The sequence below is a fragment of the Echiichthys vipera genome, assembly GCF_963691815.1.
Source record: "Echiichthys vipera genome assembly, chromosome: 23".
NCBI classification, from domain to species: Eukaryota; Metazoa; Chordata; class Actinopteri; order Perciformes; family Trachinidae; genus Echiichthys; species Echiichthys vipera.
In genome coordinates this window covers 6640607-6711663 of record NC_139848.1, presented here as the reverse complement: position 1 = coordinate 6711663, position 71057 = coordinate 6640607, and the positions used below count along the sequence as shown (strand labels likewise).

At 43.8% G+C, this 71057-nt stretch overlaps 4 protein-coding genes across 8 annotated transcripts in view; 3 read left to right on the top strand and 1 right to left on the bottom strand.

Annotated features, from left to right (window-relative positions):
- The window catches only part of atg13 (ATG13 autophagy related 13 homolog), an 8032-nt gene extending 4450 nt beyond the window's left edge, over positions 1–3582 (top strand). For 2 of the 4 annotated variants that reach the window (XM_083938203.1, XM_083938201.1), the window contains 7 exons: positions 102–179; positions 497–609; positions 730–868; positions 1018–1095; positions 1223–1330; positions 1617–1738; positions 1855–3582. In XM_083938203.1, the coding sequence (XP_083794329.1) occupies positions 102–179; positions 497–609; positions 730–868; positions 1018–1095; positions 1223–1330; positions 1617–1738; positions 1855–1978 (762 nt within the window). In that variant the 3' untranslated portion in view covers positions 1979–3582. Of the gene's footprint in view, positions 1–101; positions 180–496; positions 610–729; positions 869–1017; positions 1096–1222; positions 1331–1609; positions 1739–1854 lie in introns of all 4 variants that reach the window. The other 2 variants (XM_083938204.1, XM_083938202.1) reach the window with 1 other exon arrangement.
- A 1433-nt stretch (positions 3583–5015) lies between these two features.
- kpnb3 (karyopherin (importin) beta 3) lies at positions 5016–14346 on the bottom strand. Its single transcript, XM_083938159.1, has 26 exons — positions 14248–14346; positions 12280–12360; positions 11677–11869; positions 11464–11566; positions 11283–11379; positions 11086–11190; positions 10311–10433; positions 10074–10194; positions 9902–9989; positions 9683–9789; positions 9477–9601; positions 9297–9386; positions 9029–9202; positions 8708–8926; positions 8539–8622; positions 8317–8449; positions 8103–8224; positions 7871–7967; positions 7608–7780; positions 7410–7521; positions 7253–7308; positions 7023–7145; positions 6722–6941; positions 6419–6647; positions 6184–6325; positions 5016–6082 (listed from the first exon to the last, which is right to left on the bottom strand). Exons 1-26 carry the CDS (start codon positions 14326–14328, stop codon positions 5996–5998), a joined length of 3285 nt encoding a protein of 1094 aa, XP_083794285.1. The 5' UTR covers positions 14329–14346; the 3' UTR covers positions 5016–5995.
- An 8734-nt stretch (positions 14347–23080) lies between these two features.
- On the top strand, positions 23081–41745 carry LOC310964837 (semaphorin-5B-like; the record flags this gene model as incomplete). The annotated part of the gene is made up of 22 exons (XM_083938126.1): positions 23081–23129; positions 29090–29278; positions 30595–30694; positions 30848–30893; positions 31470–31532; positions 31618–31716; positions 32096–32309; positions 32400–32685; positions 32873–33008; positions 33584–33791; positions 33909–34116; positions 34808–34925; positions 35090–35274; positions 35439–35582; positions 35677–35824; positions 36865–37090; positions 38005–38226; positions 38316–38486; positions 40078–40227; positions 40569–40604; positions 41255–41466; positions 41584–41745. The coding sequence occupies exons 2-22, from the start codon at positions 29134–29136 to the stop codon at positions 41743–41745; spliced, it is 3279 nt and encodes a 1092-aa protein (XP_083794252.1). The 5' UTR covers positions 23081–23129; positions 29090–29133.
- A 7385-nt stretch (positions 41746–49130) lies between these two features.
- Positions 49131–69457, top strand: LOC310964915 (voltage-dependent L-type calcium channel subunit beta-4-like; the record flags this gene model as incomplete). Of its 2 annotated transcripts, XM_083938233.1 has the most annotated exons (14): positions 49131–49193; positions 51532–51615; positions 58245–58415; positions 58543–58665; positions 59066–59193; positions 62089–62165; positions 62631–62650; positions 63677–63757; positions 65733–65791; positions 66292–66401; positions 66491–66642; positions 68283–68378; positions 68787–68972; positions 69197–69457. In XM_083938233.1, 14 exons carry the CDS (start codon positions 49131–49133, stop codon positions 69455–69457), a joined length of 1611 nt encoding a protein of 536 aa, XP_083794359.1. The 2 variants fall into 2 exon arrangements, with proteins under 2 accessions (XP_083794359.1, XP_083794360.1); XM_083938234.1 differs by lacking the exons at positions 49131–49193; positions 51532–51615 and adding an exon at positions 53745–53866.
- Positions 69458–71057: the final 1600 nt, after the last annotated feature.

Below are 71057 nucleotides of genomic sequence, written 5' to 3'. Positions count from 1 at the left end.
CAACATGCAGCGCTAACATTCTGACAACACAGTGTGTCTCCAGTGTTGCACTGCCGTGTTTGGTGATGAACATTCCCTCTTCCTTCTCTCTGTCTCTGTAGTTGTATGCTTCCAGGTTATCATATCATCCTCCAGCTCTTGCAGGAGTTCCTGAGCTTTGTCACCCTGCTGCAAACCAGGTGATACCCCAGTCCATCACAAAGCACTTCACATCCAGATCCATATACACTGATGCATACTGATGAGTAACAGTAAAATTCAAGCACTTTTAAAGAACAGACAATGTCTCGACCCTTGAAGCCTGTATCGTCTCATCTAAATTGTTACTATAAATGCAACTGCGAAAATAAACATCAAAGCTCAGAGGACGTGTGTGCATTATCAGAGCAGATGGTTGCGATTCTAAAAACATAATAGTTCAAATGAAGCATTTTCCACACTTTCAAGGCTTTAGGGCGAGTCCTGATTATAACTGCGCTCTCTTCTTCCTCCTCAGGTGATGCACACTGGGAAGGAGCACAGTGGGGTTGTGTTGGTTCCAGCCCAGCCTCCTCACGGAACCGATGCTCATTTGACAGTAGAGAACGCCGCCAACACACCCGGCAGCAGGTACTTCTCTTCTTACTCATCATCCCAGCAGCGTCTCCGTAGTGGTCACGTGGAACATACTGTAGGAAGCGGATATGGGATTGATAAGCAGTATCTAAACTTGGTCATCTCTCTTCCAAGTGGTGACGATGACGGCTTCACAAGCAGTGGGGAAAGAAGGCGGGATGAAGGGAGGAGTGCTTCTCCCTCCGACCCCGTGGAGTCTCTCAACGCATTCACGAGGAAAATCGGAGCCTTTGTCAATAAACCCAACACACCGGTGAGTCAGATAGGACTGTTGACTGTTGATGATTTGAAACGTATAAACCTAGTTATTTATTTCCTGCGCTTTGTGTCCTCACGATTGTTTTGTAGCGACAAGCCGTTTTTACTCTGTCTGTGTGTGTGTGTGTGTGTGTGTGTGTGTAGATAACAGCAGCCAGTCTGGATCTGCCATTTGCTGCGTTTGCTCCCCGAGGCCTGGACTCAGAGGAGCATGACCCCATGGTAACTATATTCTCACACAGTTTGGTTTGTCTTTAAATGGATGATATGATAAAAAGTACTCACATTTTTAACAGATAAGAGAAAGATTCTTGCACAGTTGGGATATTCTGTGTGTGTGTGTGTTCAGGTGCAGCCTCCAGACTCTCCTCCATGCCCATCACCCTTGCAGGCCAGCCTCCATTCTCAGGGCTCCGAGGGATCTGCTCAGCAGGACGACTTTGTCATGGTCGACTTTGTACGTAATGATTCCTCTGTTCCCTTCTGCCCGCTATCCCATTACGAAAATGTTATAATAGGCATCACGCTAGATATTAAAGTCTGAACTGCTGCCTGAAAATGAACGTTTATAATCTTGCAAAGTCAGTTTGTTGAGGCTACAGACAACAGCAGCTTAACGTAAAAAAAACAGGGAGTTGTGTGTTGGACTCTATAATGAGATATAAAGAGATGTGTCTAAGATCAGGAATTCTGGGGGTGTTTGTGAAATTCAAAGACTCTCTTTATCTACGTGTAGCGTCCAGCCTTCTCTAAAGACGACCTGTTGCCGATGGATCTGGGAACTTTCTACAGAGAATTTCAGAACCCTCCTCAACTGGCCAGCCTCTCGCTACACATCAGCTCCCAGTCGATGGCGGACGACCTGGTAACACGCTTCCTCTGTTTACACTCTGATGATGATGTCATCTTTTAAAACCTTTAACTTCTCACTCAGATTAAAAGCGAGCAACCTGTGATTTGTTGTTTTTTTCTTGCTCGCAGGACTCACTTCCAGAGAAACTGGCCGTTTACGAGAAGAACATTGACGAGTTTGACGCTTTTGTGGACATGCTCCAGTAGAAGAGTGACGAGAGGAGGAGAAGGACTCTATGTGAGAAAAGACTAAATGGATGGTGGCACAAAATGAAAGCAAGAAGCGGACCGGAGGCTCTGTAGTCGTTTGTCCAGTGAAAATCACTAAATCACCATATTTTAATGTGAAATTCCTTCATCTTCCTCTGTTACCTTGCTGCCAGGCACGTTCACCTCGCTCCAGTTTGTACAGATCACTGTAAATACTGTATTATCTCCTCTGACACTGGCATACAGTACACCCCCTCTCCGCCTGCTCTGGTAGTGTGAATTTAAACTACAAATCTTTATTTTCTATGTGGCACAAATCTCTCGTTGTCAGTTATCAGCATTCAATCAATTCTGTCACTTTAGACAGCCATGCAAGTGAAGGACGGACTACCTGCACTCATGATAGGTTTATTTGAACTCGGATTCATCCACCTTACTATCCTCTAAAGCAGGGATGTCAAAGTCAAATACATCAGAGGGCCAAAAAAACAAATTTGCTACAAGCCGAGGGCCGGACTGGTTCAATGATTATTAAAACATATTAAAATGATTGCATATAACCTATTGAACCAAGACCTAACACGGTGTACCGTATTTTATTTAATAATTAAATGAATAATCCAATATTTTTGTACGGCTCTTTCAGTAATTTCAAGTGAAAACATTTTTCAACAGGCAAACCGCAAAAAAGAAAATGTCCTTCAAAAATAAAATGTGTTCCTTAATATCAAGATAAAGACACACAGCTTTGTGAACAGTCGCTCTGCCTCCCACCGAGCTTGAAACACCCTGTTCTCATCCCCACCTTCCCTTTAGCCATTTTTTTTGGGGGGGGGCTGAAAGTTGACATCTGCCCTGAATGCTGATAAGTAATGAAGCCGAGGCGGCCCACTTGCAGCGTTGCAGAGAGTTCGCGGGCTACCGTTGCATTGTGGGTAATGTCGTTTTCGTGCGTGGAAAACACCAGCAGGCGGCTGTGGCGTGTGGGCCAGTTCTAATACAAATCAAATATCATCCCCTTGACTTTGACACCCATGCTCTAAAGGTTTCCAAATCAAACCAATGAGGCTATTTTCTTCTAAACTCAAGTCTTGAAAAGCTGGTCCTGGCAAATAAATTGCACTTAGAGGATACAGGCCCTTGGTAAAAGTGTTGTAATAAAAAAAAAAAAGTCTTGCTTTACGTTTTCACAGTAGTCTCGTATCAGAAGCAGTTGAGTTGCTCAAAGGCAAGCCTGTCGTTAACCCGAGCCAGGTGTTCCCAGCTGGTCTGTGGATTTAAACTGCCAGCTTTAACGTTTGCAAATGACCCCAATGGAATTTGAAGTGAATTGACTGCTGCCCTTATACGTGCTGAATACACACTTCTCCACGCTGAAGCGACTCGTAGTGGAGCGACACGGTTGCCAGTTTATATTAGACTACATTGGTGTTAGCTGCCTAATAGACTGGCAGCTGAGTGTATTAACTATAGGCTGTACAGCATGCTTATGTGTATTTTGGTGGGAACACACATTTCCAGGTGTCTACAGAAGGGCCCGGGGTCACCATCCATGACTGTTGGGGTTTGGTTGAGAGCTTTAATTTGAACTTTTCTTTGCTGTTGGTCTAGATGTCCTAATAAAGCATGGCTGCTCTGTTGAAACAACTGATGTCTGTCGAATGCCTGGGGCCAGATGTAAAAACCATAAACAGGTATTTATGACAGAATGCAGACACCTCAGTTTTCTAGAGAATGGAGCAGGGGAAATGATAAGATTGACTGGCAAGAAGATTCAAAGGCCATTAGCCAGCCGGCATATAAACCTCCAAGTACATCACATCTTTACATTCTTGTTTTTGCTGCTTGGTCTTTGTTAAACAACTCCGTTCAAGACAGCGAGCAACCATTTTACAACTATTCCTTCTCCCAGCAGGTGAGTAGGGTCAACATAAATACATATCACCATGACACGTCCTCAGTTGATTACTTAGATTTAAGCAATTCATTTTTGTTTCCTGGAATTTTAAGTTTCAGCATGTTTTCTTTTGCAGTGTGCTAATGTGCGTACATTTCTACAGCAGAAGTATGAACATTAGATAAAGCCAGGCTCAAAAAAAAGGTTTCATTTCATTGACATTTGGGGTTTTGGGTCCCTTCATCACACCGGAAAATAGTCCACCATAAAAAAATTTAAATAAACAAGAGAGACCTGTTTTTAGGAATTAAATGTTCGATAAATTAGGCTTAGAATATTTGTATAAACCCCTCTAAAAACTATTTTAACTAGATATCACCATGAAACCCTCACAGTGACCCTTTCATTAAGACATTTGTTTTATCACAAGTTCTCTTAATTGTATCAAATATTTTATTGGGTTTAGGAGAAATCTGCAGACGCAAGAACCTGAGAGAAAATTCTAAAATAAACCCTAATGCGTTTCCTTTCCACTTGTCTGAAATAAGACGTGTTATGGAGGCAAAATCCTAAAGTGCATGAAAGTCTCATCTCGTCTTCAGCCTCTTATCCGGGGTCGGGTCTCCGGGGCAGCAGCTTTAGCAGGAGACCCCAAACTTCCCTTTCCCGGGCCACATTAACCAGCTCTAACTGGGGGATCCTGAGGCGTTCCCAGGCCAGTGTGGAGATATAATCTCTCCACCTGGTCCTGGGTCTTCCCCGAGGCCTCCTCCCAGCTGGACGTGGCTGGAACACCTCCCTAGGGAGGCGCCCAGGGTTCATCCTTACTAGATGATCCTGAACCACCTCAACTGGCTCCTTTCAACACAAAGGAGCAGCGGCTCTACTCCGAGTTCCTCACGGATGCTGAACTTCTCCCCCTCTCTCTAAGGGAGACTCCAGCCCCCCTCCTGAGGAAACACATTTCAGACGCTTGTACCCACGACCTCATTCTTTGGGTCATGACCCAGCTTTCATGACCACAGGTGAGGGTAGGAACCAAGATTGACGGTAGATCGAGAGCTTTGCCTTCCTCAGCTCTCTTTTCGTCACAACGTTGCGGTAGAGCAATAAATGAATGAACGAACTTTTCAGAATTCTCAAATGGAATTTTATTGTTGGTGGTTTCCATCACAAACCTGCAGGGCTGCAAAGGGTCAAAACCATAAAGTTAAGAGTATGGTAGCACGCATTTTACAAATACTCTACAATTCACGATCCTCCAACGTCAGCCTCCATGCGGCCGTGACCAACTACAGATTATTGCCCTTCTTTATTCCAAGAGCCCCTTACTGTTACACTGCTACCTAAAGGGCTGAGAACTGTTAAGCAAACATTTCATCTTCAGACTCATGTCCTGTGAACAGCTATCTGGAAGGCTATGAAGGAAGGCTGCTTTAAAGGCAGCTCTCCCATACAAAGATGATGTAAATTTCCTAACTATGTTTTCTAGAGTTAGCCACTTAACATGCCGTTACTTTTTGAAACACACCCTCTGAACGGTGGCAGACAGAGGCTTTTTTCCCCCCCCAGGTAACGCTGGGAACACGGAACGAGGAAAAAAAAAAAATACAAAAAAAAAAGAATAATTCACAGGAGACAGGCAGTGATCGCCCAGTGTGCATTTCCACCTCATTCAATTGCTCAGTCCACGAGAATGTCCTGTCCCCATTTCCCCCCACTGTGGCCCCCTCTGAGTCTGACTGTCCAATGAGTATGCGTTCTGCGACGTGGAGGATGAGTCCCTCTGGGCGTGGCGAGGCAAGTCAGACATCAGGGAATGGTTGGAAACAAAACGTCCAGATAGAAGACTGTGATAAGACGGGGGACGCTTCACTCGGGTTCCCACTTCCTTGGATAACAGGGTGAAAGTCTTTGAGGTGGATGGCCAATGTCCTCCATTGTCATAAATATCCAACTCGCTCCCCCCAGTTGGCTGAATATCGGCAGAGTTATATAATTGCGGGGTCGGGGAGATGATCGAGGTGAAGGGTGAAGCCGGCGTCCATACAAACTACAGATCAGAGCAGGAGGAAGAAGAGGAAGTGTATGGAGGAGATTCCAGGAGCTCAACTTTTCTTCATGGGCTTTTTAAAGAGCAGGGGAGGTGACGGGGGTTCAGGCTCAGGCAGTATTCAGTAGGTCCTGTATGGCTTTCTGCTGCGTCTCGTTCAGTGTCGATACACACTGTGTCCATAACCCTGCTGACACCTGGGGGGACACAAAAGAAAGTAGTCAGCCTCGAAACAGCTTCGTACAGATGATGTTTATCGACGTCCCACGCGATTCGTGTTCATATTCTTTGAGCTCACCTGAACTTGGCGGATGACATTTGCCAGCCGTTTGCTGCACGCGTCTTCGCTCTTGACCGATTCGTTCGCAACTCCGTCTGCGATGATGAGGAAAATCTTAGGAAGGTTGGCGTTGTCTGGTCCGAGGACAATGGGGTTGTTGCTACAGAGAGAGAAGATAGAAGGGGGAGAAAAAAATTAGGTGTTCGTACGTACCGCGGTTTAAAAAAAATAAAGTTTTTAGAGGTTGCCCTACCTTTCAATGAGGTCACACAGGAAGTCGAATGTGTGCACGGCCTCCTCTTTGTCCTCGTTGAGTGGTAGCCAGTTGATCCAGTGGGGCAGGATCTCATTGACGTTGACGCACTCCGGCCGAAACCTCATGACCTTTCCTACGGCGGAGATGCAGTTCTCTGTGGCGTTGACGTTCTCCTTGGAGCGCGAGTCGGCTGCCTGGATGACTCTGACCAGCAGCGGGATGGCCTCTGGATCAAGAACACACCCCGTTAACTCAAAGCCAACAACGCCACGAGTTAAGACCAGTGGCGTCGGGCCATACCTGTACAGAACGGGCGGTAGCTCTCTCCTCCATACTGAGCCATGACACCGACACCGTAGGCGGCTGCCTGCCGGACCTCGGGGCTCGTGTCACACAGCGACTGCAGCATCGGCCGCAGGAAATACTCTGCGTATTTGAAGGAGGCGGGGCTGCAGTGCTCCACCACGTCGTCGAAGATGCACAGACCCCACTGTCTGTCTGCCCACGGCCTGCTGGGACACTAAAGACAAGTTCAGTTAGTTACTGTTGGACTGTTGGGCATCTTCAGTCATTCGTTGAAATGAAAACAGGAAGTACTTACTATTAGCTGGACGATGAGCTGCAGCAGCTGTTCAAACCAAGGCAGCACCTTCTCTTTGTAACTACTGAACACTGAGTGCAGGATGTCTGACACTTTGGTCAGGATGTACACGTCATTCTCATCCTGTAGAAGAAGGATGAGAGGAAAAAATTGTTAGTTTGAGGTTATTTATTGGAAAAAACTATGTCAAGGTTTTGTAACAGCTCCTTTAGTGAGGCGAATATATTGACCTCGTCTTGTAACGATTCCTCCACCTGCTCATCATAGTCTTCATCCTGTCTCTTGGCTGTGAAGGACAAAGAAGAGTTCTGTGAGGATTATGTATCAACAAAACTGCATAAAGGCATTTTGTTTCAAGAAAAAAAAAAAAAAAAAAGGAAGTCTCACTCTGTCTTAGCTCCTGGTTCTTAAAATGCTCCTCCAGTTTTCCTTTCAAGATGCCGCCCAGCTCCTCAAAATGCTCGTTGTTCAGACAGCCATCTCCCATCAACTCAATGCACTTTAGACAGAAAGGGACACAAAGGGGTCAGAGACCAGACGAGTTCCTGAATATTACAATAAAAACACTCCAGAAAAAGTAAATACCTTGGCAAAAGAGTGCATGATCTCTGAGAGGACGTCAGAGTCCGGCTCCGTGCCGATGGACTTGATGAGAGCGTCACACATGAAGTGCCACATCTGAGTGAGGTACTCTGGTCCTCGAACACGCGCGCACTCCAGCAGCAGGGGCATGGACTCGGCTGCTGCCACCCGCACACGTGACACGGTTAAGGATCATCAAGCAAGCCTCATATTCTTTCATATACCACATTTATAGATCAAAAGTATAATAGAAAAAAAAAGGATATCATCATGGAAGTAGAACTTGAGAAGAGGCACCATCAGCTTCACCACCTGCTCAGTGTACTCCACAAAGCCCTCCTTCAGCTCTTTGGCATAACACACCTGGAAAAACAACACAGTGTCTCATTAATGGGCTAGTATCTAATGCACTGCCAAGTCTGCCTCAACCCCCCTCAGGATCCGGACAGTGTTCACACGTCTCAGTGCTCTCCTGCTGTAGTGGACTGGACTACTCACCAGCATCTGGCAGGCAGTGGCCTTCTCCTCCAGGCCGGCAGTCTTGATGCCGAAACTCTGCTGGTCTCCCAGGTTGACAAACTCCCAGCCGTCATCCTCTGATATGTTCTCCATGTCCTGAGCTACAGGACAGAGACAAACAAGGTCAAATATCTCCTTTGTTTTGTACTTAATGCCTGCTGTCTTTTGCAGTGACTACTGTTGTGTCACTTACTGTCGAGCAGGGCCACCTCAGGCTTGATGGAGGCTGTCTTCATCAGGGGGCCCATCACCACGGGCAGGTACTGCTGGAACTCCTTCCCCAGGATCTTACACATCCTGGCCCAGGCTGAGATCATGTACGAGATCTAAACCGCAAGCGACAAACACGTGATGACTACAGTGCAACGGTAATATGAGATTTAAGAAACTGGACGGTTCAAAGTTCCGTTCCTACCTGAGGATCGTCGTCCTCCAGGTCGTTGAAGTCCGTCTGGGTTTTGAGGAGCAGCTGCATGACGGCGGAAGCATCTGGCATAAACTGACACAGAACAAAAAGGACACATGAAGTTAGTTAAGTTAACTCTAGATCTCGGTGGATAGTGTCCCGGCCCGTGCAGGCGTACCTTCTCCTTGCCGACAGCCAGGCCGATGAGGCTGATGCACTCGATGGTTTTGCCGCGAAGCAGCCGCAGCTCCTTCTGCACGGCGTTCTCTACGATGTGTTTGAGCGAGGGCATGAACAGGTCATAGTATGGCACAAACTTCTCCTCGGCGGTGTCAGCGACCGAGGCGATGGACGTCACAACCTGCTCCAGGACCAGTTTGGTGCCCTTCTGGATCAACTGGGAGGAGAGAAGAGGACGCGGTTAAGACCCCTGACAAAAAATAAGTCTAGCGTGTTAGCAGGGGCTAAATAAAGTGTGAATGGTAAGTGCCACTTGTACCTCATGTAGCTTGGCTACCATGATGACATGAAGGTGCTGCACCAAGCTGTCCAGATAAGGGATGAGAAGTGATTTTGGACAGTCCTCGGTGAAGTTGATGAGGGCGGCAGCAGCGTGCGCCTGCACCCGGGGGTTACTCTGGTCCTCCATGGTCTGAAGCAGGGCAGAGATCACCTGGATGGGAGGAATATGCAGGGTCAAGAGTCTTTCTCGCCCACAGTAGTAAACCTTTAATTAATGCATGTGTTCAGTCTAATGCAGAAGTTACCTTGTCATGGAATTTCTTTTGGAAGGTCGGAGCAAAGTCTGTGGCCATCTGTCCAATAGCATTGCAGGCCGCATAGCGTACCCTTGGGTGCTGAGGAGGGAAAATCAAGTTCTGTATCGTTAGTAACTAAATAAGTGAAAAATTTGGTGAAGAAAAACAACTTTTGGGTCGTGTTCTTACAGGATCGGAGCAGAAGAGGAGGACGAAGCTGACAATCTCTTGGAGGATGGCCTCCATCTGCTGGTGGCAGCCCTCGCCGATGGCAGACAGTGCCATCAGCCCCGCATGGCGGTACTTCCAGTCAGCTGGTGACGGAACGCAGCGGGTTGAGAAAAAAACTTCGGATGTGACAGTTTAAATTTCTTCAAATCAGCCGGTTTACTTACAGTTCTGAAGCATCTCCATGATGTGCTGTTTGATCATGGGCAAAATGATCTTCCCCCCCAGACCACAGGCAATTCTGTCGAGAGCGCTCTCCCCCGCCACTGCATTACTGGTGAGTGACGGGAAACAAATCGCTCAACACACAATATTATCAACACGTTTCCATAAATTGAGCACATGACGATACCCTATAGTCTTGGTGGTGATACACCAGGCCTTACCTGTCAAAGTCATCATCCTCCAGCTCGTCAGCCATGGCCCAATCGTCATCGTCCTCAAGGTCCACCATCATAGCTAGCATCTGGGGCACTGAAGACACAACCCGTACATACTGTATTACAGCTGTCTAAACTTTTCTGCCCAACAGTTAATTGTCAGTTAATTGATCCTCACCACTCGAAGCCACAATGGCTGTGTGTTTCCTCAGCATGGCGGCTGCAGTCTCTGATAAAGTGACGATGACCTCCAGTGCCAACTGCCTCTGCATGTTTGTCAGGTTGGTGTCGGCACACAGCTGAAGAGACACAAACATGTTGGTCACAAAGAGCATACAGGCAAATTCTTAAATGTAAAAAAGAAAAAGAAAAAAAAAAGTATGTTGTGAGTCTCTTCGGGTGCTCTCTGACTCACCTTCAGGCAGAGCTGCAGAGTGGCCTCCAGGTTGGGTCTCAGGTATTTGGGTGCGGTGTCTGCAATTTCCACTAAGGACTTGAGCACAGAGTCATCTCCCTGGTAGCACGACTCGTTCACTGCCTGATTAAAAACAGAAGCCGGGGTTAGTGTAAATTTAGCAACATCATGTCACTGCTGAATGAACGTACTTGCAACACTGCCACCAAAATCTGAGGGCTTAACCTCTACCTACTGTCGTGAGTCACGGGCCAAATACACAAACACTGCTGTAATAGAGCTTAGCTGTTTGCCAACAGAACTTCTTTACGCAATGCAAACCGTATCATCTCTACGCAGCTTGACAACTATAAGACAAACAAGCTGGAAATAAGCATCAAGTCTGTTACTTTGAAGTTCCATCTTCCTTTTGCAGATGCATTTCCTTATTTTCTTTCCCAGTAAAGACTTTATGCAGTTATGCACACAGAAAGAGTATCAAGACCTCCATGTTACAGGAGATCTCTTTCACTTGGACCTTTTACAGTATGATCAAAGCTAACATTAGCTAATGCATCAGGACATGTAACATTTAGTTTGCATTTATTGGTCTCAAAGGACTAATTTAGAAACATTAACTGACTGGTTAAAAGCCATTACTGGTGTAAGGATTACACACAAAACATGTAGAGAACATCAGATGGCATCCGTACACAGTGGAGTGGTCGCAGGGGTCAAGGAAATGAAGCCAACCCTAAAGTGACAGAGGATAAAGACAGTTGTCCTGGGATCTTACCTGCAGGATGCCTGGCAGCAGGTCAGAGAAGTGCTTCAGCAGTGCCGTGTTGCTTTCGTTTGACAGAACAAAGGATGCTGCAGCCCGAGCTGCCAGGGTGCGAATCTGAAAAACGATTTGAAATCAAATAAAGTGTGTATTTATATAAAAAACAGGAAATTAACTGCCCAAAAGCACCTTGCGAGATCTTACTGTACCTGTGGGTTTGCCTGGTCCTGCATACATTGAACAAGCATGCGCTTGATAACTTCCATATAATGCTGCTGCTGGTTACCAAAGATTCCTGGGAAGTTCCTAAAAAGACCAAGACACCACTGTCAGCCAGCAGAACTATCGTCTGGACATTCGAGCAAAGGGATTAAGGGAACAGAGACTCACCAGAAGATGTGCAGGGCAGATTCTCGCAGATTAACACTGTCAGAGTTGACAGAGTCGAACAGAAACTTGAGCACCTCTGGCCACTGGTTGTTCCCGTCATCATCTGGAGGAAAGACAATACCATTATGCAGTGAGAGGATGAATATAATATAACATTGGCTAAAAACATCCACACCTGACCAGCTGTAAAAAAAATGTTAGGAGGAGTATTACCAATGAGGTTGCGGGTGAGTTCAGCTGCAATGTCGCAGACCTTCTTGCGGATGTTTGGCGAGGTCTCGTGCTGAATGCTGGTCAGCAGCTCTGTCTTGATGGCCGTCTGCATCTCCAGGGTCAGACCCGGGTAGATCTCCTCGAAGGACGATGACAGCAGCCGGCGCAGCAGCACCGCTGCCATCTGTTTGACCTGGGAGGAGAAAAACACTCGGTTTCAACATCGTGCTTCACCACTCTGCCTGGGCCTAGCTCCTCTCTGCCTGCTCCCGTTTCAAGACTCTAAAAATATCAGCCTTGAGGTAAAGAAAAGGAGAGGATGCACGAGGGACCGAGCAGCTGGTGAAGTCAGAGTTAACATAACTGTCCAAATGCCAAAACCATGACTCATGACGGGCCTTAAAGTTAGGCGGTGGTGGGGGCCCACGTGCGATGGCCGGACTACATTCTTAAAATGCCGTCAATGTGGCACATTTTCAAAGCTTTATACCCAGGCCAGTGAAACTCTTTTCTAAATGACTGACATGTGTTTTAAGTCAGGCACACAGTTTCAAGCACCTTATGTTTTGGGGCTTCCCCTGAGTCAAAGTTAAGTGTACAAACCTCCTCCGCAGCAGATGCATCTCTGATGGCCTGCAGCAAGAATGTGATCTTGGTCTGGCCCTGGATGGTGTCATAGGCTTCCTGCGAAAGAAAGCAGTATGGGTGAGACATGCCTGACAGATGCACGCAAAATGAAGCTCTAACAGTAAGACAGTGCTGTGTTCACTTTGTTGAAGTCACAGAGAAATGGCATTCTGTAGTTGCAGTTCCACACTGAAAGAGATGCTAGTTCGTTATTGCATTAATCTTAATGAACAACATGGGTGTGGTTATTCAAAAGTCTGTTTTATTCACTAGGTGTTTGTGGCTTTGACTGTAAAATAAGACTCAAAAGCTCGTACTGTAATCCTGTTTTCTTGTCGGACGGAAATTATATTCAGTGGTAAAACAATAAGTGGGACGGCAATTAAGTTTAACTTGTAAAATTGAACAGATAAGATAATAAATTGAAGATCTGTAATGGGGTTTAGTTTCTGCTTTGATTTATCTTGCACGCTTGTTGGAAGTGCTGGAACAGGAAAAGAAAGAAGCAGTTTGGACAAAACTCTCACTGGGGGCATGTTGTGCTGTGCATTAGGTCCCTCGTGCTCTTGAGCTGCTTCATGAAGGCACAAAAGAAACGCTCTATGTGGATGCAGTGGCTATGTGCTCTAAGGAAAATATGATCATATGCAAGTGGTGCTAATGGTAAACAATGGAGGGTTGTTTTGTTTTTTTTTAAATAAGGGAGTGTCATTGTGCCAACAGGATGGTGTGTGAGGAATCTTTAAATAACACCTCCTGCCATACCCCGATTTCCCATAATAACCTAATTTCTTTCTTTCTTTCATCCCTTTAACTTAAAGTAACATTCAAGTGCTTTTAAATAAACACCAAGTAGCCCATCGCAGACTCTAAACACCTATCATGATGGACAGAGTGCCATCTTGATTAATTACCCAGAGCAGTAAACACTTTCCCCACTTTATAACTTTAAGACTGCACCATAGTTCACTTCATGGCTCGCCATCCCTCTCGTGCATTGGATGGGGTTAACCTGGGGAGCTGAACACCTACAAATGTTTAGTAGCTGTGGTCTTTAGCTGTTAACATGTGGGGTTTAAAGTGCCCTGCAGATGGATCTATTCCTATTGTGCGTGTGAGAGAAAGAGAGAGTTGCTATAAAAGGATGGATTCCAATGAGCTTAGTGTCCGCGGCAGACAGTCTGTGGTGTATAAAGCAAAACGCTGACCACCGGTGAGGGGGGGAGAGGGGGAGGGTTATAAGACTCAGCCACCTCATCCAAAAGTGATGAAGAGGTAAACTGTGGTAACAATGTGTTGCAGCGACAAGAGGCTAATCGTGGTGAATAGGCCAGCAGCTAGACTGAGACCAAACAAATCCTCCAGGGAAACTAATCCAGGAGGAGGGGATGAAGTGAGACGAGCCTTTATTAGCGCGCAGACTGAAACTGAGCCAATTAGCGTCACAGCTAACATTAAACCAAACAGTTAAAGCACGTTTTAAACACTGACTTTCGGATAAAATGACTGAAGGCCCACTGCTGCTGCTAACATGGCTCGCCCTCTGACGTTAGCCGGCTAATGCAACTAGCAGCATTAGCTCCGTAGCTTCACGCTTACTTCCTGTAGCTTCACTGTCAGCTGGAGGTTTTTTGGGGATAGGCTCCCCCACCCATAAAACGGCACGTTTCACCTTAACTCAACCCGACTGAGTGTGACACAAACACGCACAACCAGTCGCGGTTTTGCGTTGACACAACTACGCAACATGGAGGGTAGTTAGCGTTAGAAAGTCAGTGTCGGCTTCACTTTGCACGTGGGCTACCGAGCTTGACGTGAAAGCTCCACTGCGCGCGCGGCCACTGAGCGTTGCTAAGGCGGTTAGCTGTTGCTAACCTGATATCTTCAACCAGCGAACTCGTCGCTCACTCAAACCAAGCTACGTTTTTTTTCAGCTCCGCTCACCTCTGATTGCTTCCTGACGGTGTTGTCAGGGCTCATCAGGTTGCCCAGCAAGAGGTAGAACTGCTGCTGCTGTTCCGCCATTGCAGTGAGATCCAAAAGAGAACCAGCCGGGTGTAGGAGCGGCGAAATGAGCCCGGCAGTGCTTGCTTCAGCTCACAGTGCTCCTAACGTCCCATTGGCTCGCTTTATCAACTCTACTCGTCATTCATTGGACCAGAGCGCTTTGTCGAACGCGCGTCACTCGCTCACACGGGTTCTCGGCGCCTATTGGATGGAATCGACACAGAAAAGTGAATGCGTTGTTCCCGTTGGCTAATAATGAATTATCGAAGCGCGGGAATTTGCTACATCGGTGCCTTTCTGCCTGTCAGCATCGGCCGCCATCTTGTGTCGGGGTTCCTAGGCAGTTCACCTATAACAAACGAACAAAGGATGAAAAAAGCTTTTCACAGGTAAGATTTGATTTTGTTATATTTTATGTTACTAACGTTTGAACTGTATTTATCACGTTAACGTCACAACTCTCTCCAACTACAGAGTTTGAGAGTTTGAGGAAGAAACTGTAAGTTAACGCTATCTCAAAGATACTAAATACTTTAAATAATGCAATCAGGTGTATTTATTGTAAATATTACAGTCAAATGTGTATATTGTAAATATTAAAATCAAATGTTTATATTGTACATATATCAATCAAGTGTATATTGTATTGTAAATACTGCAATAAAGAGTATATGTATTGTAAATATTACAATCAAATGTGTATATTGTACATATATCAATCAAGTGTATACTGTATTGTAAATATTCAATTCAATCTTATTTATAGTGCCAAATCATAACAAAAGTTATCTCAGGACACTACAATATATATATACATATGTATTGTAAATATTGTGTAGCTAGTTCATTAACAATAGTTATTTTACATATATATATATATATACACATACAATGCCTGTGTGTAAAGACCTGCCCTATCATGTTCTTTTTTCCAAATAAGAATGTAAATGGCTATTCATCTTTCATATTAAATGTAAAAACATATATTTTAAAAATGTTTGCTTGTAAAATATATTGTATACATAGTTCTCTTCAAAGTCTTTCGTCAGTATAGCGCTGCTTATTTGTTTAGTCTGTCTGTTTAGTCTAAGTTATCCAAACCTAAGATGGGTGTTGGTGGGTTACAGCTAATGTTAACGTTAATTAAGTTAACAGTAATGTTCAGTGAAGTATTCTCCAGGCCAGGTGCAGAAAATGAATGGAAATGTTGTTTAGTAAAAAAAAAATAGGCTTGTCCAAACTAGACTGTGATTTTAGGAGTTTGTGTGAATGTGAAAATTGTCAAATGTGTTGATTTATGATGATGAAGTAATTCCGTGCATCACTTTGCAGCGCTACCCCGTACCAAGATGGCGGCTCTGTTGACGAATTCGATGCTATAGGCGGCTGTATACAGGACACTTCTATCCTTTATTTCTATGAGTGCATGACTATTGTATGTATTAGCAGTGAGGTAAAGTAACTAAGTATATTTACTCGGGTACTGTACTTAAGTACGGTGTTGCTTTACCTCCATGTTATGCTACTTTAGACGTATACTCCATTTTAAAGGGAAGAAGTCTATTGTACTTTTTGCTCCACTAACGTTATATTTGACAGCTGTAAAGTAATAGAAAGTTATTGAAGGCACACAGTGTGTTTGTCACTTATACTGGGCTACTTTAAAAAAATATATATATAAAAATATGGTTTTAAAATGGAGTATTTTCACTCTGGAACTAGTACACAAGTCATAAAGTATCTGAATAGCCCATGTCTTCCACTATTGTTTATTGTTATTGATTTAATGGAAACAAAATGGTCGGCCAAAATGTCTTTAAACGTGTAGTAGTAGCCAGGATTTTATAATTACTAAATATATATTAGGCTATATACTAAATAATTTGGATTTTTCATATTTTATTTAGCAAGTTAAATCATCAGTTATATTGTTTCATGCTGTTTAATGCTATTTTTCTCTTTGTAATTAACATAAATAAAATAAATAAAAGAACAATGTGAGTAAAACGGGAGACATTTGTTTGAAGTAGTCATATATTTATTACCTAATTGATGCATACCTTGACATATTTGTGTTTTTTTTTTTAAACTTCAGGCTTTAATGCAAAACAAGAGCCTTTATATATAAAGTTTAGGTATAAATGTGTGATGTTGCCCACGTGATTGAATGAGTGAATATGATTAAAGCAAGTTGTGCTTGCAGCTCACCATATAAATGTACAGTCAGGGCAGTAGATGGCAGTCAAGCTTCTTTTTTCACTGATTTTTTTTCTCAATGAACCCAAACCTCAGCCAATGAAATAACCTGTATGTTTACCGGTCAGAAATAACCTGCAGCAGACTTAGAAGACATTTGGTGAACAGAAAAATACAAAGTGAAAGTAGATGTTTGTCTTTTTCCTTGTTTATGTCATTGCCTGTTTTATTGTCCTGTCCAAACATTTTAAAAAACTTCCCCTAGGTTCCTAAATTGTATTCCAATGCATCAAATGGACATTTTTATATTTAAAATAGATGTATATATACTGTAGATGTGTGTCAGGGGTATCAAATCAGTTGTTTTGTAAATATTTACAGACTGTTATTAATATTCTAGATGCTTTCACTCCTGTTTGAACAGATATTACTGCAGTTTATAATACATGTGGTCACTTCTGGCTCTTGACAGCACCCTGCTGGTCTGAATTAAACCTGTAACTCCGACCGTTCACAGTCACGGAGCCGCAGCAGAGTCCAGACCTCTGGGCAGCGCGCTGCAGCCAACCTGCTCCATCTCCAGCTCCCCTTCTTAAACCTGAGCACTTAAAACACGCAGCAGGAAACCCACGATGACTCAAAAGTGAAAGGTAAGCTCCACATTCATTAACTCTTATAACTTTATTGTATGAGTAAGCTTTTGAAAGGCCACTTATGATGCGTTTGTTGTTGCATGGTACCGGCGCTGAACGCATCCACGCCGAACTCCATTCAATAAAAGTGTTTTTTTGGTGCAGAGTTGACCAGAAAACACGTTTCAGCTCAAAACAAATAAAAAACACATCGTTATGGTCCGCTCTACAATTCGGCGCACACCCACCAAGCAGCAGCAAATGTAATAACGCGTATTACTTTAAAACAGTGCTTAAAATCTCTCCATTTGGAGCTGATTTGCTGTTTATTATAGTGGAGTAAGTGTCGGGATTAGACCTAAAGTCTTTCTTAAAGTTAACGGTTCTGCTGCGGCTTTGAATGGCGACCTGCAGACGCTGTTTCATCAGGATTCATAGACACAAGTACTTTTTTTATGGTTAATGCTGATATAGAAATACACATTAAAATGTCACATTTTAGTAGAGATTGCCACACTAGCTGTTTAAGATGGCTACTTGCAGAGATGCAATTACTGTTATTAACCTTTTACACCACATTATGCATTACAAGATTTACTATTTGTATGATAATGTGAGAATTCACTATCTGAAGTATAAGCATGTTCAATTATGATTTGCTCAAGTGTTTGGCTTTAACATTTCAAAAAGCTTAATTTTCACTTATTATGGTTGAATCCTCAGTCTCCTTGTGAATTATCCTTGTTAATTATTATTATCCAAGTTGTCTGCTTAATAATAACTCTATCTAATTGCTCTCTGCATCCCTTAAATGCAGATTACCACCATCTTTAATCAACTTTAATCCATGATGTTCCTGTTCTTTTGTGTCAGCCATGCTTTTGTTTTTACCCCAGTAAAATCAGTGGAAGTCAAAAGCTGCAGATGAAAACACTACGCTGAAAAGTAGTTAGCAAGGACCAACCGTGGAGGGAATATCAGATATATCTATTGATCATTTATAAGTAAACACATTATTGGACAGTGGATTTATTAATTATTATATTTTTCAACATGCGCTGAAAGGAACCAGAGCTGTTGAGTCCTCACTGCATACAAGGACGTACTGCTGCTAATAAATAACCCCCTAAATGGAAGTGGCATTAAATCACTAAACTGGACACCGGAGTGTGTTACCCACAGACCTCCCCAGTTTCACATGAGGTCAGGCTGAAGTGGAAAAGGAGAGAAAGATGGATGAGGAGAGAAAGAGGGAGTTTAGTGCTGTGGGGATGATGGACAGGCAGCTGGGTGTGAAGGTTTTCCCCGCTCACACAGCCCAGAAGTCAGACTCTGAGACTGTGTGGGTGAGTGTGTTTAACCTCTATTTATTTAGGGAAAGTTGTTGTTGTCTTTTTCTCGGAAAATTCAGCAGAAAGCAGCAGTTTTCCACCGCTATGGGAGTAGTTACTGTGGGGAAGGAGAGCACCTATTAAAGGTACCATCAACCTTTTAATCACAAGTAAGTCAAAGTTTTGCTGAGGGTTTTAGAGATGCTAACTCAAGGTCAAGAAAAAACTCAAAGTCTACTCCAAAAGCCACAAGCTCTCATTTTTACATTTCTATTTCTACACAAGTAAACAAACAAGATAGGAAGAGTAAACAAGACACTTTGGACACGTTTGTTTCACACTGGGGCAGCTTCTCCCTGCAGCCCCCCCATGTTAAGTTAGGCTAAGCACTGGACCTATGTGAACCAAGGTGACTTTGATATCTCATTTTTGCGTATTTCTCATAACTTTTCACATTAGCATAACTCCCAGAACAGCCATTGAACCCAGATGCAAGTCATTTTTTAAGTGACCTCCTCACTGAGCTGCCTGTCGAACCTGTAAACTGCTCTTCTACTTGTGCGTATGTGAGTCCTGTAAGCAGCGTTTTTATTGCTCCAGCAGAAAGGTAAACCTCAGTGACTGCTGGGGTTTTAAAAAATCAACACAGCCAGGTTTGTTTAGAACGGAGCGAGCTGAACGTACGAAGCATTAAAAGTCAATATTTCTTTGTGACACACAGACCCGTTTCACAGTGGAGCGCTATGCACCACACAAGGCGTTCATTGAGGGCTGTGACGTGGGGGGTGGGGGTCAGGTGCTGGTTTTGGGGGTTAAGAGTTGTTGGGTAACCACTGTAGGCCTCCTTCGCAGCTGGTTATGGATTAATGTAAACCACTGTATATTAACTAACATGCTTTTTTAAAATTCAGCTCCACGGAGGGCTTTAGCATCGTTCAGCCACAACGTTTTGACTCATGAACGCATCTTTTCCAGACGCAACAGGCCGCTGGTTTCAGTGAAAACTATAAAGACATGCAGAGAAAAAGCCCCCAAAAAGAAACAACAGTGGACTCATGACAGAGTCGTCTTGTTTTTAGCCCAAATATTAGAGAAATTACAGCTGCACTTCAGTATTTTCTTATGAATAAGAGGTCGAACATGTAATTTAGAATTTGTTGCTGCAGGTTTGGGCGCGCCTTGCTGACACAGAAGCCGTCTTCTCACATTGGCTCTGGACAGCGTCTGACAAATCAGGTGCGGATTTTGTCCAAAGTTATAGTTGGACTGGAAATACTACTAGCTCAGTCCATAGGTGACTTGGCTGGGCACTGCTGAGGTGCTGTTGAGCAAGGCACCTAACCCCCAACTTCTCGGGGTGTGGTCACTGGCAGCCCCCTCGCTCTAACATCTCTCCATTAATTGCTGTTGTGTGTGAAACATGAATAACAATAATAGAGTGAAAAAATTGAATTTCCCCGTTGCGCGACTAATAAAGGAATTCTTCTTCTTCTTCTTCTGGTTTGGTATAAGCGAGATAGTGCCAGCGTAGAGCACGCTGGAGGCAGGACACGCCACACGTGGTCACGGAGACGGTTTGTAGTCTCTTGCTGCTCCTTGAATTTTCTGGCGATGTGGGTGTCGGCCCTCCCTGTCACTCCACTTCGACATTTTTGTTGCCGTCTTCATGTAAATCACTCTTCTTCTTCACCCGTTGGATGTTTGTTTCTTCCGGTTTGGCAAGAGCCACATGATAGGAAGCGCATCAGCTCGCTCGCTCGCTCGCTGTGAACTCTCACTCTTTATACACAGATTTGTGGCAGGCAAGTAGGTTTAATGCTTGATTCAACGATGTGGACATTTGCAATTTATAGGTTTGCAATGCATGAGTGAACTGTAGTGACTGGAGAACTAAAAACATGAATGGGTTTAAAGGGTAGATATCTAGTAGTAGATATGCTGATGTAAAAATGTACTTTTCTGAGACTAAAACGATCGCTCAACAAGACAGGCAATCAAATAAATACACTGCAGAAAGAAATCCCCAACAGCGACTTGATTGTAGCCTAATGTGCTTGGAGGTGAATGCACCACAAATGATTTGGGCTTTCCAAAAGATGCCGGCACTTAGAGGCAATCATGGGTGGCTGAATGTGCTCTAAAGCATTACTGGTGCATTTTCAGAATTATTCAAGGGGATTCAGAAGTCACTTTCGTGTTCACTTGTTAAATGGACAGCTTGGAGGCCGTCTGTTAGCTCCCCTGAAGTCTACTGTTCCCTGTAATGTTCGAACCTGGCCATCTTTCATTGATCCCGGGTCGGGCTTTGCTCAGCACCCCCCTGCGTCACACTGTGCCTGTAATCATTCAGCCTCGGCGGTGACAGGAGGGCTGTAAAAACAGAGCCGGAGGAGGTCATCCTGAAGTTTGCACAGGAACGAGCCATTCATCCTCTCAGGGGGGTTCGGTACTTTGCTGTGGTGAGGCTGAGACTGAGAGAGATGAATGTCCTGCTCTGTAAAGGGTTGGAGATGAGGCAGAGAAGTGTTATTTGTCTCTTATGCTCTGCTGGGAACATGGGGAAGCTAAACGATCCTGTCGTTTTCAGTTGATATGATTTATCGGTGCAATTAGTTTGTGAACGGGAGGTCACCCCTCTCACCTTGTCAGATTGGCACTTCTGAGGCTGTTTTTCCTGCTTGTTGACGCGGAGTAAGTCCACAGTACATTTGAAAACTTCATGACAGATTTTTAGGTTGTTTCTGTAAAGATCAGACTTTAACCTTGGCTACATGAATAAAATACTATTTGAAAATAGTCCAAAAAGTCACTTACTACTTGAGTTTAAGATATTTTACCACAGGAAGTTCATTGATGCTTTAGATCTAAAATTAACATGTATTAACAGAATATTAAAGTGTATTTCAGCCATCACTATCAACTTCCACTGCTCACTGTGAATGCTGCATTTAGGGACGATCACGGCTTCAGCATGCCGCCGATCGTGTTGAAATGAAAGTCAATATCACAGCTGTATGATAAACCTTTCAGGCGTGAGAGAAAACACCACGGAGCAGGATTTAAATAAATCTAAAGGGACCCAAGATCATGAAATGCAGTCACATACAGGGAGTTTTGCCAGTGATGGGTCACATTCACTCACATATACCCAACAAACAGTGACTTTCTGCTGGCCATCAGGTGACTCTGGAGGCCAGACGGGGTTTTTTCTGGTTAGACAAACAAAGTGTTTGTCTTAGCTAATGACATTTGCTATTGACTGTGTGTGCTCGTTCATTTGCGCGTTGATGATACTGCAGCTGTGCTCGGCCGACATCAAGACTCGGTTTGTATCCAAACGATGTTGAATTGACCTCAGATCACTTTATTTGCACACATTTAGCTCTAGAGAGTTTGAAACATTTAACCAATACTCCTCAGCAGCACAGCAACTCATTTTAATCGTTATAAGAACACAATTAGCACCGGATGTTAAAGGAAAATTGCCCTTCATGTTGGAAATGTTCATATTTGAGAAGCCGGAGGGGCTGAATTTCTTGATAATTGACTTGAAACAGTGCATAACAGTGAACAATCTTCTATCCGACGTTTGATTTATTACCCGCCGCAGCAGTGATGCTGGTATTGTTTTCTTCTTGTGAGTCTGTGTGTGTCCTCATGGCAAAATGTGATCCTGGAGACACCGACGATAGCTAGAACGCAGAGTATTTTTACAGTACTTTGCTAGGTGTTTATTTACCTGTCTGTCTGCGGGTAGATTTTGTCCCCGCAGCTGTGCAAGATACAGTCCCGAACCTTAACTGGTGTGTAGTTGAGATCAAAATGGAGGGCACATTCAAAAATGGGTCTGCTTTAAGCACAGGGGCAGAGTTTAAAGATGGTTGTGGTCTGAGCAGAGCAGAAGTAGGGGGGTAGGAAGTAGAAAAGGGGCCTTTCAAAACTCATGTTTGTATGAGAATGCACATAAATCCATGAGGATTTATAGAATATAGTGAATATTTTTAGAAAGAAAGGACTTTTAATGTACACATGGTGTGAGGATACAAGTTGCCCGTGTGTGTCCAGTGCAAAGACGCTTCATTGAAACTGAATGTCTTTGGACTGAAGAGGAATTACAGCGAGTGAGAGAATCACTAAAGGCAAAGCCAGAGTGTTTGGGACCTCACTGCAACAGCAAAGTCAAGTCAAGTGTTTGAAATCTTTATATACAGTGGGACGTTTGGAGCAGTAGTTGATTTCAAGAGGAGTTTCTTTGGATTCTTGGATGTTTCCCTTGTTTGGCGGCTGTTTACATTTTGATTCCAACTTTAATCTGACCTTATTTTTCACAAATAATCTCAGCCTGGATCTCACAAGGATAACAATACAGACACACACACACACACACACACACACAGACACTCACTCACTCGGGGCAGACATCCCGCTCTATTCAGAGTTAAGTTTGCTCTGCACAAACAGGAATGCTTTGCCCCCCCATCACACACCCCTTTGCTCCCCCCTCCGCCTCCCCTGCACACACTCTGGTCAGCGTGCCGCTGTGTGTCGATGTGTAACAAGTTCTCGCTCTCTCTTGTTTCTCAAACCTCTTTCTCTCTCACCATGTGAAGGATCTGTGCCACCCGTTTGTCTCCCGGATCAGTTTGGTGATGGTGAACAAGTAAGTTTATTTTTTTCTTCCTGTATATCCCTGTGTGCAGGGGGTGTATTCATGCATCCCAAGTGGAGGTTGGCTGTTTCAGTGCAATTACTTATTCTTTTGTGTTGTCCGTTCTGTCTTTGTGTCTAAGTCGCCCACTTTTTTTTGTGGCTGTTTTTTTTTTTTTTGCCTGTCTGTCTTTTTTCACTCTGCAGGCTAATTTCTCCTTTAATCATCTATAACGTCACCCCCCCGACCCCCCCCCCCCGGACCCCTAACTCACCCACTCCTCCCTTTTTCGTTCCCATCCTCAGCGCACATTTCTCTGTGTCTCCCTGCGCAGACTACATGTTGCATGGATTGACGTGTGTCCACACTGGGGGTTATTTGAAGTGAATATTTCCTTTGTTCTGTCAGAGGCAGGAAAATTGGCACGGGGATGGTCTAGGAGAAAAAGCAGGGGGAGACAGAGAATCAATAGCCCCAGTCTGGATCCTAAAATTACGTCTGAATTGGTGTGATCCTTTTGAGCATGACTGTTATATAGATGAGCAATTGGCCTTTTGTCAAGCAAGAGCCACATGTTTCTCTGATTGAAACCCCAACGTTTTTGGGATACTGATGAATATATCGGCCCAGAAGCAGCTAGTAACTGGCAATTTGTATTTACAAATGACAGTGGTTCTCTCCCTTTCACCCCCAAAGACTTGCCAGAAACAGGGCTAACACCCTTTGTAGTTGATGGGATGACTCATGGAGTCAAGGTTGACTTAATGGGTTATTCTTTTTTATGGTATTTCTATGGAGAGTGAGGCCATTACAGGAAAATACTAGGTATCATAATTATCTTCACACATTCTAGTCTGTAATAAGAAATAGATTTGATTAGAGCCTTCTCCGTGACAGCTGCATTAATTAGATGCTATTTATTTATCATTATAATGCTAATAGTCCTGTTAGTCCCCCAAGAGTTTCAAAGATACAACTAGAGTCTTAGTTATCTGTTTTGTATCTGGCCAGCAGGAAAAAAAACAGACCAATAATTTGTATTCTGCAGTTCAGCGTTAAAATAACATGAACTTAAACATAATACCATGAATATCTGACCTCCTCCAGGGGTGGAAAGTATTGTATAAACTAATCAAATCCAATGCAATAGCTATGCATCATACTACCTTGGTGAAGCTTATTGTACAGTTGTGAACTTGGTAGCCTTTTCAGGGCTTTAAACCTCGTCTCACTGTCAGTTGTCATGGAGATAGACGGGTTCTCATCATATGTCCATCATCTGATCTGCTAATAACACTGTTTTTACTGTGATTATGGTGTAAATGTGGTGTTTATGTGGCTCTCAGTCCGATCATATGCATGCATTTATCTTGTTGAACTGCATCGGTGCTTTCCTACTGCCTTCCCTCCATGTCAAGAGGATTTATAGTCTCTGCGTGTCATCAAATAGATTTTAGTTTTAGCTAGTTTTTGACTCGCTCAACAAGCAAAACCCAACAAGCTATTCAGGTCAACTGTATTTCTATAGCCCACGTTTGATTCCCCAACTGTGTCTGTCTGCCGTTTGGTGCTGGGCAGGTAGATGTTGTAAGAAATGGTTGGGCAGGCAGTTGTGTCTATCTAATGTCTGGCTAGTGGAGTGTTTTCAGAGGACGCAGAAGTTTAAACGCCCTACTTGTGTCTTTTTTTTCCAGAAAGCAAAAGAAATGGAGTTCATGATAAGAGCACAGAGAGAGACACAGATGAGAGAGGGGAGATAGGAAGAGAGGGATCAGTGCAGCTGTGTGCCTCTTTAGGATTCCTGCTCTCTACCTCCTCTAGCCGGGGCCAAACCGGCATCATTAGGTTTGGCAAATTACCCGAGCGGCCATTGTGGCGCGGCCATGGCACGTTAGTGTGTCTTTTAACTGTGGCTAAACTCAGTCCATTCACTTGTAAAAGAGAGCGGCCATTGGCAGATAGTTGGCAGGTTGCACAGAGAGGCCATTCACCCCCGTAGGAAGGAGCTGAGAACACTGCCTCGGAAATGGTCCTCTCTGAATATTTTGATGGAGAGACTTCGGATGCCCTCTCAGTATCCGCGTGCTACAACTGACCTGATTTCATCGGGAATTAATATTACTGCTCGGAAGGTGATAGAGCTGTGATAGTGGGAGATTTTCAGAGGTTTTATTCTTGTGGCAGCTGTTGTTTTGTGAGTTTGGAGTCCCAGGTCGTTCGGTGCAGGGAGGCGGCGGAGAGGGATTCACTGTTTCTTTTAATGATATTTGGATGAAGTCCAAGTACAAAAGAGTTTAGACAAGAGGCTGATGTACAAAGGTCAAACGCGGAACCCCCTCCTTTTATTTTTGGTACCATGGAGGAACAAATTACGAGGCTTCCGAACGAGGAAATAATGACTTGTAATTAATTTCCCCATCATATATCACCCCAGTAAAGAAGATTCGTCACAAGCTCACTTAACACGTACGCTCTGCATGCTTATTCTGGAGCCTGTGTAATCCCGCTGGAAGTCTTATTCAGCATTTTCAAAGTCTTGTGTGCATCTTTTGTTGTCAGAGCACGACATATAATTCCCTATAATAGCTGTTTTGTGAGAAATGACTGCAGTGGTTTTTACTCATCCCGACACAATAAGATACAGCACCTTCACAGTGTCAGTATGGGAAAAAAGAGGTTCATCCCTGCTTCACTCTCCACTCCAACCGATCAACCCTTTCGTGTGTATATACGCGGGGGTTTGAAGGTATCCAAGTGACACACACCATGGGAGGGCCATCGCTTTGGCCGCCGAAAAGACTGAAATGCTTCGGTTTGTCTGAAGGAAAAGCCGAGAGTGCTTGAATAGAAAGTTCTTGAAATAAAGAAGGGAGGCTCACGACAACAAAAAAATACTCAAGATCCATGCTACTTTCATTTTGTGAGCTCGCTACAAATGGCTGCACACATTCTGAAAGAAAAATGGAGTCTGACACAAACCTCTGCAGCGTGTAAACTTTGTCCAGCTGTAATGAAGTGCTGCAGGAACACCACTGCGCTGTCCAAACACAGGAGGCTCTGGAGGCTGCAGCTAGTTCTGCCATTAACCTGTGCAGCATTAGCAGTTATGTAGTGAGATGATTAACAGGAAGCCTGTTTTATTTTTTCACTCTCTGTTGTTTTTTTGCTCGTGGATCACTGGATCATTTCGCATCAGTCAGACAAATCACCCTTTTGGTCGAACTGGCCAACATCTGTAGATACATGTAACCTCACAATGTAAATATTGGCTGAAGTAGTGCAATTTAATGTTTATGCATAGAGGGATTAGTTTAACACTTTCAACATACAGGGCTTGTGTATTTTTAAGTGAAGAAACTGCAACGAATAGCATGCTAGTGATAAATGTCAAAGTGAAATATGAGGGCAGGAGAACTATCTATGTATGGGCATGGGTTTTAAAGAAAGTTAGCAGTGAGCTGCTTTTGTTTCAGGAGCTCCAGACGTGATGAACGACAGACCCTCCTGCAGAGAAGGGACACATTTAATGACTTTAAGGGCCAATTCTGTTTATCATGGCTTTGGTCAACACAACTCATTTTCATTTCTGGAAGACATTCTAACTGAGGTGCAGATGCATATTCCAGTATGGTGTGGTGCAATGTTGTATTTGCATTCTCAAAAATTTGCAAAGCAATTATATTATTATTATAATGTTGTTACTGCTTGCAAGGAAACATTTTATGAGGTATGCACACACTCAGTCCAGTGTTGTGAGAGGCCGAGAAGCATGCTGTTGTTAATCATGAAAGGTCCCAGATTATGCTCATTTTCAGGACATGTTTACATACTTTGATGTTCAAAAACACATCACTTCTCTCATACAGTCTGAATATACCTGTGTTCACCCTCTGTCTGAAACGCTCTGTTTTAGCGCCTGTCTCTTTAAGACCCCCTCATGAAAAAGCCCAGTCGGCTCTGATTGTTCAGTGTTTATGCATCTGCGCTCTCTGCGTCTCTGTCATTGCAGCCGGGGAATGACTGTAATGGCACTGTAGCAGAGGTGAAGCTGCTAGATGCTTAAAGATAAAGTACACACGTGTCATATTTGCTTTATTGGTACAGTGAAGCCACGTTTTGATTTTCATGCATGGTGGCTGTTAAACAGTTAAAATCTTGGCAGCGTTCCTCTCTGTGTGGAGGTCACATGTTGGCTCCGTGTTCCTGTAGATTTCCTCCCAGAGTCCAAACACATACAGGTCACATGAATCGGAGACTCTGTATTTCTAATCTCCTCACAGGTTGTTAAGGCCTTATGGTGTTTTTCCAACACGGGCAGCTACATGAATGAATGAATGTTCTGACACACTCGTAGCTCCAGGGTTTTTCCGCATTACTTCCTACTTTTCCGTCAACATTACTTTCCCTCCCAAATCTAATATAATCTGGACTGTGTTTTAGAAAGTAGTCAAAGCTCATTGAGGATCGCTCAAGCCACATTTGGAGGAATTTAAGTCTCCTTGGTAGACTTTATAGTATGTACCTGTATATCACCTATAGCTTTTTTTCATTTAGGTATGAGGACTTGTTCAAATAAGCACACAATCTCCGTCTTCAGCTAAGGCCGATCACAGAGTGGGAATCTACATTTGAACATTTACGACTGCCCCTGAAGAATCTGACTGACGTCCGCTGCTGCTCCCCCTTATTGTGCTGAATAGAAAAGTCCCAGAACACTAGGCCTCTCACTGGCCGGCCTTTGCGCGGCGAGAGGAGCAGGGCCACATGACAAAAGCGAGGCCAGCGGTGAGGGCTCTGCTTCTGCCGCTTCATTAAGCAGCAATGTCAGACCCAGCAGGTTGAAAACCCTCCGCCACATTCAGTCTTCCTGGTGAGCAGTTAGACAGGCAGACATTTACCGCCCCTATTCTGCAGAGCAGCTGCAATGAAGCCGGTCTAAGGGTTAAAGGAGAGCGGGATAAGCTTAACAAATCTGCTCAACTGTAGCTCAAAATGCAACATTTCAAACTGCGTAAATGGGTGTAAGATTATGCAATTTTAAACCAGTCAATCCTTCAAATTGGTCATCAAAGTGTGCACTAGAAATAGCAGTAAAGTTGTCTTTCTGACCTGGCTGTCTGTATGTTGACACAGTGGTGAGAAAAGAGCTCCATTTGCTGGCTGTATTTTACCTGTTGGCCTCATTGTTGAAGTTATTTGGCATCACTGAGGGGACTTGTCAGATTGCTTGCTCAGCTCTTCACTGCAGGTTGTTTGACATCATGAATAAATGTTGGAAAGAAAGACCAACAAGGCGCTGGCAGGGTGCAGCCTGAATCACCAGCAAGCATTTCTGCGACTCTCTTTATGAAAAAGGGCCTTTGCTATGATGGTCATCATCAGCGAATCATCTTTGAGCAGATTTGACGTACAATAATGGGTTTTGATGTAGACACAAAGACCCTTCATGTGGCTCACAGAGCAAAGTTCACACACCGCGTTTGGCTCTGGGCCCAGGTCAGCACTGAATAGGTCTCCTCCGTCATAAAGATCTCTGTTGATGGCACCCTCGGTTTGAGAGTCGGCATTAGAGAGAGTTTGGCGGTTCAGGTCTTTTGAGGTGAATTAGCCATGACCGAGTCCTGCTGACACTGAGGGGCTGGACACCCAGAGTAGACAGACAGAGTACGGGGGACTAGCAAAACTAATTTAGATAGACAGACAGGCACGCCGGGAGCAAAGCAGGGTGTGTAGAAGTACTGTTTAGTGTACAGTTGTATATGGATTTTAAGAGTAATGCATCATAAGATTCAAGAAGAAGGTCCTCAAGGCAGCGGCCACAGGTTCGACTCCGACCTGTGGCCCTTTGCTGCATGTCTCACCCCATTAGCTGTCTGTCCAATATGATAAAATGCTTGAAAAACTGCCAAAAAATAACATTAAAAACCAAAAAAGATTCATTTGTTTCGTCTCCTCCTCCCTCGCTCCAACAGGCGTTTCCTGAGGACCTGATAAAAGACTGGATGTGGTTGTAACTATGGTTACGTCAGGGTGGGGGGCATGGGCCCTCTCCCCCTGCGGCCTCGTGCTGGTCATCTGTTCGTCCGTGTGTCTGTCCCAGCAGCCTCACATCAAACCAGCAGAGTGCAGTAGAAAGGAGCATCCGGTTGTGTCTTACCAAGGTGAGTGTGTCAACATCAGTTACACAGGGACGTGTCCACACTATTTAATGTGTGATATATGTTTCAGTAGCAACATCATTTAAAATAATCAGCTCGTTAACCAAGTGTGAATCCGTGACATGTGACAAAAACAATAAATGAGAGACCAATGTAAGCTAGATAAAAAAAAATTATGAAAGTAATAAAATAGATTTAAAAAAGAACAAGTAAAATCAATAAGAGGGATAAAAAAATGTAAAATAGTAACAGTAAAATAAAACAATTTTAACACATAAATACTGTAAAATAAGTGAATAAAATAAAAACCATTCTAAACCAGTGCCTGGCAGAATGCAGGGAGGTAAGTTTTATAATAAAGTAATAGTAATAATGTAATAATGTAAGTCTAATAGTCTTTATTTAGATCTATATTAAATGAATAAATGTTTAAATGTCTACAGTATGGCCTCATTAAATGTTCTTCTTCAGCTGTCTAACAACTGTGAAAGGGCCTTTGATGCTCTTATTTTGACAGGACGTCAGCTTCCATTCAGCTCAAAGTGTTCAGCTGGCAAACCGCGCTGTTATTGTTTTGGATACATTTGTCCCACAGGCTGGCCGTCCAATAAAAGGACCCAGTGTTCACTCAGACAACAGTAGCTCTGTTGCATTTGTTGGATTCATTTGTTGCACTTTATATAGTTTGTTCACACGACCTTAAAGATGACGTGAAACAGCCAGCGACTTGTTTATTGTTCAGTTTTAGCGAGCTGTCATCCTGCCTGGGTGGAAGTCTTAAATCAAGACCATCAAGTACGTCTCATTGCATCTATTATGATCCAGTAATAAACTTTATTTACGAGGCATCTTTCATAAAAAGATGCTTTACAAGGTGAAACTGATTTCATTTCAACGGTGCAAATGAAATAAAGTCAGACAAATAAAATGCAGGGAATGAAACCGCTCCTGAATAAATATCAATCTCTGTCTCGAGTTTCCCATAAATTGTTATATTTTGGGATTGTTTGTCAGATCTCCTGCCTCTAATTATGTTCTGCACCAAAAGAATTCATATCAAATCTGCATCCTTGGTGCGTAAAGTGTTGAAGCCTCCATTCAGGCAGCAGGTTCCGAGGCTCACGGGAGGTTGTGGAGCTGTCTGGCTGCAGGATCAGGTGATTCACTGGAGAGAAATGTGACACATTAGTAGGAACTCAGAGGGCTTAGCTGCGAGCCAGGTGCCATTTGGCGGAGAAGGGTTCCCACGCACTTCATATTATGGCTCTGCGCTTACTTTTTCTCCTCTCGTTTGTTGCCTCATCCTGTTGTTCTTGCAGCGTTGAGGGCGTGGATGTCAGAGTTCACTCATCCAGGAGTGAAGGATTTCTCCCAGCTGGCACTGGACCTGAGCAGAAACCAGCTCATTGTGGGAGCAAGGTGACACTTTAAAGCACAAACAACACTCAAACACCAGTCAGCGTGTGTGTGTGTGCGTGTGTGTGTCAGTGTCAGTGTGTGTGTGTGTGTGTGTGTGTGTGTGTGTGCGTGCTTCTGCTGCTTCACCTCTAACATGAAACATGTCTTTGACAGAAACTTCCTCTTCAGACTGAGTTTGAGCAACGCCTCTCTCATCCAGGTGAGCCAAAAGCTTAATGTGGACGTAGCTTATGATACAGAGATGTGACATGTCTCAATTACTTTTCTTTTTCAGACTTTTAACATTTTAAATTCTTAAAAAATGAACAAAACAATATTCGATACATTTTAAAGACACTAGTTGCATGTTAAAAAATCACATATTCAACAATTATTCCAATATTTATAGAATATTTGAAATCAGTGGTAGTGTTTTTGCTTAAAGGAATATGTTTTAAGACTTGTTGAGAGAAGCTCAATGCTGCTCTTGTGTCTGTATGCTGAATATAAGTAGCTGGAGCCAGCAGCAGGTTAGCTTAGCTTAGCATAAAGACTGGAAGCAGGGGGAAACAGCTAGCCTGTCCAAAGGAAACAAAATCTGCCTTCCAAAGAGTAAAAATGTGGTTTTGTTTTTACCAAAATGTGAAACTATTGCTTTTCATTTTGCACAAATGTCCTATGTGTGTGTTTTCTGATTTACTTATTACATGTTGCATAAAGTGCATGTACCTAAACTACTGTCTGTGCTGAGACGCTCGTTTAAAGAAACCAAAATATTTCTGTTTTGGTTCCTCAGGCGACAGAATGGGCGCCTGATGAAGACACGAGGCGCTCATGTCAGAGCAAGGGGAAGTCTGAGGTAGTGTGTCGTGTCATAATATAGGTCTTTGTTCTCTTGAAATTATCACTTTTTAACAACAAAGCTGCGGTGTGTTTGTCTGCAGGAGGAGTGCCAAAACTACATCCGGGTTTTGTTGATAAGTGGGAGGACGCTCTTCACGTGTGGGACCAATGCTTTCACCCCAGTCTGCATAACCAGGCCGGTTCGTACAGCAGTTTGTCATCGTGGGATGTGATGAAACCTGCTAGATTTATTTAATTTTATATTTACAACTCAATCTTCACAGAAAACTTGAAGCATTTGTGCTTGATCACTTTCTGGATCGATTAATCGACACATCATTCCGGCCCCGAAAAGCAGGATCTTCTTTGGGATGCATGCCCATAAATAATTTGTTTTGTTGGCTTTATGAACCTGAAAACTGTTAATACAAATAATAGATTTATTTTTTGAAGACGCAACACAAAACTTAAGTAAAGAAAATGTCATTTGCAGCCTGCAACGCAAACTGAATACTAAAAAGCAGAAGCAGCACATTCTGTTTGTTGTGAACTCAGTTGTGTTTACACCTGTTCACACAGATTGGTAACATCAGTCAGGTGTTGGACACAGTGAACGGTGTAGCCCGATGTCCTTACGACCCACGCCACAACTCCACCGCCATGGTAACAGAGAGGGGAGAATTGTACGCTGCCACAGTCATCGACTTCTCAGGACGTGACCCGGTCATCTACAGGAGCCTGGGGAACATGCCGCCACTGCGCACCGCCCAGTACAACTCCAAATGGCTCAATGGTAAACAAAGCACCCCACTGGTTTATCTGTCATATCGACCCGTGCCTCTATTAGTGGCGATGTTGAATTTCCTCCTCTTGTGTCTTTTAGAGCCTCATTTCCTGTCTGTTTACGAGATCGGCCGGTTCGCCTACTTCTTCCTGAGAGAAACCGCAGTTGAAAACGACTGTGGTAAGATAGTGTTCTCTCGCGTGGCCCGGGTCTGCAAGAACGACATGGGCGGACGTTTCCTTTTGGAGGACACCTGGACCACCTTCATGAAGGCCCGACTCAACTGCTCACGCTCTGGAGAAATCCCCTTTTACTACAATGAGCTGCAGAGCACTTTTTACTTACCGGAGCAGGACCTGATCTACGGCATCTTCACCACGAATGTGTGAGTCAGACTATGCTGATATGTTTTTATTGAAAATACCACCAGCCAGTATTATAACGCTGTTTCAAAGAACTACGTATCCTTGAAAGGTGCTGTATCCTGAAGAGCATTTTGGAAACTCTCCAGGCCCACTCATACTTACTGATTACTTACTGATCTGACTGTGATCACGTCTTCCCTCCTTCAGGAACAGTATATCAGCTTCTGCTGTCTGTGCCTTCAATCTGAGCGCCATCACCCAGGCCTTCAATGGACCCTTTCGCTACCAGGAGAACCCCCGCACTGCCTGGCTCTCCACCCCAAACCCCATACCCAATTTTCAGGTAACTCACGTATTTGAACAAACTGGATGCACAAAGAGGTTTTACTTATTTGAGAATAGTAAGTTCTGTCATCCATGATTTCCCATCATTGGTGTTCCAGGTACACAGATTATTACAGAGAAGTACAAAGAAAATTCTAGTTCAGCTCCATGGTTTTGTTGAGATTCCCAACATCTCTGCATTTCATATGCATTCACATGCTATTTCTTTTATTTCAGATTTGCATTTATTTAACATATACATGTGCTGTCAGTGCTGGCAGCTCATAATGATATTTCTCATGAAAGAAAGTTTGATTTTAAGCAAAAAAAAAACAAGAAAAGAACCCGCAAAGAAAGGCTAAAACATTCATGAAGCTCTGAATGACATCCTATTCAAACGTCTCCATCAATGTTCTCAGTTACACCAGCATTTACAAGTCAAATGAACACCATCACACATGTTTCCAGCTCTTGCTCCCAGGTTGAAGGTATACTAATTAGCCCAATTAGCTGCTGGAGTGTTTTGTTAAAAAAGAAACCTGCTTTTAAAAACCCACCTGCCTGCGTTGTTAACACCTGACACTAATCCCTCAGTGTGGCACACTGGAGGAAGGAGGCCCCGGGGGGAACCTGACAGAGCGCAGCCTCCAGGACGCCCAGCGACTCTTCCTCATGAATGACGTGGTCCAGCCGATCACCATCAACCCTCTGCTCACTCAGGACAACCTGCGCTTCTCCAAGATGGTGGTGGACATCGTGCAGGGACAAGACACCCTCTACCATGTCATGTACATCGGCACTGGTGAGCGACAGGGACAAATATAAAAAAAGGAGCATTGTGTTGCTGATTTAACAATGCTGAGAACATTAAATGAAGAGAGCAGATAAGTAAAAACTTTTCTTTTTGTGCACCAATCAGAATACGGCACCATCCTCAAAGCTCTCTCCACCACCAATAAAAGCCTTCAGGGCTGCTACCTAGAGGAGCTCAGGCCCCTCCCTCCAGGGCAGATCAGACCAATCAAGAGCCTGCAAATCCTCCACAGTGACAGATCTCTGATTGTTGGGCTCGATGACAGGCTGGTGAAGATCCCGTTAGAGCGCTGCTCCAGCTATCCAACTGAACGGTATGTTGAGCCTCATCTCTGCAGCATCAAATAGGATTTTACAGATATTTCTTCCTGAAAAACTGGACGGGACTTTCGGATAATAAGAAGCAGATTTGTGTACCTAATTTCCACTCGGGGATAAATAAAGTTATCTATCTATCTATCTATCTATCTATCTATCTATCTATCTAAACCTTTGATTTTGTTTTATAATTGATCTGAATGGAAGGAAACTAGTGATAAATCCAATCTTTGCCATGGATCATTTGGTAAAAGTTTAAATCTGGATGAGGTACTGCTGCTGCTCCTGCTGCTGGTGAGGGGGGCAAACAAACTTGACTTGAGAACACTTAAAAAGATTAATGAACTTTGTGCCGCACACAAGTGGGTGGCCGATTCTGAAAGGAGCAATAAAAGCTGACAAAGATGATTATGTTAAGAGCCCAGTGAACAGTCAGCAGCAGACATTACATAAGTAGGCATTTGAGTTTGTTGACGCTACTAAAATATGTTGACGACCTTGTAAAATATTATCTAGCAGCCATGCTACGTGAATCACACTCGAGGTCCTTCAATACACAGGAAACAATTATAACACACAAGAGCATGAGCTGTAGAAATGTGCAGACTGCAGACCACTGTATCACAGAGAAACTTGATCATTTTGCAACTGCAGTAATTACTGACTCATTTTCTGCACTCTTGTTAGTCACTGCATGGAAGCTCGGGACCCTTACTGCGGCTGGGATCACAAACAGAAGAGCTGCACCACCATCGAGGAGAGCTCCAACATGAACCAGTGGACTCAGAACATCACTGAGTGCCCAGTAAGAGACACACACACACACACGCACACACACACACACACACTTTATTGTCAGAAATCTCATAATCTAGAAATTAATTTCACATTTAATTATCAAGTGTTGATCACACAGCTGTTTATTGAGTAATAATACCATAAACCAATCCCCTTAAATCCTCTCTGGAGGTGAGGAACCTGACACAGGATGGCGGCTTTGGTCCCTGGGCGCCGTGGCAACCTTGTAACCACGATGACGGCGAGGGCTCCATCAGCAGCTGCGTGTGTCGGTCCCGCTTGTGTGACGGACCTCTGGCCCGATGTGGTGGGGTTGAATGTAAAGGCCCAACTATCCAGGTGGCAAACTGCTCCAGGTGCAGTCTCTTTTGGCAGATATTAATAACATAGTTAAATCAATACAGTACTTTATCATCCATCGGTATCTCACCAGAGTTAATTGTGAAATATGTGGCTCATAAGTTTTGTTGTTACTAACAACTGCTGGAAATATTCATGGGTTCCTGATTTTGCTCCTCAGGAATGGGGGCTGGACTCCCTGGTCTTCGTGGGGCCAGTGCAGCAGCAGCTGTGGAATCGGATTTGAAGTGAGGCAGCGGTCCTGCAACAACCCCTCGCCTCGCCACGGTGGACGAATCTGCGTTGGCCAGGGTCGAGAGGAGAGGTGAGGAGGAATGTGTTTCTGCACCGGGAGGTAGAAACGTTAACACATATCACCACTTTAGATAAGAATGACCTCAGTGTCTCCGTGTTTCCAGGCTGTGCAATGAGAAGAAGCCCTGTCCCCTGCCAGTGTTGTGGACGCCGTGGGGCCCCTGGGCTCACTGCAGTGCTGAATGTGGAGGCGGGGTCCACTCCAGGACCAGAACCTGCGAGAATGGCAACAGCTGTCCAGGATGTTCCATGGTACTGAATGCTCGTTAACAAAGGAAATTATGCTGAGGTGTTTAGAACCGGGTGAATTAAGTGATCAGCCAAAATGATCTATTTTGTATTTATTAACAAAGTAGACTACTGTCGGCTACTACAGTATATTAATATGTACTGTATGTGTTTATCTTCCTGGCCAATAACAGATATTTTAGTATATTCTGTCAGATACATATGGTGAAATCTTTTTGATTTGTCACAATATTACTAAAAAATAATAAGTCATGAAGTTTTCAGGATAAATGAGTGAAGTCACATTTATATAAAGCAGTCACACCTCTCATTCATGCTTCTCTGCAGAAGTTACATTTGAAATAATAGGTGCTTTACTTGCCGGGGGACGGATTATTGGATTATTAACATGAAAGATTAATCCCCGTGAGAGCATGAATGAATGTGCGGCGTAATTGTAGCCCTCTGGATTATGGGACTTTATTCTCTGACTGCTTTTTTCTCCCCAATCTGTTTGCCAGCCACTGATGTTGCCCTGTGTTTCAGCTACTTCTCTATACCTGCTGGTGGGAAGCTTTCACAGTGAGGGTGTCGCGCACATAGAGGTTTACTCTGCCCCTCCAAGAGTCCACCTCCTTCCTCACAGGAGCCCTGATCAATAGCAGTGTAGTAGTGGCTGCAAAAAAACAGGCTCCCTCACTGGCTTCTCACCCAAAAACAATGCCAAACAAGTTCCTTGGATCCCGCGACGGAGCCAGAAGAAGTCATTGTGTGTCTGCAGTGAGATGCAGCCTCCCATGCCGCAGGCTTAAGCTTTTCCTCTTCACAGCCACCAGAAGAGTTTAAGTAGTCCCATTAAACACAGTAATTAGTCACACAATAAAGTCCCTCCAGAAAGAGCTGCAGTATGTCTGTTGTGTGTCCCTGCAAGCTGTTCATAATGAATTACTAAAACAGTGGGATTATATGGCTTTGGGTGATAAAGAAAACCTGCAATAACAGACAGAAGTAGCAAAGTTTCATCTGCATTAAGGTGACATTCGTCCTCCATCCTGTTTTTTAAGGAGTATAAAGCCTGCAACCTGGAGGCCTGCCCTGAGGTGCGCCGCAACACCCCCTGGACCCCCTGGATGCCAGTCAATGTCAGTCAAGATGGGTCAAGGCAAGAGCAGAGATTCAGGTACACCTGCCGGGCGCCGCTCCCCGACCCTCAGCAGCTCCAGCTGGGCAAGAAGAAGATGGAGACCCGGTTCTGCCCCAATGACGGATCTGGAGCCTGCCAGACTGACTGTGAGTACTGGAAAGATCCGCAAAACTACTCGTTACCTGCTCACTTCTTGCTCCACAGCTTTGTTCACAACTCTCTAGGTGCTCTTGATCGTTACCATGGAAACACAGCTGGTGGTGTCATTACCTGCTTGACTGCAGGTATATAGCCAGATGTCACATTAACCTGGGGATATAATGGAAAACATTAGGGTTGAATAAGTCTTCGTTTTTGGATTATACAAATATTAAGCCAGTCTCATTTACTGTATCTGTAAAATCCTACTGAATAGAAGTGCATGAAGTGCATCTGATTGGGCTTCAAAGAGTGCTGCTGGTGGACGTTTGCCACAGTAAACACAGCTGCTCTCATCAAAAGGAGGATGGAGTCAAACTGTATGCAGACACAAATCAGCAGATTTAACATCAGTGAACGTCACGGTGAAGCACGAGTGTATTTCCTTTTTACTTTCCTTTGCTTTCAAGGAACTTTACACAAACAAAAAATATAAGATCATGTCAGTTTAGCAACTGAGGTAAAGCTGACAAGGTGAAAATGTTATTTTATTGTTTCATCTCTTGTTCTGTAGCTGCTCTCATAATGAAATATTTCTGCTGTCCCCGTTGAAAGCCTCAGGAAGTATTCTTCATTCATATGGAAATCATTTTCTGTGGTGGATGTGTGGCCGGTGGAACAGAAAACTAGTTCATTTTTCAACGAGGCCCAGATTACGCCTCACTAATTAATGTTCCATAACAGGCTGTCTGTCTGCGGACTTTGGCAGTGAACAGATAAAATCCTGCGGGGCATGTCTGAGCTTGAGTTTACGTTTTCTGAGCCGTTCACTCATTCAGAAGGATTGCTTCTCTTTCTCAACGCTCCATTCTTGCTCATCATGTGACAGAGATTTTAAAAGGTGTGGTCTGTGTATTTGCAGCCCTGGTTGAAGACTTGGTGAAGACCAGCGGGCGAACTCCATCCCAGCCCCAAGGTGTGCGCTGGGGATTGTGGGAAACGTGGTCCAGCTGTTCTCAGCAGTGCTCCAGAGGCTTCCGAACCCGGAAACGTTTCTGCTCCACCGCCGAGGGCAGGACGAACCCCAGCGCCTGCGTAGGATCCCCGGTGGAGTATCAGGACTGCAACACTCAGCCCTGCCCAGGTAACAGCTTTGTTCTGAACGTCAGTGCAGTTGCTTTAGCAGAGTATGAACTTTATAGAAATAAAGTTTATTATGTGTGTGCGTTCCAGTGAGTGGATCCTGGTCTTGCTGGTCCTCCTGGTCCCAGTGCTCTGTCAGCTGTGGGGGCGGACACTACCAGAGGACTCGGACGTGCAGCAACCCTCCCCCTGCCAGTGGAGGAGACATCTGTATCGGCCTGCACACTGAAGAGGCGCTCTGTAACACACACGCCTGTGAAGGTAACAGAGCCTATAGAAAGTTTTCTAAGTTAAAAGGCAGAAAGCTCATTTCTAGTTATTTTAAATGCCCTTTTTTTTCTTTATAACTCTATTTGCTGTGTTAATCTCTTTTCTGATGTTTTGCTTTGTAAATTACTTTGTCACTTTGTTTCCAAAGGGCTGTCGAGTTTATCGTCATTTATCATAATTGTTGCAGCGTAAAACACTCCCTCCACCCTCCCTGTCTGTTTGTGCGGACACTGTTGGGAAATCTCCCATGGTTTGAATCAATATTTGGGCTGAGGTTGTTGTTGTTCCCCATCCCAGCATGCATTGGATAAAGGTCAGAAAGTGAAAAGAGAAAAAACTGAAAAACCTTTTATTCTTTTGGTCTGTCGAATAAAAAAAAAATAGAAACACGGAAAGAAAATTGGTGCAATCAACCTTTCATCTACTTTAAGCTTTTGTTCAGTATAAAGGGAGAGCCAGGAATCGCACAAGGAGGCTGAACTGTGGCTGGCTGTTGACTGATGATGACTGATGTCGCGTTTTGGCCGACATTTGTCAGCCTGTGCACACAGGGACTGTTTCTGTGTTACGGTCTCTGTGGTCACTCAGTTCCACGGGAGATAAAGGGACTTCTCGTGGCTGCTTGAATTCTCCTGTTCTCAAAAACCCCTGCAGCGGTTCCTTTCATAGACAGCGGACATGGATCGGGCCTGCTTACATAATTCAATTACACTCTGGTACATTTTAATTTGGAGGGCTTTCTTTTGAAGTGGAGGAATCTAACTTTGTTTTGTAGTGATGTGCTGATGCGGCACAGGAACTAAAAGAAAAGAAGATAAGGCTGCAGAAGAACATCCCATCACCGTTTACAGCATGTAAACTCTGAAGCATATGCAAACTTTTACAGTGTATGGTGTTTCTATTTTCTTTGTTTACTGTACAGAATATGCAATCCAATTCAAGTCTTATTATTATAAAATACCTAGGTAAAGGGAAGTTTGGGGTCCCCTGCTAGAGCTGCTGCCCTGCGACCCGACCCCGGATAAGAGGCTGAAGATGAGATGGGATAAACTACCGAGATAGAAAGACAACTGTTTGTGTCTCTCCAGATTATTAAGACATACAAATAGTCTGCATGGGGCCATTATGTGTAGAAGAACTCCTTAGAAGAAGAATACCTTAAATGGTAACATGTGTAACGTCATGGGGAAAATTATCTAGGAATATGCAAACTCTGCACATCCATCCTTCTGCACACAGGACGGCAGTCTATCGCAGGGCACATTGAGACGCACAGAGACAGACAACCATTCACACCTACGGGCAATTTTAGAGTGATCAATTAACCTAACACCTGCATGTCTTTGGACTGTGGGAGGGAACCGGAGAAAACCCACACAGACACAGGGAGAACATGCAAACTCCACACAGAAGGGCACCAGCCGGGATGCAAACCCGGAACCTTCTTGCTGTGAGGCGACAGTGCTAACCACCGTGTTGCCTCCTTCTGCACAGTGAAGCTCAAATATCCCACTGTAGGAACAAGAAGAAAACATATTTTTGAGTAATCTTTCTGTATTTCTGTCTTCCCTGTGGTTATCAGATTGGGGTGACTGGACAGTGTGGGGGGACTGTGATGAGGAGGGTCTGCAGCACCGCACTCGTCGCTGTACCGAGGACCAGGAGGCTGAGGCCAGTCTCTGCCAGGGTAACATCACCCAGTCCAGGCCTTGCCAGCCTCACGAGGTGCCGGGTAAGCACATGCTTTTGGTAATGAATTGCTGGACCAAAATGAGTTGCACATAATAGATTGCTTCAGGCTGTTGCTGATACAAAGCTGGAAAAATCCAGTGTGAGTTATACAAAAGTTCAATCAGACACAGCAAATGCTGACTTGTTCACTCTGTGTAGAAATGAAAAAGATGAATTAATGGAGATGTCAGCATTCTGCCTACCTCGAGAACAGTGGAGCCTTTGAGAGGAATTAACTGGTTTTGTCATTTTTGTTGTTTGATCTTTTGGAGCGGTAATGATTTTACTTCATTATGGTTTTTTTCTACCTCTCTGTTTTCATTTCCGTCCGTCTGTCTGCAGTTATTTTACCCGGACAGGAGGACCAGAGCTGCGGAAGTGAGTGCAAACACAAGTGAAGTCTCTTTTAAGTCCAAAATTGTTGTACTTTATTCCCCAGTTTACACACACCTCCTGAGTTCCCCACATCATTTCTGCTGGTTAAATTCCTTCACTCTACCGTAGCATCCACAGTAAATCAATGTCCCTTCAGTCAGAAATTGCAGTCTCTGAACATGTTGCAGAAGGTATTGTTGTAAAGTTACAAAGTTATTGGCTTTCTTCTTCCCCTTATTTGTACTACACAGCTGCTGGCATATTGACTTTTGTTTTGGGCATCTTTTTTTTAGTGCGACATGGGATGGGGCAAAATGTGGGGTTGGTATTGGTCTTTTGATTAAGTTAAACAGCAGCCAGTATGATGGAGGTTCCTCCTCTCATGCCTCACTGGCAGCAGGGGCTCAGGGTGGCAACAATGGTCTGTAGTCTGTCCCTCTGAGACTTTAGTGCAAGGGAAGAAATCTTATTATTTACTGGCTGGACTGTAAAGATATTTGGTAGGGTTATGCATGTGTCCTTAAAGGTATGAATATGTGAATATTCAGGTCCACAGAGGATGAATTATAATGTCAACAGTAATTTCCACTTCCACTTTACACAAGAAATCTGAGTCGCCCTCTCTCCTCCTCTTCTTCCCGCTCTGTTCGCAGCCTTTACTTTGTTCCAGTTAGTAGCTGTGGGCTCAGCCAGCTTCTTTGCAGCAGCGTTACTGTCAGCGCTGGCCTACACCTACTGCCACCAACTGAACCGACCGTCAGCAGAGTCGGCGGTCATCCACCCCAGCACACCCAACCACCTCACCTACAACAAGCAGGGCAACGCCACGCCAAAGAATGAGAAGTACATCCCCATGGAGTTTAAGGTGGGCTGGTTTGATTGTTGCATCACATACCTGTACTCTTGGACAGATAGAGGAGAGTCAAACTTGTTTTTGAGGATGTATCTGAGGGTAAAAACTTTCTTGATGTCCACACTACAGACGCTAAACAAGAACAATCTCCACGTGAACGACGAGACGTGCAACCACTTCTCCTCACCGCTGCCGTCCAGCAATATGTTCACCACCACCTACTACCCTCCCAGCCTGAGCAAGTACGACTTCCATCCAGACTCCCCCTGCAGGACCTACATGCACAGCTGAGAGGAGGCCAGGCTCAAAAAAATAACAACAAAACAACCCACTTCACCCACCCGGACTCCACCACCAAGGTTTTGATAGACTGAGGCTGTTGGTCAAGAAAGTAAACACCGAATCCTTCTATTGTTGTGGCTTGGTTCACTCAAATCACACTTATCTTTTGTGATATCTCGCCACGCAGATTGTTTCAGAGACTCAAAATTAGACTTTAAAAGAAATCAGCAGCAACAGTTTTTCCTGCACAATTATTACATTATGTGCAGATAATGTATCAGTTACTGCAGCATGCAAAGAAGTGTCAGGTTTAGTGCATAAACCACGTGCAACCAGTATTACATATACATTGTTTTGTGCTAAATATTCATGCACGACTTCACCTCTTTAGTTTTCCACGTAGGAGTTTTTCAAGTACTTGTATTTTCACACTTGCAAAGTCCTGCTCGTTGTTCTCCCATTCTTCAACGTACGGTTTTGTTTGAGGCAGAAGAAGAAGTGACACCGGTCGCACGAGGCAACGAGCCGCTCATCCCGAAGGAGATGTGTATGTGTGTGTTTTCCACAGTCCTTGTTGTTTCAATGCAAGTCACCACGACACGAGTGCAGAGGAACACGCTCGCCCATGTCAACCAACACAAGAGGTACACAGCAGCTTTTTATTATCTCTCAATGAAACTAGCACCCACAGTACAGGTGCCCCCCTTCCTCTTACTCCACCCACCCTGAGGCGCTCTGTTTGTGCTCAGGGCAGTGTGAGAGCCGGGTAGGACCCAGAGCTGCAGGCCTTCAGGTAGACTTCTCTGACAGTGCACTTGCCTGGATTTCCTTTCAGACTGAGAAGAGACTCATCCGCTGGTTATTGTTTTGGGGAATTTCCTTTTCCTCATTTTCAGAGGACTCAGTGATACTGTAAAAAAGACTGATATCTGCGGAAAACAGACAATGACGTGTTGCTAGAAACATCCCCACACTTGATCCTTCACTGTGTGAATGAAGCGGAGTAATGAACAGACTGACTGGCTTATTTGCTTTAATTTTTAGTCGTTTAGCTGAATCCACAACTGGAAACAACACTGAAGAGGACTTCTCTGACACCTCACTATGTGCTGTGCGTTGTTCAAAATGAAAGTGTGTTCACAGATGTTGCCGTTTGTATCTGCTGAAACAAAATGGTTTGATTTTGTAAGCATATGGGGTATTTCTTTTTGTCAGTCACACTTTTCCTGATGTTAGTGCATTAAGGTTATCGTTCAAAAATCACCAAATATAATACAGCTATACCTGTTTTTTGTCCTCTCACCAGAGCATGAACACACCGTAAATCAGCCGCACACGTTTCAACTGCTGTGCCATGCGCTAAAAAGTAACGCAACAGTGTGTGACGGATTAACTTGCTCAAGGAAGTCTCTACATTTTGGTTTTATAGTGTACTGAAATAAATGGGAAACAAAGGTAAGAGCATATCTATAAGACTTCAAATGTTCTGCAGCAATGTAGTAAGTTCAGTAAGAACAGAGATTTCCATTCAATAAAATAAACTTTGTTTTTAATAATGTGTAAATTAGGCGAAAACACATTATTTGGCTCTCACAGTCCAAACACATGCAGGTGAGGTGAACGTTCTCTCAATTGCTCATAGATGTGAACGAGCGTGTAAGTGCTGCCTGTCTTTATGTGTTTACTGGTGCTTGTATAAACATGTTTTTTACACTTCTGTGGATTATGAAAGCATTATGCGTGTATGACATGCTGCCCGGTGATTTACACATGTGGCTTTCTTTTAGAGGTCAGTGATTTTAGAACAGTTTATAAAAAAGTATCCTTGACAAAAAACTGATTTGGTGCAAATTATAGGGAACTGTCCGTGGTAGAAATGCTCAGTCAAAAGCAATATTAGAATCTTTATTCTCCATGAATGTTAAATATGCTTGACTACATAAATTTGACTAAAGTGTACGATTGAACCCCATTTCAGTTTTCCCTATAATTAGTACCAAATTACACCGTTCTTTACAGGAAACCATTCTGAAATTACAGACACGTAAAGTAAATCACTTTCACGAGCTCTCCCGCTAAAGAAGTCCCATTAAAACAGGACAGCATTGCAAATAATATGTCACTCGCTGTAAAATGTACATTGCATATCTTGTGAAATGAATCCAGGTGTTTCTCACCGTTGCAGTGTTTATGTAGCATGAAACAAACAGCCCTGGTAATATGTGTTCACGTGCAGGTGCTTGTGACTGCATGCACTGACACCCTGATGCATACAGTACATGTTTGTGTAAAGTGTACAAATATATGTAATTGGCAGAGACAATGGACGTGTTCACTTTTAAAGGGGCATCCTCCCCCCTGTGCTGTGACAGGAAAGGTTGTGATTTGTATTTAAAGACCTTTTCTCAATGGATCCCTATGGATTTGTTTTGCTCCCAAAAGACACTTCTGCTGTTGTATTGATGTGAATTTGACTTAACACTGCCTTTTGGACACTGTGAACTTTTGGTACTCTATATTTTTGTATAATGTACACTGTAAAGAAGAAAAAAAGATGAATAAAAGAGAGCTGAGCCGGAAGGCAAAGCTCTCGATCTACCGGTCAATCTTGGTTCCTACCCTCACCTGTGGTCATGAAAGCTGGGTCAGGACCCAAAGAACGAGGTCGCGGGTACAAGCGGCCGAAATGGGTTTTGTCAGGAGGGGGGCTGGAGTCTCCCTTAGAGAGAGGGGGAGAAGTTCAGCATCCGTGAGTAACTCGGAGTAGAGCCGCTGCTCCTTTGCGTTGAAAGGAGCCAGTTGAGGTGGTTCAGGATCATCTGGTAAGGATGAACCCTGGGCGCCTCCCTAGGGAGGTGTTCCAGGCACGTCCAGCTGGGAGGAGGCCTCGGGGAAGACCCAGGACCAGGTGTAGAGATTAGATCTCCACACTGGCCTGGGAACGCCTCAGGATCCCCCAGTTAGAGCTGGTTAATGTGGCCCGGGAAAGGGAAGTTTGGGGTCCCCTGCTTAAGCTGCTGCCCCCGAGACCCGACCCCGGATAAGAGGATGAGATGAGATGAAATCAAATTTTGGTGCCATTATTTTCTTCATCCATGCTAAAAGCTCAACCACAACCTTTTTCAGAAAAGGTTACAAAACTGCTGCACAGTAGTTTACACAATCTTTGAATTCAATATTTTGGATGTGAACTTCACGAGAGCAGTTTAATTTACCGTACCTCTAATGGCACTTTCCAACAGCTTGCAAAGATTTGGAGAAAAGAAACAGTATTAACAATTGAGAAGCAACAAAAAGGACCCAAAGATGAAGAGTTCATCACCTACATGTTTTTGTCCTGTCAGATGTTGTTCAAGGTGTTTTTTTCTCTGTTGAAGGTTACAAGATGCTCTTTTTCACTGACTTTACTCCCTCAGCTTCCCTCGCGTCTTTAATAATTGACGCTGGTTGAGAGAAGACAGGCGTGCCGGTTAAGTCCACCATTTTGTCCTCTATATGGTGATTGTGCTTCTATTTTTCATGCGGGCAGGTCAAGAGATCTAAACCGATGAATAATAGAAAGCACCTGGTGGAGGGAAGGGCAGTTTGAACAGATGTAACCAAAAAAAAAAACATTAAAACCGTCACCTGTACTGTTATTTAGTCATTCATTTAAATGAGTCCAGTCATTGTTGAGGCTGTGATTGGAGGAAAAAATGTAAAAATCAACCACGATGCAGCTCATTCATCATTTAAATTTGCACAGATAATCCGAAAGGGCCTTACCTTCAGCAAAGTCCCTTTCCTTGGACACATGGAGCCCATTTGGTACGTTAGGATGAGTGCCCACATGGAGACCACTTAGCTTTCTTGGCCCCATAACCGACATCGGCACATATATTCTATATATGTTATAGCATATGAGTGATTTCTACAGGAGGTGATGCAGATGTTGAACAAAGTATCGATGGTGTTATCCTAAACAGGATTTCAGATCTCCTCTAAACTACCTTTTTAAAATGAATCAAGTTAGTTTTCACGCTTTTGCTCTAAACAGACTTCACCACTGTGTTTATTGTTCCTCTGCTGGTAAAACCACTGGGTCACTTGGGCATTGTATTTATTTATTTATTCATCCAAATGTCTTCCCCCCTCCTACCACCACCATTTAGCAAGTGGAGCAAAAGTCCATGAATATTACACATAGCATAGAAGATGCACTTAAGAAAATCCCTCAACAAAGTCTATCTCCCTTCAGATTTCACTCCTTGGGTCTTTTTGGAGGGTGGATCCCAACCTAATTCCTAATTATACTGTCTAATATCACAAACCTCGCTAAACATAATGCTCTACCATGATAAATAACCATTTCTGGTCCAAAGTAATGGACCGACTGCTGCTAACATGCCTAAAAAAGAGAGAAAAACAACTTAATCCACCACATCCACTCTGAGAAGACTGATCACGAAGACATAAGTCCATGAAACAAACTGGGTCATTTTCATGTGTTTAACCGTCTTCATAAAAGTGCTCAGACACGGAGAGCTGCTACCACGACATTCATATCTTCTGGGACTATCACATAAAGTTTCTGCTCATGTGTGTTATCTGTGCCTCTGGACCACGAGCGTGTATGAAGGGATTCATCCAGAACCAGGCAACAAAGTGGTTTATATGTGGACTGTTCAATCAGGAGGGTCGTGACTAAGATGTCTTTGTCCGTCTTTGTCGGCCAGGTGAGTGCAGAGACACTCAGGAGACCCGCAGGAAAAAAAGAACCCTGCCGATGTGGAGCACTCAGCGTCTCAGATGTTGGAAGAAGAAGTGGATGGAGATGGATGGAGGAAGTTGCCTCATCAACAGCAGGGTGTTCTTGGTTATTCTCGTCCATCTGAAGGAGCAAAAAAGGAAAATCGGGGGCTAAAAATTGCTCCCGTTGAGAGGTAGATGTAAAAATCTGTCTGTTGAATTCCTGCAGAGCTTCTTCACATGGAAGACATGTTCATTACCACTAAACTACAATGGTGTCATTCCCTCATAACGTGAGCAAGGTCGATGACTTACACTTGATATCTTTTTAAATATAACAACACAATGGATCCAAGTGTTTAGAGATTCATTATACAGACTGGACCTTCATACGGCCCATGACGCACCCCCTCCTAACATCCTCAGCTGCTTTTATCTGGATAATGCTGCCATCTGCTGGGCAAAGGGAGAGGTGACAGAGGAAGAACATGCTGTACGACTACTCTATTATTAACATACACATAATCTATTATAATCATCAATGAAGGTTCTGCAGCACAGCAACAAAGAGAGATCCAACATGTACCACAGAATCAACCCTGGAATACATTGACTCTGATTTTGACCTGAAGTGAGAGCTCAGGACATGAATGACCGGACTTTACTTCAGAACGAGCAGCATTCAGAGCATCCAGCATGATGCAGATCCAAGCTGCACACTGTCAGTACCTTCTCTCTTGTGCCAGTACTGGGTCAGAACCTCTCTAGGGTTTTTGCAAGATAAATATAAAGAGATGTAGGACAACAGAACCGGAGGAAAGTTAACCTAAATAAATACATGAATATAAAAAGCAGGTCCTTGTGTTCCCACAGCCTTATGTTCCCGCAACCATATGTTCCCACGTCATTATGTTCCTACAGCATTATGTTCCCACAGCCTTATGTTCCCGCAACCATATGTTCCCACGTCATTATGTTCCTACAGCCTTACTGTATGTTCCCACAGCCTTATGTTCCCGCAACCATATGTTCCCACGTCATTATGTTCCTACAGCCTTATGTTCCCACAGCCTTATGTTCCCGCAGCCTTATGTTCCCACAGCCTTATGTTCCCGCAGCCTTATGTTCCCACAGCCTTATGTTCCCACAGCCGTATGTTCCCACAGCCATATTCCCATAGCCTTATGTTCCCGCAGCCATATGTTCCCGCAGCCATATGTTTCCGCAGCCTTATGTTCCCTCAGCCGTATGTTCCCACAGCCGTATGTTCCCACAGCCGTATGTTCCCGCAGCCATATGTTTCCGCAGCCTTATGTTCCCACAGCCCTATGTTCCCACAACCTTATGTATTCACAACCTTATGTTCCTACAGCCGTATGTTCCCACAGCCGTATGTTCCCACAGCCGTATGTTCCCGCAACCATATGTTCCCACAGCCTTATGTTCCCGCAACCATATGTTCCCACAGCCTTATGTTCCCACAACCTTATGTTCTCACATCATTATGTTCTCACATCATTATGTTCCCACAGCCATATGTTCCCACAGCATTATGTTCTCACATCATTATGTTCCCACAGCCGTATGTTCCCACAGCCTTATGTTCCCACAGTCCTATGTTCCCACTCCTTATGTTCCCACAACCCTTATGTTCCCACAGCCGTATGTTCCCACTCCTTATGTTCCCATAGCCTTATGTTCCCACAACCCTTATGTTCCCACAACCTTATGTTCCCACAGCCTTATGTTCCCACAGGATTATGTTCCCACAGCCTTATGTTCCCACAGCCTTATGTTCCCACAACCTTATGTATCCACAGCCTTATGTTCCCACAGCCTTATGTTTGCACAACCTAATGTTCCTACAACCTTATGTTCCCACAACCTTATGTTCCCACAGCCTTATGTTCCCACAGCCCCATGTTCCCACAACCTTATGTTCCCACAGCATTATGTTCCCACAGCCCTATGTTCTCACAACCTTATGTTTATATAGCCTTATGTATCCACAACTTTATGTTCCCACAACCTTATGTATCCACAACCTTATGTTCCCACAACTTTATGTATCTACAGCCCTATGTTCCCTCAAAAATAAAAGAATAACTCCTATAATGTGGGAACATAGGAACGACCCCATAAAAATCTACATAACTAATATTTGCTTTTGTAAAATGTGAATTTCTGGAGAATATAATAATAATAATTTTTGGTTCAACCCATAATAAATGCAACGTTTAAATAAATATGTATCTAAATATAATATTTATATAAGACAGCAGCAGAGCGGGCAGCTGATATATATAATAATATAATAATAATATATGTTGGTAACGTTTCTATTATTACAGTAGGCTGCAGCTTAATGTGTATAATGAATCCTCCACGTCAGCCTAAAATAGTTCCTCACTGAGTCTGAAATAGTAACAAGTGTGCCTCTTTAAGAACCCCCCCGGTTTCTAAAATAGTCCCGTCCATCACTCAGGTGCATCTGGCTTTAAGTGGGCTCGAGCGGCGGCAGTTGTGTGCATGCGCCATCCCGAACGAGCGGAGCACCTGTCTCGAGGTGGACAGTGAAGCTGGAGCACGCAGCCCGGAACCCGCCACCCCTCCGCTGGACTGGACCGGAGCAGCAGCCCGCCCTCTGGACCGATGTTCTGGCCGAAATGTCCCGACACATCTACATACGGAACAAGATCGGCGAGGGCATCCAAGCGCCCATCTTTCAGGTCCGTTATCCCGCAAATGCACGCGAGGAAAGCCCTTAAATGAACGGTTTACTTTAGTTTTAACGGTGATGTTGTTTATAGAGACAGGAAGTGATGGTGGGTTCCCTCTGAACTTGAACTTATGCATCATTTGACTGTTGATTCAACAACAATACACTGGGATGACCGAGGACTTCAGAGTTCTGCTGCATGTATTTGCCTTATAAATGAATATTAATCATAATAAAATAATCATTTCCTCAGGTATAGTTGTGTTATATAGACAGATGGGCAGATGTAGGGATGTAAACTTTATGTCTGATGTGTTGTTATTGTTTTTAGTGTAGTCTAGAGGAGCAAGAGGACTCGTTGTTTTGACCTTTTTGACATTCAGGCTTTTTTTTAATGATGTTAGGAAGAAAATGCAGAAAGAAAAAAGTGCAGGCACTCAGGTGGGTTAGAAGAAGTTGAAAACCCTTTATTTTAGTGGGTAGAAATGGTGTTTTTTTTTAATTGTACCCACTAAAATAAAGGGTTTTTAACTTTTTATAACCTGCATTTTTTACCCTTTGCAATGGCACCGGTGGTTCCAGGGACACTAGTACCTGTGATCCTGTTGTTTTTGATTTCACCTGAACATTTTCTATTAATCTGTAAAAAAAACCCAAAACTTTTAATTCTCTTTAGCCATGTCTTCATCTAGCTGAATGAACTGTACTTTAATTGCGTGTATATGCGTCTTTACCACTCCTGCAGCCTGTCCCGGTCTCCCTACGAGGGCAGCATTTATTTTAATTTACTGAAATAGTAAATAGTTTAAACAGTCTCAGTCTCTTTCATCAGAAACAGCACCATGATGGGCTTTATTAACCAATATCGGCTTTTGAATTTTTACATTTTATTAGAAATGGTGCTAGTTGGACCACAGTTTGTACCAAATATACTTTATAATTAAGCCTATTCTTTATTTAAATGTTGTTTCAGGTGTAAAATACGTAACCTGTAGAGAGATGGGGGTGTTTGATAACCGCTAACTAACTTTTTTTCTCAGCTTGATTGATCATTGTGAGCAGACTGATATTAATAGCACATTATTTATAGACTTTATCCTTCATATCTCTTTTTGGCTGCTGGCGCTGAATTGAGAGGGGCAGAAAAGAGACGTTGACCCAGATTAATGGCCCCGTTTTATAAATTCAGGGAAGTAGGTTGTGACTTTTTAGCAGCGACATTAACTCTGGAGACGAGAACAGAAATGGGGCAAATCACTGGCAGATAATTACTTTGGCTCCGTGGAGATTATCTCCGCCGGTTATATTTGGACTCTGTGGAAGAGACAAAGTCAGGAGGTAAGGAGAAAAGTAAGTAGGCAGCGAGACAAACGTGTAATACCAAAACACTATAAACCACATTTACCGGTGTTAACGTTCTGGATGCTGCGGCTTCATACTTGCACAGTTGACCTGATTGTAGCATTAGCCAAAGGTCAAAAGTGGACGTGCATGAATGTTGCTTTGCGTATTAGTTTTGATGTGGCTTTACATGCATCGCTCTGTCCACTGCACCGTAGGTTATTATATCTTTACATTTGCACTGCAATTAGTCCGCTTATTTATGCACTTTATTTCTTAGGTATCTGTATTTTTGATATTACTGCTTTGATGTGTAAGTGTGTAATGCTGCTGTTATACTGCAATTTACCAGCTTGGTTTCCCTACTAAGTATTTCTATTTTATTCTGTTAATAGCAAACATACAGCTGTATAGGCAATAAATCAACTAATCGCATGATGATGTTAAAGCAGCAATAACTTCCATGTTTTCCTGGTGTTGCTCTATCAAAGAGAGTGGAGGACAGAGTTTTCACTGCGGTGCATCTGTTTCCACTGAGCCCTCTCTCTCCCCTAGCGTAATGAGGGGTTGACCCTCGTCACGTGTCGTGTCAGTCACTTGACTCTGTGTGTGGGGGCGGACCCCTGGCGTTACCCAGAGTGCAGCAGGAGAGCCCTGTGAGGAGCCCGTTAGAGAACATGGGAGTTGAGATTTGGAGGTATAAAAACAAAGATGGAGTTGGTTTCAAAGCCGGAGCTGCAGTAGGAGCACTTCAGGTTCAAACCCAATGATCGCTGTGAACCAGTTCACCTGAGCGAGCCGCATTGCATTATTATGCCGTTATCATTATATAGGTTGAAAATGGTCTCAAACGACAGTATTATGGCTTCTCGTAATAATTTCTGGGACAATTTATCGCCTGGGAAAATGTGTTATCGTGACAGGCCTACAGCTGTAACAGACGCTCATGAAGAAAACTTCACATGTGCTGGTTAAGAGCTTGTTTTGTGTTCTCTTCTTTCATACAGGTGAATCGAGGGACTTACTCCAGGAGGAGCCGACTCAAGAGGTCCGATGGCAGCACCACCTCCACCAGCTTCATCCTCAGACAGGTAGGCCCGCTGACAGTGCAGAGAAAAGCCTGGGATGTAACATAGAAACCAGGGACTGTCACCTGTCGTAAAGTGTTATTGCAGTGTTTATTCCAGTCAAGCAAAGACAGATTTTGATACATTCATAGCTTCAATTTTCAGCAAATTAATCACAACGTGGACTCCTGAAATGGTAACAAGGTTCTTAAATCCATAAGAAGTTATGCTGGGAGACCTTCAGTGTCAGGGTGAGAAGTTCAGCCATCCGTGAGGAACTCGGAGTAGAGCCGCTGCTCCTTTGCGTTGAAAGGAGCCAGTTGAGGTGGTTCAGGGTCATCTAGTAAGGATGAACCCTGGGCGCCTCCCTCGGGGGGTGTTCCAGGCATGTCCAGCTGGGAGGAGGCCTCGGGGAAGACCCAGGACCAGGTGGAGAGATTAGATCTCCACACTGGCCTGGGAACGCCTCGGGATCCCCCAGTTAGAGTTGGTTAATGTGGCCCGGGAAAGGGAAGTTTGGGGTCCCCTGCTAAAGCTGCTGCCCCCGCGACCCGACCCCGGATAAGAGGCTGAAGATGAGATGAGATGGGATCTTCAGTGTTTCCACAGTTTGGTTGGTACTGCAGTGGGAAGAGTTTGAGACCCGCGTAAAAACAGTATCATTTTTATAGCTAACCTTCTGCACACATTGTTTAAGGTTAAAAGCTCCCGGTGAAGTTTGTGGCGCTGTGCAGCAATGTTTAGATGAACATGTTTTACTTCTTAAATATTTTCTAGTTCCTTTAGTCCTCCGTTACAGTAAACTGAATGTCTTTGAGCTGTGGACATTTGTTGACCTCACCCTGGGCTTTGGGAAACATTAACCAATATTTTTTACCATTTTCTCACTCACTCATCTTCATCCTCTTATCCGGGGTCGGGTCACGGGGGCAGCAGCTTTAGCAGGTGACCCCAAACTTCCCTTTCCCGGGCCACATTAACCAGCTCTAACTGGGGGATCCTGAGGCGTTCCCAGGCCAGTGTGGAGATCTAATCTCTCCACCTGGTCCTGGGTCTTCCCCGAGGCCTCCTACCAGCTGGACGTGCCTGCAACTCCTCCCTAGGGAGGCGCCCAGGGGGCATCCTTACTAAATGCCCAAACCACCTCAACTGGCTCCTTTCAACGCAAAGAAGCAGCGGCTCTACTCAGAGTTCCTCACGGATGGCTGAACTGAACTTCGATACTCCTTTTTGATACCCAGATTTATGAGGGATTCTCTATTTCCCCAACAAAATAGTTAAATGTAGTAATGAAATATGAAAAATGTAATTAATAAAACATTAAGAGGGGGATTTGGTCTTGGTTACTTACACTAAAACATACATACACGTGCATGTTTGAGACCAAATCATCTGACGCCTGCCTTTTTTAAAATTTATACTTTAGCACAATAGAAACGCCACCTGTGATTTGATTCTCAAGTGGAAAATAAATCCACGGATGATAAAAATTCATTAGACCTCCCTGTATTATCAGAGCCTGATTGAATCTGTCTGTTCTCTCCAGAGTGTAAATAAGCAGAGTGAGGATGAGCTTTAACAGGCAAATGGAGGATGCTGCTCCCCTCTTTTACTCCTCCATCCCCCTCCCCCGATCCCCGCTACCTCCCCGCACTAAAAAAAAAACAGAAAAAAATCAAGGAGAGCGCTCATTCAAGCTGAGTGGACAGCCAGCCAGCCAATCAGCTCTGTGCACATTGGCTCTGTCATCAGGCTTGGATATTGAGGAAGGATCCACTGCTCTGCTGCTGCCGCCGCCGCCGCTGCTGCTGCTGCTGCCGTCTCTGCTGCTCGTTGTGTATATGTATATTTGTGTGGGTGTGTGTGTGTGTGTGTGCGTGCGTGCGTGTGTGTGTGCGCGTGGAAGCCGGATGAAATGAAATGCCACGATTGGGCTACCTCCAGGGAGAGCCTCTCCATCCTATAATGTGAGCCAGCCAGCAGCACTGTGAGATCAGGGAGAAGCTGCATCCATCAAGCGACGGGCCTCCGGAGGACCAGGCGTGATCCAACGGGAGGGGAGAGAAAAAATTATTATTCTCTGCTGTGGAGGGAAGGGATTGTCGTCATCCCCCCATCCATCCTTTTTTTTTTTCTTCTTCTCTGTGGTGCCCCCTCCTTCCTCCTTCACCTCCACTCTCATTTTTCCCCCTCATTCTTCTAGAGGTGGTGGTTGGAATATCAAACCTCCATGTATGACAATTTGTACCTGCATGGATTTGAAGACTCGGAGGCGGTGAGTGTTTGGATGTGTGAGAATCTGCTTTTGCGCTCTCGTGCCGTGTGTTTATTGATGAAAGTAGCTGAGCTGTGCACACACATAAGAGGCCTTTGATGGGTTAGCCAACGGTACACCGTAGCGTGATCGCGGGCTATGCTTGGCTTGAAGGGGGTTGGGTGGGTGGGTGTTGGTGGTGTGTGTGTGTGTGTGTGTGTGTGTGAGGGGGGTGCATATTGGCACACAGAGGGCTTCTGACTGTGACATTCACACAGTTATGTATATATGTCTGTACATCTGTGTGTGCGTGTGGTTCTTTTATGTGCTTTATATGATATCTGCCCGTAAGAGCGGACGTCAGGAGACCACCAGAGCCAGGAGGAGCCATTTAGTCTTCATCACACTCTGTACAGAGACGGACCGAGCTGTGATTCACATGGAAAGATGTTGAAAATGTGCAATTTCTTCCCCTAAGGCCCATTTAAAAAAATGCAGACGAGTATTTTTTCATCTGACCCTGCCACTGCGTGATGTATAGGCTCCGCCGAGGCTCGGCGAAACATGCATCGTGATGTCATTAAGTGGATTCTGATGCTGATGAGTCACATGCTGAATCTACTCCATTGGATAATAGCTGGGGTGCTACGGCGCAACCTCACAGCTTCCACACATGCATGAAATGATGTTCAGAATGGCTTATTAGTGTTGGATCGGAGGATTTATTTAACAAACGGAGGCGTTAGAAAAGACATTGTGGGTTTATTGGAGGCAACACTTTATGCTTGCTTATGTAATATCACAAAAAGGTGTTATATATATATATATTAAACATGTAATATGTGACGTTTGTGGCTATAAAAGAAGGAGTCTAGCAGTTTAGTGTTACATTTATTTGAGTCTCTAAAATGGTTAAATCATAAAAACATTCGATCCTACATTTCCCACAATGCAATTCACTATCTTATTCCATTAGACCCTCCCTCCCTTATTAATACATACATCTTTCTGACTCCGCATCCCCAGTTTTTTTACATTCTTCTGTTAAAAATGCATCTCAGGCTCAGATAACCCTGATGACCCCACTGAGACATCATCAGAGGTGATTTCCTTGGACATAATACGGAAGTTTTCACAGACTCCAGTGACACACATCATCATGAGTAGATCGAGCAGTCCAGCGGAAACATTTTGACTGTTTCCGCATTAGTGACAAATCAGTCCGCGCAAAGACCCAGAAAGCTTGATATTTCCTAAAACGAAGAAACCGCTGAAGTTCCCCAAACGTGCCACTCTGTGATTGGATGCACACGCTCCAGTCGAGGAGTTTGCTGAAGTCAGACCTTGCTGCTTCTGCTATCTCGTGGAAAAAAAACCCAGAAAGTGCTTAGCTGGGATGACGAGCTCGATTGATCTTCTTGAGACTAATGGTCTTCCCTAATTGGATCATCATAAGGGGCTGATTGTTTAGATCAACACAGCAGAAGGAAGCACTTGGTCCACTCACGTCCCAGCAAAAGAAAAGTTGCATTACTGGAATTTTCTCACTGTGGCAGGATGAAGCATGGCTCGAGGCTCTACAGCAATACAGATAACTGAAAAGTTGGATCACAAGACACACTGCATCTCTTACTTCCCTTGTTGGCCAAAATGGTGCAGGGTTAATGCAGAGATATGTAATTAAATAATAAAAGTATCAGTTATTTTCTCACAATTTAGAATAAGTGCCATCATTTAAACTTAGTAATTTATCCGTCTGACTTGCTTTGTGTAGTTCATCCTCCCCTTTTTTCTTTGCTTCTATGGTCTTCCATGTAACACTGATGGGACACTGACGTTGGGATTTGAATCTTTATTGAACACGTTAAAAAACAGTAATAATACAAACTGAATTAAGTGAATTAGCCGTAAAAAGGAAAGTAAAAAAAGAGAAACAAGCGAATGGGATCCTGAGAGATAAATATAAAATGTCTCAAATGATAAAGTTCATGTTCAAAGGGACAGGAAGAAGTTAAAGACGTTTCTGGTCCTACCCCCTCTTATTTTTTATATTAATATTTATAATTATTAATCATAAACAAAGTAAAAATTCAGTTTGAATCAGTGGGTATCTGGAATTTGACTCTACAGCAAAACAGCAACAAAGAGAAAAACAAGAGCAACAAACAAACTAAAAAACAGAAATTCAGTTCTCCAGCTCATAAGAAATCAATGTTTTGTCTTTGAAGAGTATTTTTAGTTTTGTTGTATTGGCTCTTTCATCATCACAGTTGTTCTAACAGCCTTTGTCGTAACACCGTGTAGTTTTGTTTTGGTTCTCATTGGTGTTTTTTTTTAAATCCAATTAAATTCAATTTTATTTACAGTACCAAATCAGAACAAAAGTTATGTCAGGACACTTTACAGACTAGGTAAAGACCACACTCTGTGACTTAGTCAAGATTTACAGAGAATCATAGGCAACGAAAAAACCTTCCCTATAACATGGATTTAAAAAACGGGTTCCTCTTAACTTGTATTTACGTTCTCTGAGTTGGAACAACTCCTGGATGCCATGAGGCAATTGGTGACTATTTGCTCTGAACATTATTTGTATAGTTTGAGTCAATCAATCAATAAATTGAAGAGTTTTTAGTTCAATAAATAACACATTTGCTGGTTCTCTGTAAGTGGTTTTATGTATAAATCGTATATAGCTGTTTTCGCAGTATGAAGAGTGCCGCACGCTGTACTTATGTGCGAGGTAATGTGTGGGAAATGTGCACAAGGCGTGGATATTCTGCGCTGTGTGTGCGTCCGCGTCATGCTCCATGACCATGCGGAATAATTGCACGAGACGAGAAAAGGAACTGAAAGGAAAAATGAAACATCCTGGCGCTAAAGATGCAGGAAGTAGTCAGCCTCATTTCTCTGGGCGCGCTGACGTCACTACCCAGAACTGCCTGGAAGTGTGAGATCGGCCGTGCGGTCGTTCACACTGCTGACAGCACAGGAACTGGAGGTCCACTTTGTCTGAGATGCTCCTGGCACTCATCTCCTTTCCACATCATCCATTTCACCTGTTCCACATTGAGTGCCAACCCACCATCTGGACTTGGCAAGTTGGTGTGAACCCCAAAACCCTGACCACTCAGTCCGTGGTCCCAGAAAGACAAAGTGCACCTCGCTCTGCTTTGCCGTTCTGCTCCTTCGGCTGTCACAGTCTATCCTTCTTTTATAACAATAGAGCTTTTGTGCTTTTGTCTTTTTAGGTCACTTTGTCCGCGCTTTTTCTAATTTTAAGACCTGGATATTGGAGCGGTGTCTTACTGAATCAACCCATTTAGGAACAGAGTGCTTTTGTTCAGGCCTTGATTCCACATTTACAGAACTGGGCACATTTTTTGCAGCTCTAAACGTAGCTTTGTCCACTGACTGACTGACATGAATGCCTAGACCAGGGCTATGCAACTAGTTTGGAATGAGGGCTGGTTGATGAAAATGATCCAAATGGAAAAATATGAGCATCACATTGATAGCTACAGATACGGTAAACACTACAACCTCATAGGAGTACATACAGTATATCGCCTTATTTTATCAATGTACATAGTAGTAAAATGCCAACTCAAAGGGCAACAGCCTTTTCAAAAACCAATCCTTATTTAATTAGAATACCTCAATTGCTGTACCTAAGTACCTTACTTGAGTTTTTCCTTTTCATGCTACTTTATACTTCTACTCCACTACATATCATTGAGAAATATTTTACTTTTTACTCTACACTACATTTATCTGATGACTTCAGTTTCTAGTTACTTTACCATTTAAGATTTTTGCACGTGAAACATATTAGGGGTTCATAAAATTATACTCTTTACACACCAATATACACTCGTTGCAGAGTAAATGCTCAATCTTTGGAAGTAGGAAGGACATGATTTTAACCAGACTGAGATGTTGGCCGGTACAACAACAGGCGCAACTCGGAGTTTGACGAGTTGTTGTGGAGAGGAGCACTGCAGAAGCACACAAATAAGAGAGTAGCGGGAGCGCGCGGAGTGTTGTGGCCGCACGGCTACAGGAAGCGCATGGACCAAGTCTCCCAGTGTGCCGGTATTTGATGCTCTGAGACTGTACGGAGATGAGATAGAGGACAGCGGTCTATATTTGTCGCCAGTTGAATAGACCTGGTCTAGACCGTTTTTAACTGCCTTTAGCAGGGCTGTACTACTTGAGTCTGCTCTCTGAACCAATAGGAAAACATCTCAGGACAGACTTGCGTGGAGACTAAATGCTCCTGATCCCCCTCACAAGAAATCAAGTCTATATTGCCTTTAACTGAAGATGAAACAGATCACAGCATGTATCCCAGCTGTACAGTTCCAGTGACCTGCTGTGTGGCTTTGCTTTTGTGCAGGGCTCAGCTGATTCATATACTAGCAGACCATCAGACTCAGATGTCTCTCTGGAGGAGGAGCGGGAGGTGCAGGCCCAGGTCCAGAGCCAGAGCCCAAGCCAGAGCCAAGGACCGGGACAGAGCCGCCAGGAGAGGGAGCAGCAGGCGGCCACTCAACTGGAGAGAGCCAAGGTGGCCAACCTGGGACACTACTTAGCCAAATGAATCTGTTGCTATGCTTATTACCCAGTTTTTGCTATCCTCTAAGTCTGCAGATAGTGAAGTGCATGTGTCTTGTGCATGTGTTTCCATCCTCCAGACTAAGCCTGTTGCATTTGCCGTGAGAACCAACGTCAGCTATTGCGGCGCACTGGATGAGGATGTTCCAGTACCAGCCACAGCCATCTCCTTTGACGCCAAGGATTTCCTCCACATAAAAGAGGTACACATGTACTTTATATTCACACACGACACCTGCTGCATATACACATGTTTCCCCTTTCATTTGACCTGAGCTCTGCGTGAGTGCCGTAGCGTCATTGGGGGGTGGTCAAACATGATTTATTCCTGTGTTAGTTTCACTGGCTGCAGTAGCTGCGGTGCACACCAGGTGGCACATGTGAGCGGCTCAGATGAGTACAGACGGGCAATGGGAGAAACGCGATGAATACATTTTGGGAATGAATCGCCGGACTTTTACAGTACACTTACACATTACAGAGTCTTAATTTCATAGTGTGACATGTTATGTTACAGTACTGCTGCAGCACGTGAGTGTTTTCTGATTCTAGATGTTCCTTTGTGTTGTTGTCTCTCCTTTTTTTTAATGTCCCGCTGTTCAGAAGTTCAACAATGACTGGTGGATCGGTCGGTTAGTGAAGGAGGGCTGTGAGATCGGCTTCATCCCCAGCCCTCTGAAGCTCGAGAACATCCGGCTCCAGCAGGAGCAAAAGAGAGGACGAGTCCAAGGGTAAGTCACCGACAATCACACTCACCGTTTGACCCATAAACTAAGCACTACATGGTCTCACAACAGTTCTTGTTAACACAATAATGAGTATTATTGTAGGCAGTTTTTGTACATCCTTCCTAAATGTACGACAAACTTTGATATTCTCCGTAACAAGGAATAAACAGTGTAATATGTAAATCAGATAGAGGTGAAATCACTGAAAGGGAGGCAACAGATTACCCTGACACACGTTAGTTTCCATTTTGAGGGAAAAGAGACACATTTTGACGTTGCTCGCTCACACGCAGCCCTTAAATCAGCTGAACTGGCTGAACTTGACCTTCCACAGCTGGTCAAAAATATCACGCAACCATTTCTTTCATCGCCTTTATTTCCATCTCCACGCTGAAGCTTTATTTCTTACCTTTTACGTTCAAGCAACTTCTGAATGGCAGCTTTGTTGGTTGCGGCATCTATTGGTATTACAAGTCTACCACCACTTTATGTATTTATTTATTATAAGCGGTTGAAGATGAATGAATGAATTAATAAATAGTTAAACATACTAGTAATTGGTGGATTTGTTCAGGGTCTTACACACACCGAGCTCATGTCCAATGTATTGTTTTATGTAAATTTGGGGTTTTAACGACCTGCAGGGGAGTTTACATTCTGCAGTTATATAAAGTTACAATTGGTGGGGTTTTACTGGACTATCTGATATTCAAACGAACAAACTTTGACACATGTCTTCTGGGATATTATGGGTGGGATTCAATTTACAAGAAATTCAACTTCGACGGTCATTTTCAGTATTTTCTGACATTTTTACAGATGAAACAAATCATCGAAAAGTAAAATGACCGATAGCTGAAGCCCTAGTTTGAACAGGATTCTGTGATTTTGTGAAAGAGTTGTTGAGTTTAGGGGATGATGAGCCACTAATCGTCGACACAGACAAACTACATTATTCTGCCCTACACCCAAATTGTATTGATTTCTCATTTTGACGCAGAACAAACACTCTATTCTGTCCATCCAGCTGCTGAGCAGACCTGGGTTAGACTGGTACAGACACCAAAATCAGATCCCGTAGCATCTGAGCTTTCTGTAAATCTACTTTTACCCAGGTCTGCTCATGACTCATGACTATTTACCCCATCACTTCTCATGCCGGCTGAACCAGTGAAACACTTTCAATGGCTGTAATTAAAATCTCTATGAGCCTCCTAGTTTCCATGTCTGTGCGTAATGTGCGTTGAAGGTTCTGTCATCCAGAGTTTGTACAGTAACTCACGTGCACTTCCTCCAGCTCTGTTGTTGGGTTTAATACTAATCTCCCCAGACTGGAGGGCTGCAGCGCTTCACTTAGAGCTTTGGCTTCTGTGGCTTTTTGTCACCAAGCCTCACAGACAAGGAGAGGCCGTCGAACCCCATTAACCGGGACGACATTTCCACAGTCACTGAAAAACAGTAGCCTTACGTGAGGTGTGCTGCCTTCCAGAGATGTTGGAAAGTCTGAAATGTATTTATTTTTGTTTAAATAAAAAGGAAAAGCACCTCAAGATAGAATTTAGAGTTGAAAAAGTAAAACGATAAATGAAAAATGGAAAAATGCCCATGAAAAACTACTTCACATTGTCATTTTTATATCAGATTTAATTCTTTTTTTATATTTTTTACTCTTTGAACATGTATTTATAGCCTCATTATCCGATATTACGACCAAATCCGGCTGATAAGGCTGATGTAACACCCTTTCAAAATAAGATTTCTGGGTCCAAACGCTCCGTTGAAACACAACAGACAAAAATGGCAGGACATTTGAACAATTTCTATCACCGTTTTAGTCAGTTAGACAACTTTTTAATGGATAAGAAGGAGGTAAAATGACAATTACATTGTTGTTTAAAGAATCCAACTGTTCAAACAACAGGGAACACGGCGCTGCGGCGGTGTAGAAATACGAGGCTTGGACCTGGAAATCATATTTTGAAAGGGTGTTACGTCATTTGATTGAAAATTCCCTATTTTCTTGTTAATTTTTTTCTTCTTGTGTGAAACTATTAAAATTATAGAATAAAAACTCATCCAAATACAGTCATTAGGGTGAGAAAACCACATTTTCTGCTCATTGTCAAGCCCCAAACACTTTCACCAATTACTGATTACAATTACCCAGATATTTCAGTATGTTAGCGTACTCGTGCTTTAGGTTGTGTCAGGGTTTATTGTGCTTTCCTCACAAATGTTCAATCACATCACACATGACGTTGGTTACATGTGTGCAGCTGTTAAATGTAATCTGAAACGATGAATATCCTCACCCTGAGGTGGTCACCAAAGTCAGAGGTGAATCCTGTCTTGGTTGAATTTGGATTTTTCAGACGCCCAACTTCTGCGTGGAACTCAGCCTTACGTACATTTTGCCTTTTCACCGCATGCTGCTCACATTTTCTCATCACGTGTAAAGCCCGCACGCGTCTCAGTCATAAATACACAAGGAGCATGCAGGAGGCCGTCATATGTTACTGTGAATTTAACGTCGCTGTTAAGGCCGTGGACCGCTGGCATCAGTGGATTTGCCGCCTGTGTTGACAACTTTACAATTAGCGATGCCAAGTGGAAGATGTGATAACCCCAAAATAAAGTAAATACGATGAATTAGAGGTGAACATTTTGCAGTTGAAAGCTCATATTTAATGACATTCTGGCACTACTCGAATGCACCTTTTTATGATTTTGTGATCTTTTTAACCCTGCGACACTAAAGTATTGTTCAACAGTCCCATGTTTTGCACCTTTCCTCTGCAGTAACTGATCAGTTTAAGCCTTGGCATTTCTTTTTTACGTTTTCCACATTAATATCGCGGTGTGTTTCTGTCTTTCTTTATCCCCTCTTGTCTTTTCCAGTAAGTCTGGAGGGAACTCTTCTTCCAGTGTAGAGGATGAGGTTTCCGCCTCTATCCGACCCCTCATATCCTCGGCAGGTGAGGACATCGATCAGGGGGAGAGGGCTGTTAGTAGCCAGCTGCCAGCTTAGAGCCAAGCTTCCTGAACCGCAACAACAACATAGAGACAATAAGACTGTAAACCCATGTCTCTGCATAGAGCATAAGTTCACTGCGTAGAGTTGTTGGTACATTTTCCCATGATCCTCCTCTTCCTCCAGTTGAGGACTGCAGGCGTTCTGAGACTGGGGCTTACCACAGTGTGAACCCAGCGACAAGACTATGAACCCCTCCCCCCCCTCGAGCTGCACTCATGTGACTTTGTGAATATAACCTTAGGAGAATAGAAATACATGTTCATCATGCCCGTTATCTTTGTTAGGTTTCATTTCTTTCTGATGATAAGTAGATTACGTGAAGCATGTTTTAAACGTTTCTGCGATATCATGACGACGCTTCCTCTAGCAGCAGCAACTGACGACCGTCTTCTCTCCCCTCCTACAGGAAAGCAGAAACAGAAAGTGGTAAGTTGGTGACGGTAAAACCCACTCATTCACCATCCACTAGACGCTTGTCGCTGCCATCCCTCAAATGACAGGAACTAGTAGCACCAGAGCAGGAAGTTACAACCTAATAATACCTCAGCCCTACTGAAATACACAGTGCCAAGTCATCACCATCCATGGGATGTCAAAGGACTGTAGTGGTTTAAGTGTGAAAGCTGCAACTTCCAGTCCACATTTAGTACTTTTGATAAAGTTTTGCAGAAAGCACTTGGTATTTTACAATATGTGTCATGCATTCATCATATTAGACTGTGTTTTCAGCTCATGCCAGGCTAAAATGCAATATTAAAGGAATGGTTTGACATTTTAGGGAATTCACTTCCTTACGAAGAGTGGGAGGAGAAGATGGATACCACTCACACGTACGCTAAATTATAGTCAGCAGCTTGCTAGCTTAGCTTAAAGACTGGAAACGTGGGTCACAATGAGGTACTCAGTTACTTCTAAGTCTCCGTAACCAGTCTCCAGGGTGTAACTGCATAATATCCAGTAATATCTCATATTATTAGTCTGGCATGGTACAGTGTCGTGGTGCTACTTATCGTGAGACGTGGTCTGGTGTTGTGTTAATTGGTTAGGCTGTAGTTTGTGACGATATTACAGCATCAGAGTAGTCATCATCCATTAATCCATGTAGTAAATTATGAAAAACCATGTATAAGTCTGTCAAAATGTAATGACGCGATAACAAAATCTCTACATCAAGTGTAATGTAACAATCTCAGTCAAAATATTCAGATATTTTGCAGGAATGAATACATCAATTTTTGCTTTACATTTGCAATTTGATACATTATAATTTGCTCCATGCCTCAATGTGTTAATTCACCATTTAACACATGATTGTAATTCCAGGTCAGCTGACTCAGTCGTCCATTACAGCTGTGTACTCTCTTTTAGTTTAAAGCTATTTTGGTCCATTGTGTGTGTTTTTTTGTGTGATAAATCCACTGCGTCTGATTTTAAATCTGTTGGTGTCAACAGACGGAGCACGTCCCCCCCTATGACGTGGTTCCCTCCATGAGGCCTGTAGTGCTGGTGGGACCCTCGCTCAAAGGTTATGAGGTGAGCTGATGATCAGGAAATCTAACAGGTGTTCTAGAGAAATATGAATCCAGGTGTTTGAAAGGATCTGAGTTTTAAAAAAACAACGTAATTGTCACTTTACCTCTTTCTTATGGATGAAAAAGGTGTCTGACTGACGTTAGAGGTGATCGTAGTTGTTCACATGTTCGGCCGTTGTGTCGGTTTTGTTTCCACGGAGGATTGAAACAGGATTCAGACCCGGAAATCGTATTTTAAATGTGTGTTGAGTCAAGACTAAACAGCCGGATAGGGGTCTGAATTTGAGAAGTGACTGAATAAGCACAGGAAATATTGAATTTTGCACTGCTACTGCTAGTTTTATTTTTATATTTACTAATCTATATTGTTTTAATTTTCATTTTTTCTTCTTATTATTATTATTTTGTGACTGTCTGTTTATGCCTTGTGGTCTCGACTATGTCTTGTATCACTTTGGTTCCTTGTATTGTCTCATATTGTGTCATATTATGTCTCATTCTTATATTTTATATTTCCCTGTGTTTCTATTGTTCATATTTTTTCTATATGTTCTACAATTTATTGTTTCTTATTGATGCTTCTTCTCTGTTTCCTATCCACTCTGCTGCTGTGACGAGGAAATTGACCCTTTGTGGGACAAACAAAAGAATATCTTATATAAACATAAAATCCCCCAAAAAGTAAATAAATAAAAAAGATCCTGATTTACATTATAAATAGCACTAATTCTCTAACTCCCCAGGAAACACTTCTAACGTGATGTTTAGCAGTGCAAAACAGAAAGCGACTGAAAGGAGATGAGTCCTGTACGTCTTTCTCCGAGTTCCCCAAAATAGCTCGCTGTTGGCGCAGTCAATTGTGAGTGTGTCAGCGCCCACGTAACATCCAGATTGCAGCCAGACTAACGAGGAGACGAAGAGGTCAGATGAAAATATGTTGTGTAATTGGCAGATTTGGGCTTTTAACTGTCTCATCGCTTCCACTGCTGTTTATAAATGTCCTTGTGTACAAGCAATGCACTAAATCTTAGGGAACAATAACCAGCACTATGACTGTCAGGAGGATGAGAGGAATACAAGAGCTGTTATTTCCGTGTCGGAGTGAGTTTAGATCAACTCATTTAGGATTTTAAGTGAAGGAGTTCAAGTACCTCGGGATCATGTTCACGAGTGAGGGGACGATGGAGCGTGAGTTTGGCCGGAGAATCGGAGCAGCGGGGGCGGAGCTGCAGTCGCTCTACCGCACCGTTGTGACGAAAAGAGAGGTGAGGAAGGCAAAGCTCTGGATCTACTGGTCAATCCTCGTTCCTACCCTCACCTATGGTCATGAAAGCTGGGTCAGGACCTCAAACCAAAAAATCTCAAACAGCCAGTTTGTTGTTTTGACTTAAACTGCATACAGTCGTTTTACCGTACAGTAACTTAGCCCTAGAGCTGGGATTACTTACACTGATCCGTTTTATTATGAAAGTCAGATTTTTAAAAAACCAACATGGCTCAGTTTATTTAAATTTTTTTGATGATTCGATTAGTTGTTGTCAGAAGCGGCTGAAATGGGTTTTCTCAGGAGGGGGGCTGGAGTCTCCCTTAGAGAGAGGGGGAGAAGTTCAGCCATCTGTGAGGAAGTCGGAGTAGAGCCGCTGCTCCTTTGCGTTGAAAGGAGCCAGTTGAGGTGGTTCAGGATCATCTGGTAAGGATGAACCCTGGGCGCCTCCCTAGGGAGGTGTTCCAGGCACGTCCAGCTGGGAGGAGGCCTCGGGAAAGACCCAGGACCAGGTGGAGAGATTAGATCTCCACACTGGCCTGGGAACGCCTCAGGATCCCCCAGTTAGAGCTGGTTAATGTGGCCCAGGAAAGGGAAGTTTGGGGTCCCCTGCTGAAGCTGCTGCCCCCGCGACCCGACCCCGGATAAGAGACTGCGGATGCAGTGAAATCGTGGGCTGTGAAACCCAACTCTCCTCTGTTCTTCTGTGCAGGTTACAGACATGATGCAGAAAGCACTGTTCGACTTCCTCAAGCACAGATTTGATGGCAGGTAAGAAAAATGTGACGCTTAATTAGGCCCTGTAATGATTGTGTGTTTTTGCAAACGTATTGGTCCCATTTTAAACACAAGTGGGCAGGATAATGCACGTCACCACTGCATTTTAGCTCAAGTCTAAATTACATGGACAGGTCGAATGGATCTTCTTTTTAATGCAGGTGAGGTTTTGAAGTGTTGTGCTGTCTAAGCTCACACATCCTGCCATGTTTAAGTAAGATTAGCCAAGTGTAATATGCAGACATATATTAAACACCTGATGTATGAAAAGATCAGGTTAAATGCTAATAATAATATGGGGAAAACGTTTTATTCTACAGCAATTTCAAGAAATGTTGTAGAACATATTGGCCAAGCACAAAGAAAAACTCTGAGGATCGTGATTTATTTTGTTCATGGACAAATTACGTTTTCTCCGCACACCACTGAGAATCTAACTAATTCACCTAAGTATTTAGGTTTTAAAATGTATATTCTTTCCCACCATCTGACAGGATATCTATCACACGAGTCACGGCGGATATATCACTAGCCAAGAGGTCTGTTCTCAACAACCCCAGTAAGAGGGCCATCATTGAGCGATCCAACACTCGCTCCAGCTTAGGTAAGGAAACCGTGTCCAACTCCGCTCACTTTGTTTTCAGTTTAGTGAGTTAGTTCGTCTTAACCTTGTCTCGTGTCTTGTCTCGCCAGCTGAGGTGCAGAGTGAGATTGAGAGGATCTTCGAGTTAGCCCGCTCCCTGCAGCTGGTGGTGCTGGACGCTGACACCATCAACCACCCGGCCCAGCTCCTCAAGACCTCCCTGGCCCCCATAATTGTTCACGTTAAAGTTTCCTCGCCAAAGGTAAAGCACATCTCAGATTGCAAACACTAACGGAACAGCTGGTGCGATCTCGTTTTGATCCTGTTACACACTGCAGTGGTAATCGGTGTCACCTGAGGAGCATTTTGTGTCAACTTGAGGCGCAAAAGTGCAGAATCTGATCATTTCTGTAAGATATTTCTATTGTTTTTAATAGATCATCACTGTGATTCGCTTGCATCTTACAGAGAAAATAGACCAGAAACTCGATTGCGAGCTGGCCGCAGAGCTGCTTGATTAACATCATATTAATAAACAGTCTGTGTTTAACATGTGCGCCACTCTTCCGCCTCCTGTCTCGAGCTGGCGGCAGCCAAAATGAAGCGTGCTGCAAAAGCTCGACCGGGCCAGGCGCAGCTGCTGTGCCAGTAGGACAATTTCCCTCCCTATGGCATCCCTACTACTATTTAATTTCGAGCTTCCATTGGATATTATCATCTTAATCATGATGTCGAGCCTGGACAAAACAAAAGTTGGCATAGGAAAATTAAGCATGTGCAATAATCTCCACAGCTACTGTCCCACAGAGTCATTCAGTTGGTGGAGACAAACAACAACAACAACACCTAGACATGTTAAAGGTAACAGCCTCTGTGTTAGGTTGATATTTATTTTCCACTGGTGTGTAAGCACATGCACAACGTTCCCTACAAAACCAGCATGAAATACGTTTCTTTCTTTAAGGCCACAGGCATAACATACCAGGCTTTTTAATTTAGCCAAATCTGCACCGTGGCACCGCCGATGCATGGACGAGTACGTCTGCTGCCCTTCTTTCCTCCACACCGGGACTACAGCAACAAACAGACTTGTTGTCTGGGCATGAAGGGTGAACAGTCTCACGCAAGAGAAGCGTCAAGATGTGTCTTCTGAGTTTTAATCAAAACAGTTACTTCCTGGTCAGGTGGTCTTTTTGAGCACCACACCTCTCCTAGCATGCAAAATGCTTGCTTTGCTACAGCTGACCAGGAAATCTGACCGTCTACAGACGAATCAGGAAGCAGCAGTATTGCATGTAAAATCAGGAGATCTCATAATGTAGGTCATTAGTGTGTCTGTTAACTCCTACTAGGTTGCTTAAACTGCTGAAACCCAGAAGAAGTACAGGAGGATATGAGCACAGTGGTATCTACAGACTCGTCCACAACAAAAAGCACATTTTACTTTCATGTGCAATCCTATAAAATATATGCAACTAAAGCTATTTCTTTCTCTCAAGAGCCACGTGGACATTGACCAATAATGATGCTGCAACATTAACATGCATCATGTGTGAACAGGCATAGATGAAGTGAGGCTATTTCAACCGATCTATGGTCCATAAAAGATAAAAATAGACTTGATGACTGGATGATAGAATAAGGGTTCCTTATTTTTTACACCATTAGACCTCCAGACACACACACACACACACACACACACACACACACACACACACACACACACACACACACACACACACACACACACACACACACACATGAGCTAGAATCCCTTCATTTTTGTCCTCATCCTGTCATTGGGAGAGTACTGGGTGACCTGAAACGAGTGCACCGAAAGCATGTGATCCTTTTGGTTCTGTGTAACTGGAGCAGCGTGTACTTTCTTCCCCTGTCATCCAGGTTCTGCAGAGGCTAGTCAAGTCCAGAGGGAAGTCCCAGAGCAAACACCTGAATGTCCAGCTTGTGGCAGCTGACAAATTGGCCCAGTGTCCTCCAGTAAGTGGCCGTCCTTATATACAGGACCTCCTACTTTTACTGTTCATTTTGGGGTCACCTGGCGAACTGGTTCCTTCCAGCAAGCTACTTGAATTTATTCAGTTTCCACTCACAAAATCTACTCCAGCCGATCATATTGTAAAGCATAATTTGACCTCACATTGTTACAACCAATCACAGCAGGTTTCAGGTCCTTCAGTCCATTCAATCAGCTGCTTAATCCGAAGTCTTATTTGTTGTATTTTATTGTATTATTATGTCTCTGTATTCATATTAGGTGTTCACACCTACGCATTCATGCACAATCCAGCACTAATATTATATAATAAATCTTTAAACAGTGTCAGTGTGAAGATCATCAGTAGCTTCATACCTGCCTTCCTCCCTCTGACCATCTGCTGCTCACAGGAAATGTTTGACATCATCCTGGACGAGAACCAGCTGGAGGACGCCTGTGAGCATCTCGCCGAATACCTCGAGGCCTACTGGAAAGCTACCCATACCTCCATGGCGACGCCCCTGAACCCCCTGCTGGGACGCAACCTGGGCCCCACCACCCTCACCCCCTACCCCACCAGCATCTCTGGACTGCAGGTACACATCCACTAATCGCAGGATGTTTTTATGGGAATGTCTTTGTTATTGTTTTTTATTGTTTTCTCTCTCCTCATCGGGAACAATTGAAAACGATGCTGCGCAGAATGAAACATTATATGGACACTGAGCAGAAATAAAGACCGTGCCGTGCATTGATGTCCAGTCAAGTCATGTTGTTCCCGACCTCACCTGTGTCCTTGTTATGTTCGTGTGATTAGCAGAGCCAAAGAATGCGACAGAGCAACCACACGGGAGACCACTCTACCCCGAACGAACGGCGCAACCTGATGACATCTGACGAAAATTACCACAACGAACGGGCGCACAAGGGACGCAACCGCATGTCTTCTGGCTCACAGCATAGCCGAGAGCAGCAGGACCCCTACCAGGACTACCAGGACCCCTATCAGGACGCATACAAGCCACATCGCAACCGCAGTTCGCCGGGCAGCTACAGCCATGACTCCCGGCACCGGCTCTGAGCCCACTCCTACCATCACCTTGGGCCCAAATGGCCCAGAATCCAAAATAAACACTGCAACAGAGCCAAGACGGTCCCAAATTGTACCTTTTTTGTTTCGGTTTGCGTTAATTTGTTTTGTCTACCTGGCTATTTTTCCTCTTTAAAAAGTCCAACAAAATCACATTCAGGTGTTTGTTTGTAAATCAACAGCGAGAGTAGTCAAGAGGTTCAGGACGCCCACATTAACCAATGCTGTAAAAATCAATTCTTTTAAATTACGTTAGTGGGACCTTTTTGGGATTGTACTAACACAAAGTTCAGCAGACATGCAGCGCAGATCATGCTTGTTGCCTGTGTCGGCGAGCTCATTATTGATAGTTGTCAGACGGCGATGGTGCATGGGCTTCTAAGTGCCTGGGACATCGCACCAGGTCGAAGGGAAGTCCACTGCACACAGACTGCTGACCCACACCCTGGGCCATGTATAAATCCTCTCATCATTTAGCTTACTGCATGCTGATAGATGATCCACCTCCGCATCCACTTCATTGATATTTTGTACCTAGCATTCTGGATTCTCTCATGAGGTGTAGATACGGAGGTCCAATTTTCTAAATCGCCTGATTGTGTGGAAAGGCGTTAGGCTGCGGGTTTGTGTCGGGGGCGTGCGGATGATATCTGGCTGCTAGTTTCGAAAACTGGTGCTTCACATTCCCAAAACTATTTTGCTATTCGAAAGTCACTTTGAGCAAGGCCAGCTTTTCTGTAGCATAGCTTTAGGATTTCATTTGGGGCGAAGACCCTCACCGTCATGAGCGGAGCGGAGTCTGACGGTGCTGGGATCAGATCTCAGCTCCACCGTAGGAGAAGGCAATACTGCTTCTGTTGTTAACAGCTAGCACTAAGAGCGTTAGCGAAGGCAATAGCTGTGACACTCTGTCAAGATAGTATCGTGAAATACAATAGCAAAATACTCCTTGATGTTGTAGAGATGTGGACCAGCGTTAAAACCAATGCTGTGCGAACCTTTCGGGGTGTTCTCTCTGATGTTTGTGGCCCTGCCAGCGTGAAGAATAGGACTGGGAACGTTTTCTTTATTTTTAGTTTCATAGACCTAAAAGAGCATCCGCTGCCGAAACTGCAGGTTGTTTTGCATTCATTAGAATCGAACACAAAGTCGTACAGCGTTGAAGCAAAGGTACAGATGGTGGTGAAGTCACGCGATCGGTTCACGGCCGTTGAAGTTCCTTCCTGTGGTTTTTAGGGGATGAAAGCGTTTAAGTGTGACACGGCAGGATCGGTGGCCTCATGATCATTCTCTGTGTAGCTGGCATGTTGTCCTGACTGCAGAGCATGTTCCCTCCAAACGTTAAATAGAAACCCTACTGTAATCAAGTTGATGTTTGTAGAAGTATAGGGCACATCTCTCTAAAAAAAAAAGAAAAGAAAAAGATGGCCCAGATGACGGATAAACGATGGATCTGGATCCCTGCGGTTTGTAACTCAGCGCACTGGAAAACCTTGAAGTATTTTGTCATTCTGAAGGTTTGGAAGAGTTTCAGTGGATTGCATGACTCAAAAGCGGAGTTGCCATTATGAAAACAGTTTCTATTAAGTCA

Excerpts from the sequence above, each read along its gene's own strand:
- kpnb3 (XM_083938159.1), bottom strand. The coding sequence starts at position 14,328 with ATGGCGGAACAGCAGCAGCAGTTCTACCTCTTGCTGGGCAACCTGATG. Across the intron at positions 9,602-9,682 it reads CATGGAGATGCTTCAGAACT|CTGACTGGAAGTACCGCCAT; the intron begins GTAAGTAAACCG and ends TTCCGTCACCAG. Across the intron at positions 7,309-7,409 it reads GAACCAGGAGCTAAGACAGA|CCAAGAGACAGGATGAAGAC; the intron begins GTGAGACTTCCT and ends TGTCCTTCACAG.